This window comes from Ceratotherium simum, chromosome 34, assembly GCF_057802395.1.
Source record: "Ceratotherium simum simum isolate JZ-2026a chromosome 34, ASM5780239v1, whole genome shotgun sequence".
In the NCBI taxonomy this organism is placed as follows: Eukaryota; Metazoa; Chordata; class Mammalia; order Perissodactyla; family Rhinocerotidae; genus Ceratotherium; species Ceratotherium simum.
The window spans coordinates 9,765,022-9,827,552 of record NC_141933.1 but is presented as its reverse complement, the minus strand read 5'-3'; the positions used below and the strand labels follow the sequence as shown (position 1 = coordinate 9,827,552).

Genomic DNA, 62,531 nt, shown 5'->3' with positions numbered 1-62,531 from the left:
CACTTTGGTAATCATTTCACAATATATGTAAGTCTTTATGCTGTACACCATAAACCTATACAGTGCTGTATATCAATTGTATCTCAATAAAACTAGAAAATAATATATAGACCAAACATCAAAATAGCTAAATATATTAAGCACTTACTAACAGATATGAAGAGAGAAATAGGCAACAACACAATAACAGTAGGGGGCAGACATATGCAGAATATTCCATCTAACAGCTGCAGAATACCTATTCTTCCTAAGCGCATGTGGAAAAGTCTCCAGCATAGATCACATATTAGGTCACAAAAAAACTCTTAGAAAATTTAAGAAGATTGAAATCATATCAAGTATCTTTTCCAACCACAATGGTATGAAGGCAGAGATCAATAACAGAAGGAAACCATCCACATCACTTTAGCCTTAGCCTGCAGGGCCCTAGAATCCCAAGAACAGAGTTAGATCCACTGCGTTCCAGACTCTGTACAGACTTTCTACCATGCCCAATGCATCTGTTTGTACAAAGGATATTTATAATGTCTTAAAATTTCCAATCACAGCCTGTCTTACTTCATTTCAATTGGTGTCAAAGATCTACTGGTAACGGACTAGAGAAGAAGCTTTGTTATACTCAGTATCTATTTACTAACGGGGAGATTGTTTCTGAGAAGATCTATGGTTGATTATCTGTTGACTTTGTAAGGTTTTAACTGCAAAGCTTCACTTGGGAAAACATTCCCTAAATTTCAAAATGTGCCTTCATTTTCATACCTATTTTTACAGTAGCTTGTTGTTGTTCCTTATTCTAACCCATATCTGTTTCTCAGGTTTGGGAGGGCAGATGGTGTTTGCTCCAGTGTGCCATTGCCGACAGCTGTGCAGCCTTTGCTCCCACCTTCCTCATTTACTGCTCACTGCCCTGCTTGGCTGGCCTTTCTGTCACAACCATCATGTTAAATAGTACTTTGCTCAGTAAGTCAACACTTTTGATCTCGCACATTTGCCAAGCCTTGACTTTGATGTTGACATTCCACCATTGGATAAAGACAAATCCTGTTTGTGTTTTTTTTTTTCAGTTGTAGAATGGACACCACGCCAATTCCAAGCCAGAGGAATGACACTGACTGTGTCAGTATTGGGCAGATAATATTAGAAGGTCTAGATTTTGCCATTCAAGACTGGTGCACCCTCCAGCTGGTGGTTTCTGTGCCAGTATTTGTCATCTTTCTGTCTTCAAGGTATAAGCGCTCTTTTAGTCTTAGAGGATCCTGGAATGAAAGATGCATGGAATTAGGGCACACGATTTCTGTTTGGTCCTTGGTCAACAATTGAGCATGTGCTCTACTAATCTGTGTAAATCAACATTGCCAGGCAGACAACATTGCCAGATAACATCATGGACACTAAATTAAATTTGAATTTTGGATAAATGACACACATTTTTGTATCCTAATCTCCTAAATATCATATGGCACATAGCTACCCTGAAAATTATTAATGGTTTTGTGAAATTTCTATTTACCTGAGAGTTCTGTATTTTTTATGTGCTAACTGGATAAGATACAGAATGTCCCATTAAATTCAAATTTTGGATAAATAAATAATATTTTAGTATAAGTATGTCCCAAATATGGCATGGAACATAGTTATATTAAAGAGTTATTCACTGTTTATTTGAATACAGATTTAACTAGGCCCACTGTATTTTCAGTTGCAAAAATTTGCCCTTCCACTAAGTAAGGGGGGAGCCAATATGACTCCAAATCTGTGTTTCCAGGAGTGAAAGTGTACTGCATTAAAGTGTCATCCTAATATTTTCCTGCTTATGGTACAAGAGGAAGTAAAGTTACATTTTCTGGTATAATTGAATAGTGGTGAGTATTAGATGGGAGAGGAAAGGCATCTGCAGGGAAGGAAAACCTTCCTTCTACCCTCTTAGGTTCTGTGCATGGCCTAAGAATTAATCTGACATGAGACAAATCAACAGGAGAGACACATACAAATTTAATCATATAACATATTTCAATCCTGACACTATCTACCTAGAGTTAGCATCAGAGCCCACGGGTTAAGGGCTCAGGCCTACAAGACTGCTTCCCCCAATGTCAGATGCCAGTTGCAAGCCCAGGTTATCACCTGTGCCTCTAACAAACTGGCTATAGGTTGGAGGTTCCAATGACCCTCTCTTTGGCTTCTATTAATTTGCTAGAGTTGCTCAGGGAAATATTTACTTATATTTACCAGTTTATTAAAGGATATGATAAAGGATACAAATGAGCATCCAGGTGAAGAGATACATGGGGTGAGGTCTAGGAGGGTCTGAGCACAGGTGCTTCTGTCCCTGTGGAGTTGGAGTGTGTCACACTTGTGATGTGGATTTGGATTCCAACTGGAAGCTCTTTCAACTGAAACCTCTTGGGTTTTTATGGAAGTCTCATTACATGGGCAGGATGATTTAATCAGTCATTGGTAATTGATTCAACCTCCAGCCCCTCTCTCCTCCATGGAGGCCACGAGGGTGGGACTGAAAGTTTCAACCCTCCAATCACAGGGTTAGTTCTCCTAGCAACTAGCCCCCACCCTTAGGTGCAGTCCAAATGGAGCCTCATTAATATAATGAAAGATATCTTTGTCACTCTCATCACTTACGACATTCCAGGGGTTTTAGGAGTTCTGCGCTAGAAACAGAGATAAAGATCAAAAATATATTTCTTATTATAAATTACAATATCACAGGGAGGCAAAAAATAAGTACACTAGAGAAAATTGGAGCCTCTGTCACCTGCAGCTAGTTTTTTTGTTGGTGATAAAGATGTTCTCTAATGAGATGCTGGTGATGGTTAGACAATTCTATGGTAACTCAAAGCCACTGAATTGTCCACTTGAAATGAGTAAATTAGATGTTTTACAAAAAAGAAATAATAGGCCCCAAATCATTCCCATGAAAGCAAACGGCTTAATTACAGTTTCAGTCCCTGCAAGGAATGTGACCTCTAAACTGTCAATCTGAAACTTCCTGAATTGCACTAGTGAGGCAATCTACATGATAAAACCAGTGCCGGTTCCCTTTGCCCCGAAATAGATGTCCTGGCCCCAAAATGTTACAATACAAAGGGCATGATCCGCTCACTGTGAGACAAAAGCCAATCGTCAAGAGTCGAGAGGGTGGCAGAGAAAGGGCATTTTATTACATCTTGCTAGCAAGGGGGAAGATGGCTGACTAATGTTCAAAAGAATCATCTTATAGAACAAAGACTACAGGTCAGTTACATAGGGGGCTGTTCTCCAGGTGAGGGAGGCATCTAGTTCCAGGGTGGGGGCATCCATCTTATCTCTGAGTGCAGGGCAGGTATCTGTTCTTAGTTCCTGATAGTCTTTTGTTTTACTGGATATGCATCAGAGACTGGACCAATGTCCTATACCCTGATCTTTCAGTTGTCATTGATGATGGCTATCAGCATAGACTATCTGTCCAGGGGTTATCACATTCCTAAGGAACTCAAAAGAACAAAGTTATCAATTTATTGCAGCTGGGAGGGGCCATAAAATCCACAGAACATGTCAGTTCATCAGAAGTCATTCAAAGTTACAATATTGCTTCCTTTCTACAACGTGGCTTCCCTTATGTCAACCTTGTATTGAGCCAGTATCAAAAATACTCTTTCTCTTCTTTTGCTAATGACTTCCTAGCCTCATTCTCTTTCCTATCAAAATCTTCCATTTTGTACAACCCTGAGACTGCCCTTCTAGTTGCTAGAACTGATACTGTTCAATTCATGAATCATTTAATAAAGGCAATTTGATCTTCAAATTCACTCAGTTAAATTTTGTTTTTTAACAGATTTGGTGACTGTTACAGGAACAAAGTGAATCTCTGAGGCATTCCTGGACAACAAGAAACACAGGCATGGTGCCCCACGAACCCAATTTTGAGTTCAGTGTCTTTTTCACCATTTCCGAGGGCCATTGGTAAGCTCCTCCCAGTTTGAGCTCCTCCCTCTTTTTGCATTCAAGATCCTGATCTATGGCTTTCCTTTACATGGCAGGTCAGCTTGAGCTGGTGGATGACTCTACCTGGAGCCCAATTAAACTGGCAGAGGATTCTTTCCAGAGCCAATTTGATACTGGCTGAACATAAGGTTGACATAAGGGAAGCCATATTGTAGAAAAGAAACCATACTGTAACTTTGAATGACCTCTGATTAACTAACCCAGACATGAACTGTAGATTTTATGGCCCCTCCCAGATGCTATAAGTTGATAACTTTGTTCTTTTGAGTTCCTTAAGAATGTGATGACCCCCTAGGCAGAGAGCCTATTCTGATAGCCATCATCAATGACAACTGAAAGATCAGGGTGTAGGACGTTTGTCCAATCTCTGATGAATATCCAGTAAAACAAAAGATTATCAGCAACTAAGACCAGATGTCTGCTGCCACTTGGAGATTGGATGGATGTCCCCACCCAGAGACCAGATTCCTCTCCCACCCAGAGACCAGCCCACTATATAACTGGCCTGTACTCTTTGTTCTGTAAGATGGTTCTTCCAGACCTTAGTTGGCCATCATCCCCCCTGCTAGCAAGCTATAATAAAAAATCCTGTCTCTCTTACCACCTTGCCTCTTGACTATTGGCATGTCTTGGGGCAGGCAGACAACTCCTTTTAGGCAGTAACAAACAGCTAGCAGAAAGTTCTACCCAGTGCCAAACGCTTAGTCTTTCAAACCACAATTCCTTGGGTGGAAAATTCCAGCACTTAGCTCTTTCCCTCAATTCCATATTGGGAACTGCTGATGATTTAGTCTGCAATTCCCCATTTGTTTGGAATCAGCCCTCAGATTCCATGCTGGGAACTGTTGATGGTAGCTGCAGTTCTCCATTTGTTTGGAATCAGTCCATAGTCTACATTGTTTGGGGTTTGCTGGTTCAATCCTTTTTCCTAGCTCAAAGTTCCATGGGAATTGTTGGTGGTTACCTGCCACAGTTGGACTGGATCTGATGAAGAAAACACACTGGGTCTGGGGTCAAACTGGGTCTGATTTAAGCTGGACTGATTCCAGTGGGACGCCTCAGGTGAATATTAAATATGGGCTAATTGGTAATGGAAATCTCTAAAGAAAGAAAAGCCTCAAAACTGGTGTGCATGGGTCAAGCATTTAAATGCTCTTAAAGCACTTGCCACCTCCTAACCCTACAGCAAGTCCCTCTTAGGTGTTAGTCTTGTTCAGATAACCCAAAGGCCTTAGATAAAAGAAATGAGATCCTCAAGTTTCAAAGAATTGAGTGTACCACCTACTTGCACATTTTATATCTGAGAACTGTGGTCCCAGGAGTGGTAGATATCTGCAAAAAATGGCAAAATTTGACTAGAGACAACCTAGAATTACAATGGTCAGTATGGGGAATATTCCAATAGGATAAAATCAATGTAGAATCTTAGAAAAGCCTTCAAGATTCAGCATTGAAAAATTCACTGCAAAAGACTCATAAAAAATTAAAGAGTTAAGAGGTACCTAAAACAAAAGACTGTAAGACTGGTATAGCACTGACATAACACCTACTGCCTCATCTATCCTCCTCTACTTGAGTACTTGTTCTAGTAATCTCCTGTCTGAATTGTTTTTCCACCCTGAAAAGACAACATGACCGTAAACAAAAGCTAGCCAAGTTAATGGCCTTATAGACACCCTATAACTACCTTTGAAAAAGGACATATGGGGACTCCTACCAATGTTGATAGGACTCTGAGGGATTTCCTGGTAAACCACTATTTTATTCCCACAAACAACCAAGGGGAAACTAAAATTATAATTAATGAAGTTGTCTAATACTGCTAGTTATATTTACTGTTTATTCCAGCTGAAACCTGACAAGATATTTACAAGGATTTAATAACTATATGATCAGAAATTTAGCCAAATTGAAAACAGATATTTAGAGCTTGATAGGAATTTTTTTGCAGGCCTCCTACCCCACGGTAAAAAAATGATGTACGCAGAGGGAAAGAAACTTTTCCATGATAGGTGGATAGGTGAGCCAGTTCTTTTTGTCTAATCCCAAAACTTTCCCTGTTCATCCAAAATACTTGTAGATATTGGGATATTATAAACAGAGTTGTCCTGCAAATATCCTCCGAAAACTTCATCTTGAAGAACACTTGGATACCTTCTCTGTGCCTTTGTGATGTAGATTTTCTACCCCAAACTTCACTATGACCTAAGAGATATTCTTTAAAAAGCAATGTTTGTCATTAGAAGAAAAAAAAAAAAAAGAGAGAGAGAAAGTATTTGGAAATTTGGGTAATGAGAAATCTTACAAATCTTCTCCACAAAAATTAGTACCTAAGGTCTCTGTTTATGTCTCTCTATATATCTGTTGGTACATCCATACATGTATATATTGTAGATGTGTGATATTTTTCTACCTCCAGATGGCATTGCTAAAATTAACTTGTAAAAGAGCTCTATTTAATTGAGTTAAAGTCCAAGCACTTGTAAGGATTGGGTATTTTACGGTTCTCAGAAATATAATACAATCTAACCCAAATTCTTTTCAAGTTAAAGTGAGTTGGGAACATGATAGGTATAAAACTTAGCTTAAGTTTGGTGGTTTCATTAAGCATACATATCTCTAAAGTTACCAACATTGAATATAATGCAGATAAACAACTTTTATTCCACCTAGGATTACTAGTCAAATTTATGTTATCTCTGTTGCAAAATTTATCAGCAAAAAATAAGTTAAAATGATGGCTGATTTTGCCCAATGTTTCATGAAGTTTTTGTGCGTAGTCTAAATGTAATTGTTGGGAGTAAATAGTTTAGATACATGTAATTGGGATAAGAGTTTATAGATAAACTTTTTAGCAACAGTTATATTTTATGGCATGTGTACTTAAAAATAGCATCCAAAATTTTTTGGAAACTTGAAATTTTACAGTATTGCTAAGTTAAATTAAATGATGAAAAATTTATTAAATATCTAGATGATTTTAAAATAAAGTAATATAGTGAAACATTAATTACTGAACACATGTTTATCAACTTTTGGCTTCCTATTGCACAGAAAGTAAAGATAAACTTGGGTCTATTAGTAAACATGTTTTATGCCACACTAAGAATATTTCTATGAAAAAGCATATGTTTCTGAAAATTATAAAAAATATTTATAAATATGCCAATGCACACAATGATAATATAAAAGTTCATCATTGTTTATTGCTTTATTTTTTACTTAGAAATTAGGTTTCTAAAGATTAAAAATTATAATATGAAGATGAAATTTGTTAAGAGAAATGAGAGTAATTTTGTTTCAGAATGGGAAGGAGAAAAACTAAATGTATATAGAAAGAAAGAGAGAAAGGATTTTTAATTGCATGGTCAGGCTGATGAAAATTAAATTTTTATAAGGGTTTTAAAATTAACCTTTAATATCAATAGTGTACTTATGTAAAACCAGACCTTAATTTTCTTTTATCTGCTAAAGGACAAAATTTTCTTGGACTATTAGGTCTGCTCCTGAAAAGAGATTATGAAAGAAAAGCAAGGATTTAGTGTTTTATCAAAATAATTTTCTGTGCTTTTTCAGTCTTTGCTTACATATGAAAAACAGTCCTCTTAATGTTAAAAGACTAAGTTTTGCTAATAGGCAATTTAATATTGTTTCATATTGATTTGTGATCCTATTAAGTCAAGTGGCCAAACCTTTTGATGTCTTTGACAAACTTACCAAAATCAAATTCCAAAAATGAAGTCTTTTTGAGCTGGAAGAAACTGAGATTTTTCCAGAGAACACCTGGAACATTTCAAAAGATTTGTTAAACTAGGCTTATTTGATATGTTAAATTGCATAGGAAGCATTGTGAAATAAGAAGGAATACTATGCCTTGTTCATGTTGTATTTGCATAGGTATATAAGAGTTATAGAAATTGTGTGAAATTCCTGGAAATCTGATATATCTTGGTGTAATGTTATTACTTTTAATTCTAGCTATTACCTTGAATTTTGTATGACATCCTCTGGGACCTCAATTAAAAAGGGGAAACAAGTAGATGATCTTCTTATTGCTATTCTCTTACCTTCTGAAATTGCTGTCATCAAAATCGAGGCCCACACTAAAAGGACTGAATCTGAGTATCAGGAAAATGCCCTAACTGGCTTTCAGACCAAGGCAGCAGCAACAACATCTGTAAGAGAGTGGCACATGTGGATGAAGTCCATTCTCCTTCTGCAAAAGATGACCCCTCATTGCCAGTCTTTTGCCAACCTGATGTCCTTCTAATATGGCAAGAGTCTGCTTCTCAATCAGAGAAATTAAGATGGGCTTACAATGGCAGTAAATTAAACAAACAGTCAGGGATATGGGAAACACAAGATGGCCCTTTGATTCTTCCCAACTCCCTGGAAAACCCCAATTTTTGGCATTTACCTTCCTTCACCCACCATGCTGCATTTAAGAAAAATTTTTTTTCCCCCAGAGGCTTCAGACCTCCTCTCTCTGGACCCTTTGAATATCTGCATCTGGACTTCATTCAAGTACGACTTAGTATGGGTTACCAATATGTTCTTGTTATGAGATACATGTTTACTGGATGGGTTGAGGCCTTCCCATGCCACAAGGTGGATGTCCTAATAGTGGCAAAGAAACTGTTAGAAAGTATCGTTTCGACTTGGGGTATACCTTCGACAATCTCCAATGATTGAGGCACCCACTTCACTGGGAAAATCATACAAGCCCTAATGAAAACCTGGCAAACATTTGGGATTATCACTGCTCTTGTCACTGTCGATTACCAGGCAAGGTCAAGAGAACTAATGGCTTTAATGTTTTTCCAGATTTAAAGAAATCTTTTCTTAAGATATCAACAATTTGGTAAGGTATACCTTTGTGAACAATGATAATACATTTACCTTTTCTCTCTACCCAATCCCTCAGAATTCAGAAACAGTATTCTTATTTCACCTATATAAATAATCAGGCCAAGTGTTACTATAAAAAATTAGTTTTACTGTGATTATCTTCAGTAAAGGATAGAAGTAATTGTAGAGAGAAAAATCATGTTAGCACCTTTGTAGCTATTAGATTCTAGTCCTGCTATTTTTTTTTTTTTGAGGTTTTGTTACATACCTGTAGACTGGACTCCTCTGGACTATGGTACTGTCATTGTTCGTGCTGATTGTTCTCAGTACCCCCTTTGGAAAACATAAACTCACTCCACACTAGATAGTCACTGGCATCAACGTTTATTGATATAAAACCTTCCGCTGATCTCTTGTAGTCTCATGCTAGTATGACCAGCTACTGTAAGTTTCTAATGTGTTATGCTCAAGTCTATCATCAACAGGTTAAAGAAGCTTTCCCAGATCTCATTTTAAAGGATCCTGTTGTTCACAGTCTAGAGCCTGGTGACTGGGCATTCTGGAAGCATCATCAGAGGAAGACACCCCTTGAGCCCAATTGGAAGGGACTTTACCAAGTGTTCCTGACCAATGACACTGCTAAAAAACTAGAAGGCATTGTTTAGGATGACATCTGATTCTGTACAAATGCTGGAGACCTCCAAATCAAACTAACTAAGAAGAGAAGTAGCTAACATTGATGTAGACTTCTTCTACCCAAGACGCCAGAACAAAACTTCCTACTTCAGCTAAACATGAAACCGCTTTCTTCTTTTCTTCCTTTCCTTTACTCTGGTACTGATCTATAAAGATAATGCCCTCATCTCTACCTCCCAGGCCATTGCTAAGGGGGGGGGGTAACCTCTGGAATTTAGAACAATTTTTTATATCAGGCTAGGAGAAAATCTAACTGACCCCTGGTTTAAACACGTAAATGCAACAACCCTTGTGAATGAATCCATTAACAGTGCCACCTAAATGGAAGTAATTTGTGCCCCAACAGGTTTTATCTTTGTCTGTGGTAGGTATAACTTTCCTTGGACTTATGAATGCCTAGATGGTTGGCACACAGCTGGGCAATGCCTCTTAGCTTATCTAACTGTGCCCCTCACTGTTCTAGAAAGAATCTACCTGGAAGAATTTATTAATTCAAAATTAACTCCCTTTCAAAGATCCCTATTTCCTTGGTTAGGAGTGATACCAGCTCAACACAAAGTTAGTGTAAGGGAAGCCACGTTATAGAAGAAAGCCATGTTGGAACTATGAATAACCATGACTCACCAGCTCCTTTAATCTTCGCTTTAGTTTGCCTAGATAGGTAAGGGTCTGTCTCCACGGGATTTGCAGGCTCTGTAGATTTTATGACCCCTCTCAGCTGCGATAAGATGAGAACTTTGTTCTTTTGAGTTCTCTAGGAATGTGATGGCCTCTGGACAGAGATTCTATGCTGATATCCATGACAACTGAGAGATCTCATGTGGTATCTTCTAGTTTGCAACACAAGGGGCTTCAACACTTCCTATTCTTCTTCCATGTAACCCACTGGCCTATATAACTGCTTCAAGAATCTGTACTCCACTTAAGATTGTTCTTTTGGACATTAGTCAGCCATCTTCCCCCTTGCTAGCAAGCTGTAATAAATTCCTTTCTCTCCTACCTCCTTGCTTCTTGATGATTGACATACCTTGTGGCCGGCAGACGACATGAGGCTATGATCAGAAACCTCTCCTAAGCTCTTAAAAATGCTAGAGAATCCACTGTTAAAGCAATAGCTACTGAACAAAAGTTCTTAGACTCTGGTTGTTCTTGATAATAGGATAGCCCTTGATGTTCTTTCAGCTGAGCAAGGAGGTGTCTGTGCTGTGGCTGACACAATGTGCTATACCTAGATTAATACTACTGGAGAAGTTGAAACTCAGTTACATGAGATCATTGAGCAAGCCAATTGGCTTTAAAGGTTTATTCCTTCAATGAGGTCTTTTTTTGATGGGTTTAGGGACCATGGCTCTGAAGTGCACTCCAAATATGGTAATTATCTAGCTCATAATTATAATAATCTCCCTGGCATATTGTGTTCTCTCAAAAGGATTAATTGCATGTTTGCAGCTCCCACCCACCAAGCAAGTGATCTCCCTGAGACTGAAATGTCAGAAAAGGAAAAAAGAATGACCAACTTAAAGAATGAACTGGAAGGCATGACCTGTGAGTATCTCAGAGACTAAGCAAAAACATCATGACCAGCAAATATCACTCAGAAGAACAGAAAATGCCATAAGAACTATGGAGCAGTGGCTGAGAGTAGTGCTAATGCAGTAATTTTTTAACACATTTCTCAGGCTGAGAGTTTTAATCAAACGAAGGGAATTGTTAAAACAAGGAAATAAGCCCAAAGTGGACCCTATGACAGCAAACCAACATTTAATTACAGCTTCAGGCTTCCCAGGAATGTGGCCTTTAAACAGTCAATCCGAAATTTCCTGAGTTGCACAAGTAAATTATCTGCATGTTAAAACCCATGCCCATTCCTTTTCTCCTGGTAAAGATGTTCTGGTCCAAAAAACCCTATCTTTTCTTTAGCTAATTACTTCCTTACCCCACTCTCCTTCCTATAAAAATTTTCCATTTTGTGTAACTCCTCATAGTGCCCTTCTAGTAACCAGATTGGACGCTGCTTGATTCGTGAATTGCTTAAGAAAGCCAATTAACACCTCCAAATTGACTCAGTTGAATTTTGCTTTTTAACAGATGGTATGTGAATTATATATCCATAAAGCTATAAACAAAGAAATTTTTAATAGATGATTTAGTGCTAAAGAATAGTGCTATGACATTTTATCCCATATTTTCTCTTCAATTTTTCCCTAGCACATTGTGCATGTACCAGATAGCAATTTTACAAAATCAGAGTTTAATTAGTTATTTACTTCTCCCTTGCTCACTGGATTTTAAGAGCCATGAACACCTTGTCTGACACATTACTGTATTCCTAGAACTAACACAGAAAAGATCCTCACAAATATTCTCTGAATGAATCAATAAGCCAATACAAATAAACCTCTATATAAGCTTACCACTGGTTTACCCTTCTGCCCTCTATCACTGCCCACTCTGCCCCCATTCCAAGTAACTTACTTTCAGTGTGAATTTGTGGCATGATTTGAACTGAAGCAGAATGTCACTTACCAAAATGAAAGGTATGCACCACATTTTATTTGCTTTAATTTAACTCGGGGTTGTGTTCCTTAACTCTTTTAATCAAAATTCAGTACTAAATAAGCAAAATTCTTCCTCTTCTTTGCCAAGGAAAATCAAAAAGCATTTCACTTTTGAGCCTCACCAATTAGATTTTCTGGGAAGAACTGCATACAATGTAGCCAGTTTATTTTGGATTGTTTCCTAAGATTCTGTAGTTCACAGTCCAATATTGACTTTGAAGCACTGCTGAGGACAAGGACAACTTTTACAGAGTACAGCTTTAACAGATTTAATTGTCAAATCCTGGAAGTACCTCAGCAAAATATTTCTCTCTGTAGCTAATGAGAACAACTACCGACCTGACCCTAAAAACTTGGGAGAAACAGCTTCCATGGCCCTGCTTTGGAGGTGAGAAAGGGCCAGTTGAAGAGAAAGTGTGGTCATCACACATTTAGTGTGAAAGGAAATATTTTCTCCCCTTGAACTTTTCTAGATACAGTCTTTTTGCCTCATCTTGGGGATCACCTGCTCAGCCTCAATGGCCTTTCAATACCTCCTGGATCAAGTTGGAGGCCTGGGGAGATACCAGATCCTTCAGATGATTTTCCTTTTTATCTCCAACCTCATAATATACCCTCATCTGCTATTGGAGAACTTCACCGCAGCCATCCCTGGTCACCGCTGCTGGGTCCACAACCTCGACAATGACACTGTCTCTTCTATTGGCACTGGGAACCTCAGCCACAATGCTTTCCTGAGACTCTCCATCCCACTGGATTCAAACCTAAGGCCAGAGAAGTGTCGTCGCTTCCTCCACCCCCAGTGGCAACTCCTTAACCTGAATGAGACCTTCTCTAACCTGAGTGAGTCAGACACAGAGCCTTGTGTGAATGGCTGGGTGTATGACCAAAGTTCCTTCTCCTCCACCATCGTATCTGAGGTAAGAGGCCCCATTTACCTCTTGTGAGTATACGATGTAGGTGTTTAGAGGCAGAACAAATAATGAAGATCCTTCAAGACTTTAGTCACTACACAGATGTTCCTTCTTCATTTTTTCAGCAAATATTAATTGCTTCTCTATTAAATGCTTCACATTTAAATAAATAATAATACTAATGAATTCAAAAATAGACATGAGCCCTTCTAGCATAGTGCTTTGATTCTTGGAAAGACCAAAATTTAAGCAAATAATTTATGTAATGTGTTAAAAATGTTATGGTAATTAGTAATGATTACTGTTTGGTTGCAAATTATAATTTTTTGAGAGATTGATGAAAACCTCCATGCTCGGACGGTATGTACCCCACAGCAGTCATATAAGAAGGTCTGTGATGAAATTCAGTCATGAAGAAATTTTAAAACTCAAATAATTGCACTCTATGGCCAATGTTAAGAACCAGTTAGCATGGAGTAAAACAGAGCATTAATAAAACCTACAATTTTAGAAGAGACTTCCAGAAAAGTTATATTTAAGCTGAGATCTGAATGAGAAGATTAGCTAATGTAGAAAGGGAATCTGGAAAGGAAGATAGCGGTCCAATATACTAAAATTTGCAAGTAATGTTAAGGTGTTTCCAATGAGGGGTTATAAGCTGCTGCGGAGCTCTCCTTTGCAAGTTTCCTTCTCTTCTAGTGGGACCTGGTATGCGAATTTCAGTCACTGATCTCAGTGTCTAAATTCTTATTCATGGCTGGAATGCTGGTGGGAAGCATCATTTATGGCCATTTATCAGACAGGTGAGTGTCTCTGGATCACAGCTACTCTTTACACCTGGGTATTTTCATGAGTCATTCTTTCATTAGGAAATAAATACTGCAAATTACACTCTTCTAGAGCCGCCTTGATCTCCATTGTTCTAGAAATGCAAATGGAGAATTAATACTGTACTGAATGCTATTTTTCCAACGTTGAGCTTGGTGTACAGGACTCAGTAATGGTATTTCCATCTAATCTGGAAGCACATCAGGACAGGAAGCAGAGAGGAGGTGCTATAACATGTGGATTAGAAACACAAGAAAGTGATACCTATGGGAATGGAGAGGGAAATGTTTTATGGAGTGAGATTCAGACTGTTTGAAGACAAATATGGATAGCTGTTTTGTTGGTCTCAGCCAGGGGTGCCATATACACTCCTTCCTGGACCCTGTGAGCTGAATGGTTGTGGCTTCCCAGAGAATGGTCATCATGGCCTAGTTGCCCTAGTGTGATGGGTAGATTTTCCTATAAAACCTGTAGAGTATAGAGCAATGCATCATTGTTAGTGTGTTGAAAAGTTATGCCAGTAACCTTAATTTTTGGTTTTGCAAAAACATCTTTTTAAAGGTAAGTTTTTCAATCATGTAAAATAATTAAGTTTTTCATGTGAGAAGTTTGGGGTATTCTGTGCCTGACAGTACCACTTCTTAAATAGACGTTCTCTGAAATCATTGCCAGCACCCAACCATGTCTCGCCTGAAGAAGGTGGAGCACATGATGTGCCCCTTACCATTCACCAGCATAATATTAACTGTTGTCTCAGCTGAGAAATGTGAACACTAAATATATCACAGTAAATGTAACATATAAAAGAGTTCAGAGTCAGAGTGTTCATTTTCAACAGTCCAGTAACATGGCCTCCTGTGACAGTGTCGTAAGAAATTATAGCTATATCAATTTATGGATCACATTGTAGTAAATGTGAGGGATGGAAGAGGCCTAGTAGCAGATTACACTGGAGAACTAGCTGAAATTGAGGTAGCGAGATAAACCAAGGATTTTCAACTTCATCAGACAGCTAAGAGGAAAAATTAAAGCATTATGTGTAAAAGAGGGGTGTGAACAAATTAATACTTTTTAAGTAACACTCTCAACTGTTCATAATATCCCAATATTGCAAACGATCTAGAAGTCTATCAATAAGAGAATAAGAGGCAGGATATTCACACAATTAATTGATATACAATAAGGGGAATGAAAAAACTATTCTGTGTGGTAACATGAATAAATACCAAAACCATGTAGTTGAGCAGAACAAGCAAAATACAAATCATTACATACTAGACAATTACACTTAGGTAGAGTCAAAAACAGGCAAGCTATGCTATGTTGTTAGAAGTCAGAAAATTGGTTCTCTTTAGAATTTTATTGAGATTGCCTTGAATCTACAGAGCAGTTTGGGTTATATTGCCATTTTTAAAATACTGAATTTTGTGATGTATGAACATTATGGAGCTCTTTGTTAATTTAGATTTTTAAAAATTTCCTTTTTACATGTTTATAGTTTGTGGGAACAGTCATGCATTTTTTCCCATTAAATTTACTTCTATTTAACTTGGTTTTTGAGGCTGTTAAGGTTTTTTTTGTAACATTAATTTCTAACTATTCATTGCTCATATGTACAAATACAATTGATTTTTATATATTGATCTTACCGACTGCCATCCTGATAAATTTATTTATTACTTCTAGTATATTCATTGTGAGTTCTTTAAAGCTTTCTACTACATTATCTTTTCATCTGCCAGTAATGATAGTTTTACTTATTATTTTCCTATCTTTTGCCTTTTACTCTTTTTCTGTCAATAGCTAAAACATTCAGTATCATGCTTAATTAAAGTGGCGAGAGATGATAATCTTGCCTTGTTCTGACCTTAGGTAGAATGCACTGACCCTTTCACTCTTGGGTATAATATGAGCTATAGGCTTATGGTAGGTACCTGTAATGAGTTTTAAGAAGTTTTCTTCTATTTCTGGTTTTCTGAGTATTTTATTTGGAAAGATATTGACATACAATAAGTACTATTGGAGACATACTATAGACCATCTAAGACCTGAAGGATAAGCTTGGTTGAGACTCTTTGGGAAATTAAGACATTCAAAAGCTGTCATACATAAGGTGGAATTTAGAAATCCATACAAGAGGCCAGGCAATGCATGTGCTCAGAAAAGAAATGAGAACATCTAAAGCTTTTACTTCAGGTTGATACATACCCTAGCACAAGCCTAGCTAAGTCTTTAAGGAGTGTCCTAAAACAGATGCAATCTGCAAACATTGGGAGACCTCCAGACACTCAAGGAAATCTCTGTCAAAACTTAGCTGAACATGAGCTAATAGTTTTCCAAAATAGTTTGGAAAGGTCTCAAAATATAGACTACTTAACTCTTCAACAATTAAAAAAAGAATGAGAAATCACTGCAGAAGAGGGGAAATCTGATTTCCAGAGTTACCATATATAGTAGTCAAATGTCCAATTTTCAAAAAAATATCAAAAGGCAGGCAAATAAACAGGGAACATGACCCTTTAAAAGGGGGAAAAAACCTGACAGAACTGTTTGTGAGTAAGCCCAGAAGTCAGACATCCAGACAAAGACTTTAAAACAACTGTCCTAAATATCTTCAAAAAGCTGAAGTAAAGCATGGAAAATGAACTAAAATAACTCAGGAAAATATTTCATGAAGAAAATGAGAATATCCACAAAGTCATAGAAATTATAAAAATGGAACCAAATAGAATTTTTGGTGGTTAAAAATATTACTGAATTGAAGTTTGCTCTAGAGGGATTCAACAGCAGATTTGAGCAGGCAGAAAAAATAGTGAACATGAAGATAGGACAGTTGAAATAATTAAGTCTGTTGAACAGAAGGAAAAATGAAGGAGGAAAGTGAACATAGCCTAAGGGACTTAGGAAACACCAGCAAGCAACAAACATACTAATTATAGGAGTCTCAGAAAGAGAAGATAGAGAGAAAGGGGCAGAGAATTTATGTGAGAAATAAGAAAAATTCCCAAATTTGATGAAAGATAACAATGTACAAATCCAAAGCCTCAATGAAATCTAAGTAGGATTAACTCAAAGAGACTCACACTGGGACATATTATAATCAAAATGTCAAAAACAAAAGACAAAGAGAGAATCTTGAAAGCAGTAAGAGAGAAGCAACATGTCACAATCAAGGGATCTTCAATGAGGTCATTTGTTGATTTTTCATTAGGCACTTTGGAGGCCAGAAGGCAGTGGAATGATATATTTAAACTACTGAAAGTAAAAAACTGTCAAACAAGAGTTCTATATCTGGCAAAAGTATTTAAAAATGAGTTAAAAATGAAGACATTTACAGATAAACAAAAGCTGATAGAGTTCAATACCATTAGACCTATCCTACAAGAAATGGTAAAAGAGGTCCTTCGGTTTGAAATTAAAGAATGCTAGACAGTAAGAAATAGAGATGAAGAAGAAAGGTCTCTGATAAAGGTAAATACATAGGCAAATATAAAAACAAGTATTATTGTAATTTTGGTATATTAATTTACTTTTTATTTTCTAAAGGATTTAAAACACAAATGCATTAAAAATAATTTTAAATATATTTTTAAGTGTATAAAGATGTAATTTGTGATATCAATGTCATAAACAGGGGGACCATATAGTGGTATAGATGTAGAGACTCTCATACAGTTGAAGTTAAGTTGGTATCAATTCAAACTAGATTGCTATAACTTTAGGATGTTATATGGTAACCACAGAGAAAATACACAAAAAGAAATGATAAGGGAAACAAAACATGTCACTACAAAAAAATCAACTAAATAAAAATAGGTCAGTAATAGAGGTAATGAGAAACAAAAAAGCTTTCGGAGATATAGAAAACAAATAGAAAAATGGCAGAAGTAAGTCCTTCCTTATTAGTAATTACCTTAAATGTAAATGGATTACAATCTCCAGTCAAAAGGCAAAGACTGGCAGAATAGGTGAAAAAATAGGAGCCAACTATATGCTGTCTACAAGAGAGATTCATTTTGAACATAAAGACACAAGGAAATTGAAAATGAAAGGATAGGAAAAGATATTTCATGTAAATAGCCACCAAAAGAAAACTTTGTTGGCTAGATCTAATATTAGACAGAATAGACTTTAACTCAACAACTGTTATAACAGACAAAGAAGGAATTCATATATTGACTTTAACAAAGTCAATTCAACAAGAATACATAACAATGATAAACATAGATGTATGAAATAACAGAGCCCAAAACATACGAGGTAAACACTGACAGAGTTGAAGGGAGAAATGGAAAGTTCTGTAATAACAGTTAAAATAATTCAATAAACCATTTTCAATAATGCACAGAAGTATTAGATCAGAGATCATTGAGAAATAGAAGACTTTAAGACCAATACCCAGCTAGACCTAACACACACATATAGAACCCAACAGCAGAATATACTAAATCCTTATGTGCACATGGAATATTCTCTGGAATAAACCACATATAGGACACAAACAAGTCTCAAGTGAAATTAGACAGGCACAAAAAGACAAACATTGTATGATTCCATTTATATGATTCCACAAATTCATGGAGAAATAAAGTAGATTATTGATGACCAGAGGCTAGAGGGAAAGGAGAAGAGTTGTTGCCTTATTGAGCACAGAATTTCTGTTGAGGGTGATGGAAAAGTTTTGGCAGTAGATAGTAATGATGGTTGCACAACATTGTGAATGTAATTTATGTCCCTGGTTTGTATGCTTAAACACGATTAAAATGGAAATTTTTTTTAACATATATTTAACTATAATAAAAAAGAAACAAACATTAATGTAAAAAGGAAAACAAATATGAACATTAATAGACACTGTATGTTGCTCACAACACATAAAATAATAATTATCTGGTCTTTACAGGAAATATTTGCTGACTCCTTGTGTAATAGTACTCTGAGGCTCTGTGATGATTATTTTGAAGCATTGTTTCTCTCTGTTCTTCACCTGCTATAACTTCTATTACTCTATCTTCAAGTTCACATAGTCTCTCTCGTGTCCACATGGCTGTTAAGTCTATACAGTGAATTTTTATATCAGAAACTATACTTCTTGAGTTCAACAATTTCAATTATTTTGGTTTGTTTGTGTCAATTTCTCTGCTGAGAGTGCCTATTTCTCAGCTGTGAGTTTCATTCATTATTAAGTCATATTTTCTTACACCTTTGAGGATACTTATCACCTTAACATATTTCTTGGTTAATTCAAAATCTGTTGCATCTCCAGAAAAGAGTTCAATGACTTCCTTTCTCTTGAGACTGAGTTTCATTTTCTTGTGTCTTAATGTGTCAGGAAATTTTGAATTGTATCATTATTATTATAAATATTAAGTTGTAGAGATTTTGGATTCCATTATTATTCATCAGTAAAACTGATTCTTTCATTTTAGTGAGTAATTTTCACGTCTGGGGTTGAAATGCCAACTCTTTCCTGTGGAACTGGCCTCAGTTCGGATCTCTATCTTTAGCAGACCTACTTGGAGCTTATTCTGCATATATATGTTTCAGGGGTCAGTCAGGGATGTGTGGTAGAGATCCCCTCTGCCACTTTTCTTTGCTGGAACCCTCCACTCTTTTCAGTTTTCCCAGTCTCCCACGGTCTGTGAACTGGTTCTCCAGACCACAAGAGGGTAGCTTTTGCATATGCACCCCAATCACTGTACTTACTGTGTGGATTGCACCTTACTCCAGGTTATAGCTATGGAAATGGAATCTTCCTTACATTGCTTTCCATCTGCTCTCTTCTCAGGGAGCATACACTCCCCACCACAATCTACCTGCTTCTGTTCACTCTCCAATACTCCAACATTCTCTTTTGGTAGTTTCTTTGTGTATTGTGCACAGGCTTTATACTTCTTTTCTGATGGAGTGGAGGGCAGGCTGTAGAGTTAAAGTCCTTAATTCCTGGAACCTGAAATGCACCCATCAAAGGCTCATAAGGGAAGTATTATGATAGAATCTTTTAATCCTCATTATTAGTGCTTCATTGATAATTAACTAGTGGAGCAAAAGTGGTGGTAGGGCATCATTTAAGAGACTATCAAATAATTCTTAGGAAAAATGATGGGAATTTTAATTAGGAAGGTGTCCATAGAAATGGTAACAAGTAGCTGGATTGGGAAAGCTATCTGTAGAAATGTACAATAAGATTTCCTGATGGTTTCAAATTTTTAAGAAGGAGGGTATGATATGGCAAATGGAGGATGAAAGATGATATCTATATCTTCAGCCTGAGCAAATAGATGAATGCTGATACCATTAAATAAGATGAGAGAAGACAGGAAAAAGATCCCATATGGAGGATAAAGTCAAGACTTCTGTTTTGGACATAGTAAATTAGAAGTGCCTATTTGTCACTCAGAAGGAGATGCCAAGTTGGGGAAAACAGGACTAAGAATATTGGCCTGCTTGAAAACAACCCACCCCAAATATAACTGCTACCCAGGCTGATATTCAGCTAGTAAATACTCAAGCAACCATCCACCAATGAGCCATCCTTGAAAGGGGAAATATATAGCCCAGCAGGCATACTCTATGTGACCAGTTCATTGTCAAGGCCAAAGCCTATTATTAATGGTCAGTTCCCCTCATGTATTGGTTGTTAAACATTTGGAATATCCCTTCTGCCCACTAGAACATCCCTTTCAGCCAAAATTCAAAAATATGCAGTTTCATACTTATCCCTGGAGACCTCATTCCTTAAAAATGCTAAATACATAAGTGTTTAGATGTAAATAAAGCAAGTAAAAATGTCATGGTATGAATCTCTAAAACAAGCCAGACCACACTTTTGCTCCACTTCAGGGAAAGGAGCCACACTGGCACCCTTGTAGAAACAAGCTATAAAAACTCTTGGTAAGCATGACACAGAGTACAGACATGGGCTGTTACGCAAACAACTACCTTAATGATCACAGTCTTGTGCTGATTGAACACTAGTAAGCTTAGACAAACCTACTCCACATAATTTCCTAGAATCCCTTCCCTTTGCATATTCAATGGAATAGCCCAACTTCCTTTGTTCCTTGATTTACCAGTCATCGCACCTGCTTGGACAGTCTAGGCTTAATTACTAATAACATTCATTTTTGGTCTCAAACGTATCCTATTGAGGATAAAAATTTTATGGTCACTCTACTTATTAATGACTGAAAAGAAGAGAGGACTTCTACATCTCAGAATTTTGGGAAAGACGATCACTGCTAATGCATTCAAGACCTTTGATAATGATGAAAAATGTATTATGAACTCTGATATAGGACACCGACTTTGAGAACATACAAAATTTCATCAGATTCTTTTATGCCTAGGCTCTTTCAGGATCGTAGAAGCATTAAATAATTTGGGTAACGAAGAGGAAGTGATGAGCCACGCTCACTGTAACAGAGTATAAACTGTTTATTGGTGGCTCTTTGCATGATGTCAGGAACAAAAAGCCTTCCCTATTCCTACTGCATATTAAAAAGTGTCTCAAGATATCAGTTCTTCCCAATTTGATCTATAGATTCAATTCAATCAAAATCAAAATCTCAGCAAATTACTTTGTGGATATTGACAACTAATTCTAAAGTTAATAGGGAGAGGCAAAACACCCAGAACTGCCAAAGCACTGTTAAAGAGGAAGAACAAATTTGGAGGACTGACACTACCTGACTTCAAGACTTACTACAAAGCTACAGTAATTAAGACAGTGTGGTATTAATTAAAGAAAAGAATCATTAAATGGAACAGCATTGAGAGCCCAGTAATAGGCCCACATAAATATAGTCAACTGATCTTTGACAAAGGAAAATAGGCAATACGATGGAGGAAAGATAGTCTTTTCAACAAATGGTGCTGAAACAACTAGATGTACACGCACAAAAAAGTGAATTTAGATGGAGACTGTACACCTTTCACAGAAATTAATTCAAAATGGATCACAGACCTAAATGTAAAACACAACACTATAAAACTCCAGGATGATAACAGGAGAAAATCTACATAACCTTGGGTTTGGTGATGACTTCTTAGATACAAGACCAAAGGTATAATCCATGAAAGAAAAACTTATAAGCTGGGCTTAATTAAAATGTTCTGATCTACAAAAGACATTGTCAAGAGAATGAAGAGACAAACCACAGACTGGGAGAAAATATTTGCAGAAAACATATCTGATAAAGAATTTTTAGCTAAAAAATACAAAGAACTCTTAAAACTAATAATAAGAAAACAAAACAAAAAACCTGAATAAAAAGTAGACCAAAGACCTTAACAGACACCTCATCAGATAAGATATACAGATGGTAATTAAGCATATGAAAAGATGCTCCACATCATATGTCATCACAGAAATGCAAATTAAAACAACAATGAGATACCACTACTTACCACTACCTACATTAGAAAGCCCAAAATCCAAGACAATGACAACACCAAATGCTGGTAGGATGTGGAGCACAAGAATTCTCATTCATCGCTTGAAGGAATACAACATAATACAGCCTATTTGGAAGACAATTCTGGTGGTTTCTTACAAAACTAAACCTATTCATACCATATGATCCATCAAGTATGATCCTTGGTATTTACCCAAAGGAGTTTAAAAGTTATATCCACACAGGAGTGACGTCAGCATCATGGCGGAGTGAGCTTTCCCATGAATTCTTCCCCCACAAGATACAACAAAAGCAACAGCCACAGACCAACAACGGAATCCCAGACAGTGAAAACCTAGAGCGGAGGGATCCACACTGCCGCACATCTGAGAGCGGAACGTGCTGGGCCCCCGGAGGAAGTGGGGAGAGGTAAGGAGAACTCCGCTCCCTCCCCATCAGATCAGCGATCCCAGTCCGCGAGGCTCCCAGAGAGGGGGGAGGGGCGGCCATCGGCGGGAAAACTGTAGCTCTTCGGGCTCTCTCAGCCAGTGGGAAACTCCCGCACAGAGGACTCAGAGGAGCCACAGGGCTACCATCAACATCTGAGCACCCCAGAGAGCGGATAAAGAGGGGCAAATGAGAAGCCTCCCACATCAGGGACCCAGAGGGCAAAAGAGAGAGCTCCCCGCTCCCCGCAACCCGGAGTCTGCAGCTCGACCAGACCTAGCGATCCGAGGCAGACCTGAACAAACTGGACTGGACCCGTGGATCGCAGCGGGGAAAAAAACAAAAAAACAAAACTGCGGATCGCAGCAGAAAAACTGGGGCAGAGCGCGGGGGGCTTAGACTACACAGCCCTTTACCACCAGACAGTGGCGGCAGGTGGAAATTGCAACCAGAGACTTCCAGGATGAGGAAAAACAAAACCAACACAGGAACCACAATGCAAAAATATATGAAATCACCAGACCAGAAACAAAATGACAAGCACCCAGAAATCAACCCCGAAGACACAGAAATCCATAAACTAAATGACAGAGATTTCAAAATAGCTATCATAAAAACACTCAACGAAATACGAGACAACACAGACAAACAATTCAATGAGATTAGGAGTTTCTTCACAAAAGAGATTGAAATCATAAAGAAAAACCAATCAGTGCTGATGGAGATGAAGAACACAATGGAGGAGATAAAGGAGAATCTGGAATCTTTAAAGAACAGAGCTGACAATATGGAGGAAAGAATTAGTACTTTAGAGGATAGGAATACAGATATACTCCAGATGGAAGAAGAGAGAGAACTAAGACTAAAAAGAAATGAAGAAAGACTCCGAGAAATATCTGACTCTATTAGAAAATGTAACATAAGAATTATAGGTATTCCTGAGGGAGAGGAGAGGGAAAGAGGAACAGAGAGCCTATTCAAGGAAATAATAGCTGAAAATTTCCCAAATCTGGGAAAGGAGCAGGAAATACCAGTAAGCGAAGCCAACAGGACACCTATATATATTAACAGACAAAGGCCTTCACCACGACACCTAGTGGTAAGGCTAGCCAGGGTCAACGACAAAGAAACAATATTAAGGGCAGCTAGCCAAAAACAAAAATAACATTACAAAGGAACTCCCATCAGGCTCTCAGCAGATTTCTCAACAGAAACTTTTCAGGCTAGAAGAGACTGGAATGATATATTCAAAATACTGAAAGACAAAAACTTTCAGCCAAGAATACTCTATCCAGCAAAAATATCCTTCAAATATGATGGAGAAATAGTAACTCTCCCAGATAAACAAAAGCTAAGGGAGTTCATGGCCACGAGACCCCCACTACAAGAAATACTCAAGAAGGCCCTCAGGCCTGAAAAAAGAAGAGAAAGGGAACACAAAGCTTGGAGGAAGGAGAAAAGTAGGTAGACAAAATCAGAGAAATAGTAGATCTTTACCGGAATAGGTTAGCAACCACTTAAATACTAAACTCAAAGATCAAAGGAAGAAATTCACCAAAAATAAATTTAACCTCATCACTGTAAACACACAGCCACAACACAAGATAGAATAAGGTATAACAAGAGCAACTTAGAAGGGGAAGAGGAAAGTGACTGAATTGACTTAGTATAAGGGAATAGGAGGCCATCAGATAATGGACTATCTCATACACAAGATTTTTTGCCCAAACCTCAAGGTAACCACTAAACAAATAATCAAAGCAAAACCACATATGATAAACAAAGAGAAAACTAGAAGAATCATAAGACAGAACAACCAAACTGAATTGGCAGTCCAAAACAAATGGGACAAGAAACAAAGGAAATGCAAAAGAACCAGAAAATAAGTGACAAAACAGCAACATTAAGCCCTCATATTTCAATAATTACCCTAAATGTAAATGGATTGAACTCTCCAATCAAAAGATACACAGTGGCAGGATGGATTAAAAAGCAACACCCAACAATATGCTGCCTTAGGAAACACATCTTAGCACTAAAGACAAGCACAGGCTCAGAGTGAAAGGATGGAAGACAACACTCCAAGCTAATGGCAAACAAAAGAAAGCAGGTGTTGCCATACTCATATCAGACAAAGTAGACTTCAAGATAAAACAGGTTAAGAAAGACAAAGAAGGGAAATATATAATGATAAAAGGGACACTCCATCAAGAAGACATATCACTTATAAATATATATGCACCCAACATAGGAGCACCAATGTACCTAAAGCAACTGTTAACAAACCTAAAAGGAGAAATCAACAACAACACAATAATAGTAGGGGATCTTAACACCCCACTTACAGCAATGGATAGATCATCCAGACAAAAAGTTAATAAAGAAATATTAGACTTCAATGAAAAACTGGACAAGATGGACCTAGTAGACATATACAGAGCACTCCACCCAAAAACAGCTGACTACACATTCTTCTCAAGCGCGCATGGAACATTCTCTAGGATAGACCATATGTTGGGAAACAAAGCAAGCCTCAATAAATTTAAGCAGATTGAAATCATAACAAGCATCTTTTCAGACCATAAGGCTATGAAACTGGAAATGAACCAGGAAAAAAAAAACTGGGAAAGTGACAAAAATGTGGAGATTAAACAACATGCTACTGAACAACCAATGGATCATTGATGAAATTAAAGGAGAAATCAAAAACTATCTGGAAACAAACGAAAATGATAACATGCCATATCAAACCATATGGGATGCAGCAAAAGCGGTCCTGAGAGGGAAACTCATAGCGATACAAGCCCACCTTAACAAACAAGAAAAAGCCCTAATAGGCAACCTTAAATTACACCTAACAGAACTAGAAAAAGAAGAACAAACAAAGCCCAAAGCCAGCAGAAGGAGAGAAATAATAAAAATCAGAGCAGAAATAAATGATATTGAGACCAAAAACAGTAGAAAGGATTAATGAAACAAAGAGTTGGTTCTTCGAGAAGATAAACAAAATAGACAAACCCTTAGCCAGGCTTACTAAGAAAAAAAGAGAAAAGGCTCAAGTAAATAAAATTAGAAATGAAAGAGGAGAAATTACAACAGATACCATGGAAATACAGAGGATTATAAGAGAATACTATGAGAAATTATATGCCAACAAATTGGACAATCTAGAAGAAATGGATAAATTCTTAGACTTATACAACCTCCCAAAATTGAACCAAGAAGAAATGGAGAATCTGAATAGACCAATAACAAGTAAAGAGATTGAAATATTAATCAAAAACCTCCCAAAAAATAAAAGTCCAGGACCAGATGGCTTCTCCAGTGAATTTTACCAAACATTCAAAGAAGATTTAATACCCATCCTCCTCAAACTATTCCAAAAAATAGAGGAAGATGGAACACTTCCTGAATCATTCTATGAGGCCAACATCACCCTGATACCAAAACCAGACAAAGACAATACAAAGAAAGAAAATTACAGGCCAATATCGCTGATGAACATTGATGCAAAAATCCTCAACAAAATATTGGCAAACCGAATACAACAATATATTAAAAGATCATACACCATGATCAAGTGGGATTTATACCAGAGACGAGGGATGGTTCAACATCCGCAAATCAATCAACGTGATACATCACATCAACAAAACAAAGAATAAACTACATGATCGTCTCAATAGACGCAGAGAAGGCATTTGACAAGATACAACATCCATTTATGATAAAAACTCTCAATAAAATGGGAATAGAAGGAAAGTACCTCAACATAATAAAGGCCATATATGACAAACCCACAGCTAACATCATACTCAATGGGGAAAGACTGAAAGCCATTCCTCTGAGAACAGGAACGAGGCAGGGCTGCCCACTCTCACCACTCCTGTTCAACCTAGTACTGGAGGTTCTGGCCAGAGCAATTAGGCAAGAAAAAGGAATAAAAGGAATCCAAATAGGTAAAGAAGAAGTGAAACTCTCACTATTTGCAGATGACATGATTGTATATATAGAAAACCCTAAAGAATCTGTTGGAAAAGTGTTAGAAACAATCAACAACTACAGCAAAGTTGCAGGGTACAAAATCAATCTACAAAAATCAGTTGCATTTCTATATGCTAATAATGAACTAACAGAAAGAGAGCTCAAAAAGATAATACCATTTACAATTGCATCAAAAAGAATAAAATACCTAGGAATAAATCTTACCAAGGAGGTGAAGGACCTATACAATGAGAACTACAAGACATTATTGAGGGAAATCCACGATGACATAAAGAAATGGAAAGATATCCCATGCACGTGGATTGGAAGAATAAACATAGTTAAAATGTCTATATTACCTAAAGCAATCTACAGATTCAATGCAATCCCAATCAGAATCCCAATGACATTCTTCACAGAAATAGAAAAAAGAATACTAAAATTTATATGGGGCAACAAAAGACCCCGAATAGCTAAAGAAATCCTAAAGAAAAGAACAAAGCAGGAGGCATCACAATTCCTGACTTCAAAACATACTACAAAGCAATAGTAATCAAAACAGCATGGTACTGGTACAAAAACAGACACACAGATCAATGGAACAGAATTGAAAGCCCAGAAATAAAACCACACATATACGGACAGCTAATTTTCGACAAAGGTGCTAAGAACATGCAATGGAGAAAGGAAAGTCTCTTCAATAAATGGTGTTGGGAAAACTGGACAGCCACATGCAAAAGAATGAAAGTGGACCATGTGCTATCGCCATTCACAAAAATTAACTCAAAATGGATCAAAGACCTGAAGGTGAGACCTGAAACTATAAAACTCATAGAAGAAAATATAGGCAACACACTATTTGACATTGGTTTTAAAGGAATCTTTTCGGATGACATGCCTACCCAGACTAGGGAAACTAAAGAAAAAATAAACAAGTGGGACTTTATCAGATTAAAGAGCTTTTATAAGACAAATGAAACCAGAATCAAGATGAACAAACAACCAACCAGCTGGGAGAGAATATTTGCAAAACATACATCTGACAAGGGGTTGATCTCCATAATACATAAAGAACTCACACAATTGAACAACAAAAAAACAAACAATCCGATCAAAAAATGGGCAGAGGAAATGAACAGACACTTCTCCAAGGAAGATATACAGATGGCCAATAGGCACATGAAAAGATGCTCAACATCACTAATCATCAGGGAAATGCAAATCAAAACAACACTAAGATACCACCTCACGCCCGTTAGAATGGCTATAATCACCAAGACAAAAAACAACAAATGTTGGAGAGGATGTGGAGAAACAGGAACCCTCATACACAGCTGGTGGGAATGCAAATTGGTGCAGCCTCTATGGAAAACGGTATGGAGATTCCTCAAAGAATTAAAAATAGAGATGCCCTATGATCCAGCCATCCCACTACTGGGAATCTATCCAACTCACCTGAAATCAACAATCCAAAGAGGTTTATGCACCCCTATGTTCATTGCAGCATTATTCACCATAGCCAAAAAGTGGAAGCAACCTAAGTGTCCCTCGACTGATGATTGGATTAAGAAAATGTGGTATATATATACAATGGAATACTACTCAGCCATAAAAAAAGACAAAATCGTCCCATTTGCAACAACATGGATGGGCCTGGAGCATATTATGTTAAGTGAAATAAGCCAGAAAGAGAAAGACAAACACTGTATGATCTCACTCATATGTGGAATATAAACCAACACATGGACAGAGAAAACTGGACTGTGGTTACCCGGGCAGTGGGGGTGGGGAGTGGGCACAAGGGGTGAAGGGAGTCATATATGGGGTGATGGACAAACAAAAATGTACAACCCAAAATTTCACAATGTTAGAAACCAGTAAAACATCAATAAAAAAAAAAGTTATATCCACACAAAAATATGCAGTGGATATTTATAGAAGCTTTATTTATAATTGACAAAACTTGGAAGCAACCAAGATGTCCTTCAGTAGGTGAATGGATAAATGAACTGTGGTACATCAGACAATGGAATATTACTCAGTGCTAAAAAGAAATGAGCCATCAAGCCATGAGAAGACATGGAGGAAATTTAAATGCATGTTACTAAGTGAAAGAAACCAATCAGAAAAGGCCACATACTATCTGATTCCGACTATATGACATTCTGGAAAAGGCAAAACTTAACGAGACAGTAAAAAGATCAGTGGATGCCAGGGGTGCTGGTGGAGGGTAGGAAGAATAAATAGGCAAGCATGGAGGATTTTTATGGCAGGGAAAATACTTTGTATTATACTATAACGGTGGATACATGTCATTATACATTTGTTCAAACCATAGAATGTACCACACCAAGACTAAACTCTCACGTAAACTATGAACTTTGGATTATTATGATGTATTAGCGTAGGTTCATCAGTTTTAATAAATGGACCACTCTGGTGGCGGATGTGATAATGGGGGAGGCTACACATGGGGGAGAAGGAGGTGCATGGGAATCTTTGTATCTTCTGCTCAATTTTTCTGTGAACCTAAAACTGCTCTTAAAAATAATGTCTATTTTTAAAAAGGACTCTGAAAGCTATCCTAAAATGCAAATATATATTTTACTTTTTTAACCTTTTGTTATTTTCTGACCAAAAAAATGTGCCATGTAAAAATTAGACTATAGATAAAAATTAAAAACACATTTTAAAGTTGTCCTTAATTCACATTCTCTAAGACAAGTGACCTAGACCCATCAAAAAAGGAATGTAGTTTCTTATGGCTGAGTAGTATTCCATTGTGTATATATACCACATCTTCTTTATCCATTCGTCCCTTGATGGGCATTTAGGTTGTTTCCAAGTCTTGGCTATTGTGAATAATGCTGCAATGAACACAGGGGTGCATGTACCTTTACAAATTGGTGCTTGCCATTTGTGACAACATGGATGGACATTGAGGGTATAATGCAAAGTGAAATAAGTCAGAGGGAGAAGGTCAAATACCATATGATTTCCTTCATTAAGTAGTAGATAACAAGAACAATAAACAAACACATAGGGACAGAGATTGGATTGGTGGTTACCAGAGGGGAAGGGGGGAGGGAGGAGGGTGAAAGGGATAATTCGGTACATGTGTGTGGTGATGGGTTGTAATTAGTATTTTGGTGGTGAACATGATGTAATCTACGCAGAAATAGAAGTACAATGATGTACACCTGAAATTTTTACAATGTTATAAACCAATGTTACTGCAATAAACAAAAAATTTAAAAAAAAAAAGGAATGTCGTGCAAAAAATAAGTGATCATTCTAGATTTTAAAAGACTAATAAAACATAAGAACAAAATGCAATGTATAAATGCCAACTACGTCATGGATGGGATAAAGAAAAATAACAGCTAGAAAGAGATTTTGAGGACCTTTGTGACAATTTAAATATGGTCTAATAGCTAATATGGTGGAATTATTGTTAGTGTTCTTAGGTGTGATAATGGAATTGTAATAGTATCAGAAACTGTCCCTATTCGTTTTTTTAAAAAATTTTTGGTTTATTGCAGTAACACTGGTTTATAACATTGTATAAATTTCAGGTGTACATCATTATACTTTTATTTCTGCATAGATTACATCATGTTCACCACCCAAATACTAATTACAACCCATCACCACACACATGTGCCAAATTATCCCTTTCGCCCTCCTCCCTCCCCCCTTCCCCTCTGGTAACCACCAATCCAATCTCTGTCTCTATGTGTTTGTTTATTGTTGTTATTATCTACTACTTAATGAAGGAAATCATATGGTATTTGACCTTCTCCCTCTGACTTATTTCGCTTTGCATTATACCCTCAATGTCCATCCATGTTGTCACAAATGGCTGAATTTCATCGTTTCTTATGGCTGAGTAGTATTCCATTGTGTATATATACCACATCTTCTTTATCCATTCCTCCCTTGATGGGCACTTAGGTTGCTTCCAAGTCTTGGCTATTGTGAATAAAGCTGCAATGAACACAGGGGTACATGTAATTTCTTAATGCCTGCATGCTAAAAACTTTAGGCGTGATGTGTCATATGATTTGTAACTGCCTTTCAAATGATTCAACAAAAAAGTGTGTATGTGTGTGTGTTTTTGTGTGTTCATATACATGCAAGGAAATAAAACCAATGTAACAAAATGATATTTCGTGGTGAATCTGGTTGAGGTTTATATCAGGATTCACTATAGTATTCATTTACTATCTGTCATATTTGAAAATTTTCCAAAAAAAAGAGTGGTTGGGATAAATCCATCCAAGTGGGAGCCAACATTAACATCATTTTGTTATAGTTACGTACATCAAAAATACACATTTTAAGTCAAATTGGGATATGTGTGATATGTGTATGTGTAATTGTATAACCTCATTTGACATATTTATTTATAGATATATATCACATTTTCTTTTCAAATAAAATATTTTTCCAAATAAATTTGGTTATGTATACAAAAAGAAATACACACAAAGCTTCTCTATTGATCTTCATTAAACATCATTATAATCACACATTACTGTATTAGTCAAGGTAACTGGTTGCAGTAAAAAATCCGGAATCATAAGTGGCTACCTGAATAAAAGAATGATTCTTATTGATGTCATAATTTTGTGTGGGTCAAGTAGCCATCCAGGCCCCTATCTTCTAGGCAATGACCAAGGAAACAATTCCTTCCATCATGTGACTTTTTCATCAATGAGTTCTTTGTTTCAAGCCATGTTGTCAGACGGAACGGGTAGAATGAAAATTGATCTTACATGGACAGGCCTGGAATTGGTCTACGTCACTTCTATCCACAGTCCATGGTCAACACAAAGGTGCATGGACCCTACTTAATTATAAGACTGGCAAGTATAGTGTTCATCTATGTCTAGAAAAAAAGAGAAGCAATGGTGAGCATCTAGCCAGATCGTGCAATAATTAATAACGAAACAATAGCCTTATATTTTGCACAACACAGATTTCCCTTTTTTTGGATGTCAAGAACAGATGGTTGAATTATCATACTCATTACCTGAGACAGTGTCCTCATTAATTTGGCCTTGAATTCACCTCATATACTTATGTATATATCTGTTTCATTTTTTCTCCATGCTCCACTCCCATTTCTCTCCTCCAATATAAGGATAATTATAATGTGTTAACTATACTATTTTAAACTTATATATGTTTTCACAAATGTGACATTTTTTCATTTACATATTATGTAAATGTGTTATTTTCTCATTAATTTTTGTATGTACAATCAGCACTATGTTTTTGAGACACATACACGTTCCTATGTGTAGTTCTACCTTATTTTCTTAATAGATTCATAGTGCTTCATAGTGTGGTTCCATCACAATGTTCTTAATCCCTCTTTCAGGAAATGATAAACAGATTGCCTCCAAAGACCTGACACCACAGATGTCACTACACTTAACAAATTTATTTGTGACCATTTCCTTTGAGTACATTATATATCTTTGTATATAGTTGCTTTTTGTTTTGACCGACCAGGCTTTCCAATAATCACCACTACATCATTTCCTTAATCATAGCACTTCTTTGTATAGATTCTATACCATTCTGAAATGAAACACAAATAAAGAAAGTATGTATTGTATAATAACTCAGAATATAAAAGATTTAACAGTTGTATTATAATATAAGTATGGTGTGAGAGAAGCAATGATTACAGAGCAGTTGCCCAATCTCAATTTTTGTCCATTTGTTAATACTGGTCATATAGAATCAGCACAGGTGCTTTAGTCCAAGTTGTTTACAGAAAGACCCCTTTTCCAGGAACCTGTGTAACATAGAGTTCTCTTTCTCTTTTATTTTTTTAACTTTATCATTCTCTGTTTCTTCATTCTCCATCATACCTAATTCTTTCCTCTGAGAACTTTCTGTAAGTTCCCCTGTCTAGATTGTGGTTTTCTTCTATCCTGCTTTAGAGGAACCATGTTGTCCAATATCAGCAAACCAGTGCTCTGCAGAGAGGAGATCTTATGCACCCCTTCATTACCCTTGGCATATTTTTTCACAGATGTTGCTTTCACCTTGTATTTTTTTGCTGTTAGAATGTTCCATATTCCTTTTTCCAAGTTAATAGAGACATAATTAACATTTAACATTGTATAAGTTTAAAGTGTACAATATGATGATTTATACAGATGTATATTGTGAAATGATTACCACTATAGGGTTAGTTAACACCTCCATCACCTCAGACAATTACCATTTTTTGTGTGTGGTGAGAACATTTAAGATCTACTTCCTTCATGACTTTCAAGAATATACAACAGCATTGTTAACTACAGTCTCCATGTTGTACATTAGATCCCTAGAAATTATTCATCCTATAACTGAAAGTTTGAACCCTTTGACCCACATCTCTTCATTTCCCCACATCATCCAGCCCTGGCAACCACCATTCTACTCTCTGTGTCTGTGAGTTCAACTTTTTTTTTTTCCTGGTAACCAGGGAATAACCTATAGTGATTACACAAACAAACACGATAAAGAAGTTAAAGCATATTGATACCAAAACATCAAAACACAAAAAACATAACACAAGAAGAAGCAAGGAAGAACAGGTCTACAAAAGAATCAGAAAACAATTAACAAAATGGCAAGAGTAAGTCTTTACCTATCAATTATTTAAATGTAAATTGATTCAGTTCTCTAATCAAAAGACATAGAATGGTTGAAATGATTTTAAAAAATCCAACGATAAAATAAGATGAACAATCCAATGATATGCTGCCTACAAAAGACTCACCTTTGCCTTAAAGACACAGTTGACTGGGATGAAGGTGTGGAAAAAGATATTTCAAGCAAATGGTAACCAAAAAAAAGGAAAAAAAAAAAAAACAGGATTAGATATACTTACATCAGACAAAATAGACTTTAAACTAAAAATGGTAAAAAGAGACAAAGTCATTATACTATGACAGAGGGGTTAATAAATCAGGAAGACACAATTGTAAATATTTATGCACCCAACATCTTAGCACCTAAATATATAAAGCATAAACTAACAGAGCTAAAAGGAGAAACAAACATCAATATGTTAATAGTTGGGGAATTTAATACCCCACTCTCAACAGTGGATAGATCACCCAGAAAAACAATCAGTAAGAAAACAGTATTTGAACAACACTGCAGGACAAATGGACCTAAGAGACATACAGAGAACATTCTATCCAACAGCAGAAAACACATTCTTCTCAAGTACATATGGAACATTTTCTACGGTAGAACACATATTAGGCCACAAAACAAGTCTTAGCAAAATTCAAGAAGATTGAAAGTATACCAAGTATGTTCTCTGACCACAGTGGTATGAAAGTAGAAATCAATATCAGGAGAAAAACTGAAAAACTCACAAAATACATGGAAATTAAACAACACTCTCTAGAACAACAAATGGATCAAACAAAAAATTAAGGGGGGATTAAAAAGTATCTTGAGAAAATGAGAATGGGAACACAACATACAAAAATTTATAGGATGCAACAAAAGCATTTCTAAGAAAGAAGTTCATCGTAGTAAATGCCTACATTAAAAAACAAGAAAGATCTCAAATAAAAAACCTAAGTCAATGCCTCAAGGAACTAGAAAAAGAAAAACAAATTAAGCCCAAACTTAGCAGAGGGAAGGAAATAATAAATGAAATAGAGAAAAGGAAAACAATAAAAAAATTAACAAAACTAAGCCTTAGTTCTTTGAAAAGATAAAATTGACAAACCTTTAGCTAGAATAACCAAGGAAAAAAAGAGAGGACCCCAAATCAACAAAATTATAAGTGAAAGAGGAAACATTTCAGCTGATACCATAGAAATACAAGAGGCCACTATAAACAACTGTACGCTAACAACCTGGACAACCAAGAAGAAATGGAAAAATTTCTAGAAACAAACAACCTACCCAGACTGAATCAGGAAGAAATAGAAAATCTGAAGAGACTAATTACCAGTGAGGAGATTGAATCAATAATCAATAATTTGTGAACAAAGAAAAGCCCAGAACCAGATGGCTTCTCTGCTGAATTTTACCAAACATTTAGAGAATAATTAACACTAATCCTACTCAAACGCCTCCAAAAAATCAAAGAAGAGAGACCATTTCTAAAGTCATTTTGTGAGTCCAGCATTACCCTGATACCAAAACCACCGTTACACTTATATCATTGTACTAAAGGAAAAGAAAACTAGAGGAGTGATGTCAGCATCATGGCAGAGTGAGTTGTTCCCTTTACTCCCCTCTACATTGCAAGCAGTAGGACATCCATGGACCAACAAAGGACTCCCTGCACAGCACATCAGCATGTCTGAGAGATCCATGCATCTGATACCTGAAGGTGGGTGGATTGGACCTCCGGGAGGCAGTGGAACTAGGGGAGCAGCCCCCTGCCCCTCCAGTGGTGGGGGTGATCCAAAACGCAGATACCCCCAGCAGTGGTGGTGGTCCCTGATCTGAGGTTTCAAAAAAGGCAGTGGCACCAGAGACCAAAGGCTGCAGAAGCAGCAAAACCCCTCGTGGTTTACCCTTTTTTCTCTCTCAGTGGTGGCAGAGGGCACTCATGATCTGAAGATTCAGGAAACACAGTGGTGCTTATGGTGCAGCTCCCTCCTTCTCCCCCAGTGGTGGCAATCCAAAATGTGAATATCTCCAGCAGAGGCAGTGGTGCCCTGGCCTGAGGTTTCAAAAAGCTCACCAGCGCTGGAAGCAGAGTCTGCAGGAGCAACAGCAGTGCTCATGGCTGAGCACCTCCCACTCCCCCAGTTGGCAGGTAGCACTTGTGACCAGAGGCTTCACAAACCACAATAGAGCCTTTGACCCAGCCCCCAGTGGCAACACCCCTGACACCCAGCCTTATGAGCAGCAGGTGATGTATACAAGACCCATGGCCCCTGGCAGTGGCAACAACACCCATGACCCAGACCCCAACAGTGGTGCTGCCTGCAGCCCCAGATAACCAAGGAGCAGCAGCACAGGTGGTACATGGGGCAGCAGCACCCCAGCCTGTGGAAAATCCACAGAGATCCAGTAGTGGAACAGGAGACCCAGGTGACCCCAGAAACAGAAAAGGTGCTCGCAGCATGGTGATCCAGGAGAAGACGCCAGAGACTGAAGCAACATTGTAAGCAGCAAGGCACCAGCATCTTTAGAGGCACAAGCAGCACAAGGAGGGCACTGACACTTGTGAAGACCTTCCCTAAATTTCAAAATGTGGCTTCTTTTTCACACTTATTTTTACAACAGGTTATTATCGTTCCCTAATCTAACCCGTATCTGTTTCTCAGGTTTGGGAGGAGGTTAATGCTCAGATGGTGTTTGCTCCAGTTTGCCATTGTTGGCACCTGTGCAGCCTTTGCTCCCACCTTCCTCGTTTACTGCTCACTACGCTTCTTCGCTGGCCTTTCTGTCATGACCATCTTGTCAAACAGCACTATGCTCAGTAAGTCAACATTTTTGATCTTGCACATTTCCAAGCTTTGACTTTGATGTTGACATTCCATGTTTGTTTAAAGGCAAAATTCTGTTTGTGTTTTCTTTCAGTTGCAGAATGGACACCACGCCAATTCCAAGCCATGGGAATGACACTGGTAAACTGTGCAAATAGTATCGGACAGATGATATCAGGAGGTGTGGCTTTTGCTATTCGAGACTGGCGCACCCTCCAGCTGGTGTTTTCTGCACCGGTATTTGCCATCTTTCTGTCTTCAAGGTATAAGCTCTCTATTAATCTTAGAGGGTCCGGAATGAAAGATTCATGGAATCAGGACACACGAATTCTGTTTGGTCCTTCATCAACACTTGAGCATGTGTTCTACTAAACTGTGCGATTCCAGAAGCTGAACAGACAGCATTGCCAGATAACAACATGGACACTAAATTATTTTGAATTTCAGATAAACAACAAGTATTTTTGTATAATAATATCCCAAAGGTTAAATTTCACATAGTTACACTGAAAATTATTCATTACTTTTGTGAAATTTCTATTTACCTAAGAGTTCTGTAATTTTATGTGCTAAGTAGATAAAATACAGAATGTCCCATTAAATTCAAATTTTGGATAAATAACCAACAATATTTTAGTACAAGCATGCCCCATATATTGCACGGAACATAATAATACTAAAGTGTTATTCACTGTTTATTTGAATAAAAATTTAACTAGGCACAATCTACTTTTAGTTGCTAACATTGACATTTCCCCTGAATAAGAGAGAAGCCAATATGACTCCAAGTTTGTGTTCCCAGTAGTGAAAGTGTAGTGCATTAAGCTGTCATTCTCGTATTTTCTTCGTTATGGTACAAGAGAAAGTAAATTTATATTTTCTGGTATAACCAAACAGTGGTGGGCATTATATTGTAGGGAAAAGACATCAGCAGGGAAGGAAAAACTTCCTTCTACACTTGTAGGTTCTGTGAATGGCCTAAGAATTAAACTGACATAAGAAGATTAACAGGAGAAAGGCATACAAATTTACTTAATATTTATATGTACATATGAGTCTCCAGAAGGAAAATTAAGACCCAAAGAAATCATTAGGCCCAATAGCTTATTTACATTTTTACACACACAAAAAAAACCTCTGAACTGTAGAGATGTGATAAGACAAAGTGGCTTGGACCAGGGACAGGAATTTGTGGGAATATGACTAGGGAATATACGAGGAAACTAAGGGAAAACAGGAGTTATTTTAGTAAGTTTGTTCGTATAAGTCCTTTTCAGTGTCAACTCCAAGTCTTTGGTGATAAGAATGTTCTTCTCTTCTTGGCACAGGAAGGGCATCTTTTCATGGGAAGTTGTATGACCTACTTTAGGGCAGAAAGGAGAGGACAGAGAGCTCTTTCTGCATCTGCTGTTTCTCAAGCACCTTCAGCTTAAATAATCAATATGTCAGAGCAACAGATTTTGGGTGGCGTACTATGAACCACTTTCCATCTCTGGGCAAAGTTTGTATGAAAAATGGACAAATGAGAGTTAACTGCACCCCTGTTCTGTTCTTTGATCAGATGGCTGATGGAGTCAGCTCGGTGGCTGATTATCACCAACAAACCTGAAGAGGGCTTAAAAGAACTCAGAAAAGCTGCACACAGAAATGGAAAGAAGAATGCTGGAGACACCCTAACCCTGGAGGTGAGCAGGATGGGAGCTGGACATGGGATGTAGGGAAGACATGACCTGACATCTATATTAGTCAGCATCCATAAGAGGAATGCAAGGTAATGTGTCAGGAGTGGTTATGGGTCTTCTGACCTCACTGTCGTGGTTCTCAATGTGTGTCAACATCATTTGGGTTAACGTTAGAAAAGGGTATACTGTGGCTGAAAGTATTGGACACAAATTTTACTCAATGGAGGCCAAAAGGACTGAGTATTAACAATTATAAAAATTGTAGACTTACAAAGGAAAAAAGAGAGAATCTTCAAATAAATAAAATTAGAAAAGAAAAATGAGAAATTGCAACACATACCACAGAAATACAAAGGATTATAAGAGAAACTATGAAAACCTATATGCCACCAAATTGGATAATTTAGAAGAAATGGATAAATTCTTAGAATTATACAATCTTCCAAAACTGAATCAAGATGAATAGAGAATCTGAATAGACTGATCACTAGTAAGGAGATCAAAATATTAATCAAAAACTTCCCAGAAAACAAAAGTCCAGGACCAGGTGGCTCCTCTGGTAAATTATACCAATTTCTCAAAGAAGATTTAATATCTATCTCTCTCACTCTTCGAAAAAATCAAAGAGGAGTAGATGCTTCCTAACTCAGTCTATGAGGCCTACATTATCCTGATACCAAAACCAGATAACAACAACAGAAAAAAAGAAAATTACAGGCAAATGTCACTGATGAACATCGATGCAAAAATCGTCCACAAAATATTAGCAAATCAAATACAACAATACATTAAAAGGATCATGCACCATGATCAAGTTGGATTTATTCCAGGGATGCAAAGATGCTTCAACATCCAAAAATCAATCAATGTGATACACCACATTAACAAAATGAAGAATAAAAATCACATGGTCATCTCATTAGATTCCAAGAAAGCATTCCACAAACATCAACAAGCATTTATTTATGATAAAAACTCTAAATAAGATGGGTATAAATGGAAAGTATATTAACAGATGACATTTTTTATATTACATAAAACTCTAAAGAATCCAACAAAAAACTATTAGAAATGATAAAATAACATAGTAAAGTTGCAGAGTACAAAATCAACATACAAAAATTAGTTGCATTTCTATACACTAACAATGAAGTAGCAGAAAGAGAAATCAAGAATACAATTTCACTTACAATCACAACAAAAAGAATAAAATACCTAGGAATAAATTTAACCAAGGACGTGAAAGAGTTATACCCTGGAACCTATAACACATTGCTGAAAGAATTAGAAGAAGACACGAAGAAATGGAAAGATGTTCCATGCTCATAGATTCAAAGAATTAACATACTTAAAATATCCATTCTTCCTAAAGATTCAATGCAATGCCTGTCAAAGTCCCAACAACATCTTTCATGGAAATAGAACAGAGAATCCTAAAATTTACTTGAAACAACAAAAGACTCCAAATAGCCAAAGCAATCTTGAGAAAAAAGAACAAAGCTGGAGTTATCAAACTCCCTGATTTCAAAATATACTACAAAGCTATAGTAATCAAAACAACATGGTACTGGCAGAAAAACACACACAGACCGATGGAACAGAATCAAGAGCCCAAAAATAAGCCCACACATCTATGGACAGCTAATTTTTGACAAAGAAGCCAAGAACATACAATGGAGAAAGGAAAGTCTCCTCAATAAATGGTGTTTGCAAAACTAGACAGCCACATGAAAAAGAATGAAAGTAGACCATTATCTTACACCATACACAAAAATTAACTCAAAATGGATTAAAAACTTGAATATAAGACCCAAAACCTTAAAACACCTAAAAGAAAACATAGGCAGTACACTCTTTGACATTGGTCTTAGCAATATCTTTTTGAATATCATGTCTCCTCAGGCAAGGGAAACAAAAGAAAAAAATAAAGAAATGGGACTTAACATCAAACTAAAAATCTTCTTCACAGGAAAGGAAACCATTATCAAAATGAAAAGACGATCTAACACTTGGGAGAAGATATTTGCAAATCATATCTGATAAGGAGTTAAAATAAAAAATATATAAAAAACTCACACAACTCAACAACAAGAAAACAACCCAATTTAAAAAGGAACAGAGGATATAAACAGATGGTTTTCCAAATAAGATATGCAGATGGTCATGAGGCACATGAAAAGATGTTCAATATTACTAATTATTAGGGAGATGCAAATTAAAACTACAATGAGATATTACTTCACACCTGTCAGAGTGGCTATTATTAAAAAGATGATGATGTAATCCATGCAGAAATAGAAGTATAATGATGTACACCTGAAATTTATACAATGTTATAAACCAATGTTACTACAATAAACAAAAGTCAAAAAAAAAGATGAGAAATAACAAGTGTTGCAGAGGATGTGGGGAAAAAGGGACTCTCATACACTGCTGGTGGGAATGTAAACTTGTACAGCCACTATGGAAAACAGTATGGAGATTTCTCAAAAAATTAAGAACTACCATGTGAACCAGTTGTTCCACTTCTGGGTTTTTATTGAAAGAACATGAAAACACTAATCTGAAAATATATATGAACCACTATGTTTACTGCATCAAAATTCACAATAGCCAAGACTTGGAGGCAACTTAAGTGCTGATGGAGGGATGAGAGGATAAAGATGTGCTATATATACACACATACACAATGGAATACTATGAAGCGATAAAAAAGGATGAAATCTTGTGTACATATACCACATCTTCTTTATCCATTCGTCCCTTGATGGGCACTTAGGTTGCTTCCAAGTCTTGGCTATTGTGAATAACGCTGCAATGAACACAGGGGTGCATGTATCTTTACACATTGGTGTTTTCAAGTTCTTTGGATAAATACCCAGCAACGGAATAGCTGGATCATAAGGTAGTTCTATCCTTGATTTTTTGAGGAGTCTCCATACTGTTTTCCATAGTGTCTGCACCAGTTTGCACTCCCACCAGCAGTGTGTGAGAGTTCCCTTGTCTCCACATCCTCTCCAACACACGTTGTTTCCTGTCTTGTTAATTATAGCCATTCTGACGGGCGTGAGGTGATATCTCATTGTAGTTTTGATTTGCATTGGAATACTACTCAGCCATAAGAAACGATGAAATCCAGCCATTTGTGGCAACATGGATGGACATCGAGAGTATTATGCAAAGTGAAATAAGTCAGAGGGAGAAGGTCAAATATCGTATGATTTCCTTCATTATGTAGTATATAATAACAACAACAAACAAACACATAGAGACAGAGATTGGATTGGTGGTTACCAGAGGGGAAGGGGGGAGGGAGGAGGGCGAAGGGGATAGTTCGGCACATGTGTGTGGTGATGGGTTGTAATTAGTATTTGGGTGGTGCACATGATGTAATCTATGCAGAAATAGAAGTATAGTGATGTACACCTGAAATTTGTACCATGTGATAAACCAATGTTACTGAAATAAACAAAAAATTAAAATAAATAAATAAATAAAACAACAAAAAAAATAAAACAAATTTAAAAAAAGAAAAAGAAAAAAAAAAGATGAAATCTTGCCATTTGCAACAACATGGATGAAACTTGAGGGCATTATGTTAAAAGAACTAAGTCATGAAAAAAGCCAAATACCATATGATTTCAGTCATATGTGGAAGATAAAAAAACAAGACCCACAAACAAACACGTAGACATAGAGAATAGTTTGGCGGTTATTAGCAGGGTAGGTGGGCAAGGGGAAGGCAAAAGGAGTAAAAGGGCATATAGGTATGGTGATGGATGGCAATTAGACTTTGGGTAGTGAACACTATGTGGTCTACACAGAAGTCAAAATATAATGATGTACACCTGAAATTTATATAATGTTATAAACTGTTACCTCAAAAATTAATTAAATAAATATCATTTTAAAAAAGATTGTATATTTGTCTCACCTACCTGTGTAAGGGAAAGTAATAAAAAGTAATCCATTCCCTTCCAATTAATGTTCTGATGACCATTTTTCAGAGCCATAAGGTCAGTAGAATGATTAGTGACCATGCAGAATAAAGCATAAGGAGGTTCTGCTATTTGTTCATTCACCCACACACCTTCGAGTTACATTTAATGAGTGCCGACCTGTGGCAGGTTTTGTTCTATCCCTGGAAACATGGCAGTGACCACAACAGTCCAAACCCATGTTGTGTGGAGTTTACATTCTCCTTATTACAAGTTCCAAGAGCATGACTGAGTGGAAATGCCCCAGAGAAGTCTTTCTCCTTCTTATTTTCCATCCCAGATATCGAAGGCAAATATTGCTGTGCATCATTAGTTAAATCATTCTTCATGTCATGCACATATAAAAAGTACTTACTGAAAAATTATATTGTGCCATGCGTGGTGCTAGATCATGAATAACAGAATACGTTACAGTCCCAGCATTCAAACAGCTCTCACATTCATATGAGAGATAAATTCATATATATTTTTAAATCCAAATGTTTAAAATGATAAGAGAATGTAAAGAATGCTAATGAATATAAGGAAAAAAAAACTCTGCTATCCTTTTATTGATAAAGGAGAAGATTAGAAGTTAGCCATTCTAAAAGGAGAAATAAAACATTTCTGGAACCATGTCCAATGGCACATCTGCTAGAAGTCGTTATAGTCCCAGAAAAAAGCAGAAGTCCTTTGAAGATTTCAAATAATGCTCCTGAGAATTCAGATCCCACTGAAGATGGCAGAAAGAAATCAAAATTCCCCCAGACATGAAGCGATTATACAGACAATGGCACTGAGGGTTCTTGATATGATGGGGAAGACATTGGATTATGTTTAAAAAAAAAATAAAAAAGGATGGGAGTGGATCTTGAAATTTAGGTGGATACGTATTTCTATACTCACAGTATATATAGAAATATGTACTCACAGTATATATTTCTATACTGTGTCAATATATGCCTAAATTATATAAAATTATTTGGACCAACTAATTTCTCAGGAATTATCTTTGATTCCAAGCACATACCTGGTATTTTGCCTACCAGATTGGCCCAATCCATGAAGAAAAGCTTGAATACTTACAGGGGCCAGGCAGATACAAAAATAAGTGATACTATCCGAAGTCAAGGAAAAAAAAACAACGCATAATCAAGGTGAGTGGCATCTGATAATCACCTCAGTGCCAGGGGGAAGAAAGAGCATGGCACATGAGCAGCAGTTAAAATGTGGTTTAAGCAAGAGATTCTATCCATGAATGGGTAGCTAATATACCTTCATTTTATTTATTTTTTTTATTTTGTAAAGATAATTCAGAAAATTGTGGTCTTAGTCCTGTTTAAACATCATTCTGATGGATGACCAAACACACCTGCTCCAGACAGGTCTTCTAATTTAAACTCGCTCCACTTTATGTCAGTTTCAATCTGTTGATTGCTCCAGATCTCCGGGAAGGGTGGCCTTTTATTTCTCTGAATTCCCTTCATTGTAGAATTTTCTCTAACGAGCTTCATGCTATTGTTTCATTTGTAGAGATGGGAAGAGAATAGAGCTAATGTTATTTGTGTAATTAATAAATCAATAAGTGCCTGAGCTGTGCTAGACATAATTCCATATGCAGTTTGTAACTTCATGTATACCTTGGAAATCCTTGTGAGAGTGGCATTATTTGTTTTTCTCGTACTTCTTCTTCTCCTGATCCTAATTCTTATACATTTTCTTCTTTTGTTTTTGAGGCATAATTGACATATAACATTATATGAGTTTCAAGTGTACAGTATAATGATTCGATATTTGTCAGTATTGTAAAATGATGACCACAAGAATTCTAGTTAACATCCATCACCATGCACAGTTACAAAATTTATTTTTCTTGTGATGAGAACTTTTGAGATCTACTCTCTCAGCAACTTTCAAATATACAGTGCAGTATTATTAACTATAGTCACCATGTTGCACACTACATCCCTATGTCTTATATATTTTATAACTGGAAATGTGTACCTTTTGACTCCTTTCACCCATTTTTCCCACCCCCCATCCCTCTCCTCTGGCAACCACTAATCTGTTCTTGGTATCTATGAGCTTGGTGGTGTTTTGTTTTGTTTCGTTAGATTCCACAAATAAGTGAGATCATATGGTATTTGTCTTTCTCTGTCTGACTTTTTTCACTTAGTATCATGTCCTCAAGGTCCATCCATGTTATCTCAAGTGGCAAGATTTCTTTGTTTTTATCACTAAATAATATTCCATTGTATATGTATACCACATTTTCTTTATCCATTCATCCATAGATGGACAATTAGGTTGTTTCTATATCTTGGCTATTGTAAATAATAATGCAATGAACATGGGGGTGCATATATCTTTTGAAGTTAGGGTTTTAATTTTACTCAGATAAATACCCAGAAATGGAATTACTGGATCATATGATAGTTCTATTTTTAATTTTTTGAGGAACCTCCATACTGTTTTCCATAATTTACATTCCCACCAACAGAGCACAAAGGTTTCTTTTTCTCCACATACTCACCAACACTTGTTATTTCTTATGTTTTTGAGGATAGCCATTCTAACAGGTGTGAGGTGATATCATATGGTAGTTTTGATTTGCTTCTTCTTGATGATTAGTGATGTTGAGAACCTTTTTGTGCACCTGTTGGCCTTCTGTATGTCTTCTTTGGAAAAATGTCTGTTTATATCTTCTGCTCATTTTAATTATATTGTTTGTTTATGCTATTGAGTTGTATGAGTTCTGTATATATTTTTCATATTAACCCCTTATCAGACATTTGATTTTAAAATATCTTCTCCTTTTGGTAGGTTGCCACATCTTCTTATTCTTATTCATCTTTTTTTTTTTTTCTCTTTTTGGTGAGGAAGATTAACCCTGAGCTAACATCTGTTGCCAATCTGCCTCTTTTTGCTGAGGAAGAGTAGCCCTGGGCTAACATGCATGCCCATTTTCCTCTACTTTATATGTGGGATGCCAGCCACAGCATGGTTTGATAAGCAGTGCATAGGTCTGCACCAGGGATTGAACCTGTGAACCCCAGGCCACTGAAGTGGAGCACAAGAACTTAACCACTATACCACCGGGCCAGCCCCCTTATTCATCTTTTTAATGAGAAGGAAATTGAGGCTTAGAGATGTCCTGTTACCTTCCTCAAGGTACATACCCAGCATGTGGCAGAGCCATCCTATAATGCCAGCTTATAAATTCTAGGTATAAATCATACTACATCAAGATCTCCCCTGATAAAATCCTCAGATTTAATTCTAGGCATCTCATTCATGGAGGCACAGCATATGCCAAGATATCCCTGAAGGAAGCTGACCCAAGAACCAGAATAAAAGCTCTCAGAAAGTTATTCTCCTTCCTGAAAAAAACTGTTTTTCTGCTAAGAGCAGCCAGCTGAGAACCAAGCTCAGGTGCTGGACTTTTCATGCCCTTCTGGCATAAATGAAGCTTTGGACAATAGTTCAAGCAACTCTTCATTTAGTCCCCTTCCTGATCTAAATCTTTAACCTACCCACCCGTTTTGATACCCTGCAGCAAAACTGAGTCTCACGTTAAAATGTCTTTGTCACTGTAAAATTGCCCTCAGGCCCCTTTAACTCCCTAATTCACCTTTCATACTCTTTTACACCTGTCATTGCATCTTCCATGGCTATATTTTCTAGTGGGCAAAAAGGAAAGTCATTTATCTTGTCCTCTGTTGGGCTTCACAACATCTACCATTTTGTGACAACTGAACAGTTTGCTGTTGTTGTTGTTCTTGAAGGTTTTAAGATCTTCAGATCCACCAGGCAGGAGGAGCTGGAGACAGCACAGAACAAACCTTCTGTGTGTGACTTGCTCCACACACCCAACCTGCATAAAAGGATCTGTGTACTATCCTTTATGAGGTAGACTTCACAAAGTGCATGAGAAACATGTAAATAATGGAGACATGATTCTATTTCTTATTCCAAAGACTATAGCATGCTATCGGGACAGATTTGAAATAAAACATGAGGAAGCCTGAAAGGTAATTACTATGTTTGGAGGTAGTGAAAGGTTATGAAAAGACTAATTGTACCATGAGGAGTTTTTCTTTTTTAATTGAGGTCATATTGGCTTATAAAATTGTGTAAATTTCAGGTGTACGTTATTAGATTTCAGTTTCTGTATAGAATGCATCATGTATACCACCAATAGTCTAGTTTTTATCCGTCACCATACATACGAGCCATTACTCCTTTCACGCTCCCCCCACCCCATGCCCTCAGGTAACCACTAATCTGTTCTCCTTATCCATGTGTTTGTTTATCTTCCACATATTAGTGAAATCATACAGTGTATGTCTTTCTCTTTCTGACTTATAACACCCAGAAGGTCCATCCATGTTATCACAAATGCCACAATTCTGTCTTTTTTATGGCTGATTAGTATTCCATTATGTATGTATACCACATCTTCTGTATCCATTCATCCATTGATGTGCACTTCGGGTGCTTCAACATCTTGGCTATTGTGAGTAATGCTGCAGTGAACATCGGAATGCATAAATCTCCTTGAACTGTTGATTTCATGTTCTTTGGATAAACACCCAGTAGTGAGATAGCTGGAGCATATGGTATTTCTGCTTTAATTTTTTGAGGAATCTCCATTCTGTTTTCTGTAGTGGCTACACCAGTTTGCATTCCCATCAGCAGTATATCAGGGTTCCCTTTTCTCCACAACCTCTCCAACACTTGCCATTTCATGTCTTGTTAATTATAACCATTGTGACAGATGTGAGGTGATATCTCCTTGTAGTTTTGATTTGCATTTCCCTAATGATTAGTGATGTTGAACATCTTTTCATGTGCCTCATGGCCATCTGTATATCTTATTTGGAAAAATGTCTATTATATCCTCTGTCCATTTGTTGATCAGGTTGTTCATTTTTTGGTTGTTGAGATGTATGAGTTCTATATATTTTGGAAATTGACTCCTTGTTGTATATATGATATGCAAATATTTTCTCCCAGCTGGCAGGTTGCCTTTTTGTTTTTTTGATGGTTTCCTTCACCATGCATAAGCTTTTTAATCTGATGTACTCTGATTTGTTTTTATTTTTTCTTTTCTTCTCCCTGCCTGAGTAGACATGATATTCCAAAAGATACTGCTAAAACTGATGTCAAAGAGTATACTGCCTATGTTTTCTTCAAGGAGTTTTATGGTTTCAGGTCTTCCATTCAAGTTTTTAATCCATTTTGAGTTAATTTTTGTGTATGGTGTAAGATAATGGTCTACTTTCATTCATTTTTCACGTGGCTGTCGAATTTTACAAACACCATTTATTGAGACTTTCCTTTCTCCACTGTATGTTCTTGGTTCCTTTTCCAAAGATTAGCTGTCCGTAGATATGTGGGTTTATTTCTGGGCTCTCAATTCTGTTCCATTGATCTTTGTGTGTGTGTGTTTCTGCCAGTACATGCTGTATTGATTCTATAGCTTTGCAATATATTTTGAATTCAGGGAATGAGAAACCTCCAACTTTGATCTTTTTTCTCAGGATTTCTTTGGCCATTAGGGATCTTTTGTTGTTCCATGTAAATTTAAAGATTCTTTTGTTTTATTTGCGTGAAGAATGACATTGGAATTCTGACTGGGATTGCAATGAATCTGTACATTGCTTTATGTAACATGGATATTTTAACTATGTATATTCTTCCACTCCGTGAGCATGGAATACTTTCTTTTCTTTATCTCTCCTTCAATTTCATTCAATAACATCTTATAGCTTTCTTTGTACAGGTCTTTCACCTCCTTGATTAAATTTATTGCTAGGTATTTTACTCTTATTTTTGCAATTCTACATGGAATTGTATTCTTGATTTCTCTGTCTGCAAGTTTGTTATTAGTGTATAGACGCAACTGATCTTTGTATGTTGATTTTGTATCCTGCAAATTTACTGCATTTGCTGATTATTTCCAACAGTTTTTTGGTGGAGTCTTTAGGGTTTTCTATATATAGAAATATGTCATTGGCAAATAGTGACAATTTTACTTCTTCCTTTCCAGTTTGGATCCCCTTGATATCTTTTTCTTGCCTAATTGCTATGGCTAAAACTTTCAGTACTGTGTTAAGTAAGTGTGGCAAGAGTCGGCCTCCTTGTCTTTTTCCTGTTCTCAGCAGAATAGCTTTCAGTTTTTCACTGTTGAGTATGATGTTGGCTGTGGGTTTGTCATATATGGCCTTTATTATGTTGAGGTCCTTTCCTTCCATAACCATTTTGCAGAGAATTTTTAACATAAATGGATGTTGAATTTTGTCAAATGGTTTCTCTATATGTATTGGGATGATCATGTGACTTTTATTCTTTGTTTTGCAAATGTGGTCTATTACATTGATTCATTTGCAGATGTTGAACATCCCTGAATCATTGGAAAAAATCCCATTTGATAGTTGTGTATGATCTTTTTAATGCATTGTTGCATTCAATTTGCAATATTTTTTGAGGACTTTTGCATCTATGTTCATCAGTGATATTGGGCTGCAATTTTCCTTTTATGTGTTGTCCTTGTCTGGTTTTGGTATCAGACTAATGTTGGCCTCATAAAATGAATTAGGAAGTTTCTCATCCTTTTCAATTTTTTGGAAGAATTTGAGGATAGGTATTAAAACTTCTTTGACTGGTAGAATTCACCAGAGAAGTCATCTAGTCCTGGACTATCGATTTTGGAGAGGTTTTTGGTTACTGTTTCAATCTCTTTACTTATGATTGTCTATTCAGATTCTCTATTTATTCTTGATTCAGTTTTGGGAGGTATATGATTCTATGAATTTATCTATTTCTTCTAGGTTATCCAATTTGTTAGTGTACAGCTTTTCATAGTGTTGTCTGTAATCCTTTGTATTTCTGTGGTGTCTGTTGTAATTTCTCCTCTTTCACTTCTAATTTTATTCATTTGTATCATCTCTCTTTTTTTTCTTAGTGTCTGGCTAATGGTTTATCAATTTTATTTGTCTTCTCAAAGAACTAGATCTTAGTTGCATTGATCCTGTCTATTTTTTTAGTCTTTATTTCATTTATTACTGTTCTTATTTTTATTATTTTCTTCCTTCTACTGACTTTGGTCTTTGTTCTTCTTTCTAGTTCTTTTAGGTATAGTGTAAGACTGTTTATTTGAGATTTTTTGTGTTTCTTGAGATAGGCCTATATTGCTATCAATTTCCCTCTTAGTACCACTTTTGCTGCATCCCTTAAGTTTGGTAAGTTGTGTTTTCATTTTCATTTGTCTCTAGGTATGTTTTGATTTACCCTTTGATTTCTTCATTGCATCCAGTAGTATGTTGTTTGGTTTCCACATATTTGTGAATTTTTCAGCTTTTTCCTTGTAGTTGATTGTAGTTTCATACCATTGTGGTTGGAAAAAATTCTTGATATGATTTCAATCTTCTTAAATTTATTGAGGCTCGCCTTGTTTTCCAATATGTTGGAAATATGTATCCTTGAGAATGTTCCATGTGCACTGGAGATGAATGTGTATTCTGCTGTTTGGGGATGGAATATTCTATAAATATCTATTAAGTCCATCTATTCTAGTGTTTCACTTAAGGCCACTGTTTTCTTGTTGACTATCTGTCTGGATGATCTATCCATTCTCATAAGTGGGTTGTTAAGTTCCCCTCCTATTATTCTGTTACTGTTGGTCTCTCCCGTTAGGTCTGTTAATAGTTGCTTTATATATTATGGTGCTCCTGTGAAAGGTGCATATATATTAATAAGTGTTATGTCTTCTTGATGGAATGTCCCTTTTATCATTCCATAATCTCCATCTTTGTCTCTTCTTATCTTTTTGTCTTGAAGTCTCTTTTGTCTAGTATAAGAACATATACACCTGCTTTCTTTTGGTTGCCATTTTCTTGCAGTATCATCCTCCATTCCTTCACTCTGAGCCTGTTTGTCTTTAGAGCGGAGATGATTATCCTGAAGGTAGTGTATTTTTGGGTCTTCTTTTTTAATCCATCCAACTGCTGTTCGTCTTTTGGTTGGTGATATCAATCCATTTGCATTTAGAGTGATTATTAACATATGAAGGCTTAATACTGCCATTTTATATATTTTTTTCTGGTTGTTCTATAATTCCATTGTTTCTTCTTCCTTGTACTTGTGTCTGCCATTTCAGTTCAGTGGTTTTCTGTGATGTTTTTCTCAGTTTTCTCTTTATTTATGATTTGTGGCTCTGCTCTGATTTTTTGTTTTGTGGTTACCATGAAGTTTGTGTAAGAGATCTCATAGATGAGATAGTCTTTTTTCCGATAACCTCTTATCTCCATTATCCTATGCAAGTTCCATCCTTTTCCTCTTCCCCTTATATGTTTTTGTTGCTACATGTGTTTTGAGTTTGTAACCAAATAGTAGTTAAAGTTATTTTTGATACTTCCTTTCCCTTTAGTCTTTATGTTATAATTAAATGTTTACTAACCTATTCTGATATACAGCTGCAATTTTCTGATTCTGTCTCTCTATTTATCTCCTTGCTCAAGGCTTTGTAAATCTTTGCATTTTTGTTTCAGGTAGGAACGCTCCTATCATCATTTCTTGTAAGGCACGTCTAGTGGCAATAAACTCCCTCAGCTTTTGTTTATCTGGGAAAGCTTTAATTTCTCTGTCATATCTTTAGGATAATTTCACTGGATAGAGTATTCTTGGCTGATGGTTTCTGTCATTCAGATTTTGAATTCCACTCTCTTCTAGGCTTTAGGGTTTCTGCTGAGAAGTCTGCAGAAAGCCTGATAGGGGTTCCTTTGTAGGTTATTGTCTTCTCTCTTGCTGTCCTTAATATTTATTCTTTGTAATTGACTTTTGACAGTTTTAATATTATATGCCTTGGAGAAAGTCTTTTTGCATTGAGGCAATTAGAAATTCTATTGGCTTTATGTATTTGCATGTCCAGTTCCTTCCCCAGGTTTGGGAGGTTCTCAGCTATTATATTTTTGAATAAGCTCTCTGCTCATTTCTCCTATTCTAATTCTAGGATAGCTATAATCCTTATGTGACTTTTCCTAATTGAGTCGGATATCTGTTGAAGAATTTCTTCATTTGTTTAAGATCTTATTTTTCTCTCTTCCTCCATGTGAATCATTTCTATGTTTCTATCTTTGACCTCACTAATTCTCTCCTCCATATAGTCTGCTCTATGTTTAATGCTTACTACATAATTTTTAATGTCATTAATTGTGTTCATCTTCCCTGGCTATGTTTTCTAGTGGACAAAAAGGGAAGTCATCTATCTTGTTCTCTGTTGGGGGTTCACAATACCTATCATTTTGTAACAACTGAACAGTTTGCTATTATTGCTGTTGAAGGTTTTGACGTACACCATGCAGGAGGAGCTGGAGACAGCACAGAACAAACGTTCTCTGGTCGACTTGTTCCGCACACCCATTCTGCGCAAAATGATCTTTTTACTGTCCTTCATGAGGTAAGCTTCACACAGTGCATGAGGAACGTTAAAACATTAAAATAGTAGAAAATAGTAGAAACGGGATTCTATTTGTTATTTCAGGGGATACCACATACTTGGGGATAGATTTGAGATAAAACATGAGAAAGCCACAAAGATAATTGCTATGTTTACAGGTAGTGAAAGGGTTATGAAAAGATTGACAGAACTAACTGTACAATGAGGAGTTTTGTTATCACATCTTTCTGCTAGGCTCATCACTGGAGATGAGGCTGAGAGAAATCATGGTACAGACTTCTGCTTTAAGTTTCTTCACTTGTTTGTTTTCATTTTAATTAAGGTAAAACTACAAACACTAAAGTGCTCAAATATATGCAGCTCAATGAATATTTCCATATGTAAATATATAACCATCACCCAGATCAGGATCTAGAAAAAACTCTAAAACCCTACAAAACCACCTCATATATCCTCCATAAAAACACTCTCCACCTCCCAAAAAAACTTAGCTACAACTGTAACATCCAATATCATACTGTAAATTTGTGATGATTTCTAAATAATTAACATGCAATGAAATTGGATTTAAAAAGTACCCAAGATTTGTTTTAATCAGGTGTGGTAAGACACACAGACTCAGAAATGATTGTCATGAAGGAATTTTATACTCATAGATCCCTAGATAGACGAGGCACAAAACACTAGACAGGGGAGACACCAGTGTCAGTCAGAATGCAGAAAGGAAAAGAAAAGAAAAGAAAGAGCATGGCCCAGAGCCTTTATTGTGGTTTTAGTGAGAAGGAATGAGAGAGGAGGATATTTATTCTGAGTAAGCATAGGTTTGAATAGTTTGAATAATTTTAGTTGACTCTGGGCTATAGTGGTGGTCTGTAGTTGTCCAATACCTGGCTCTGGGTTGATTTAGGGGAAGGGGAATATTGGCTTAGTGTGTGAGTTTTATAAAAGAGATGGTTGAGGGTGTGTGCTCTGGATTGTGGGTTTGTATATGAAAGGTGCCCTCACAGGGGAGTCATTTGCTATCTTTAGAATTAGCTGCCCCTGAGAAAGACAGACTCTCCAGGATCAAGGCCCTAAATGCCAGAGCATCAAAAATATAGAAAATAAGAAAATATAATCAACATAGAAATATTCTACAAATCAGACCATGCCTTCCTACTTGACACTAAGCCCTGGTTTCCTGGCTCAATATTGTCATTTGAAAGACAGAGAATCTAAACCTTATGACATCTATGTTTCCTCTTCCTTTCACCACAGGTTTGCAACCTTCATTCCCTTATTTGGCCTTAGTCTCCACCCCCAGCACTTGGGGAAAAATATTTTCCTGTTCCAGGTTCTTTTTGGTGTAGTCAAAATTCCAAGCAATTATGTTGCACTTTTGGTACTGAATCACCTTGGCCGTCGAGTCAGCCAGATGCTTTTCCTGTTCCTGCTGGGAATCTCCATCCTGGCCATCATATTTGTGCCCCAAGGTGAGAAAAGTGCACAGAGTGGGAAATGGCTTCTGAGCATTCCTCAGGGATTGTACTGATCACACTACATGAAGCCAGAAGGAAAGGGGGTATTGCATTCTAGGATTCCCTGAAACCAATATGGGAGGTTAGTACAGCTTCTGCCATGAAGTTGCTGGGAAAAGAACCAAAGGTGAGTAAAGGTCAGCTCAGGTATATGGTTGTCTTTATCACATTCGAGAAGTATCTGGAAACCGATGTCATCAATTACTGGCGGCTTCTCTAGGAAAGCAATTGCTCACTTACCTTTGGCCAATCACACTTTACATAGCAAGCATGGAGGGTCTAGATGCTGTCATTGTATCTCATGTGAGGACACAATATGTCACTTCCTCTGTCTGGGCTCTTGCTTATTCCCACAGTTTCAGTGACAATTTATTCTTTGATCTCTATGTATACACTCATGTGTTTCATATCAGGTCTCTACAACAGCAACTCTGGTTTAGGGACATCATGTTGACCTCAAGAAGACAACAATTCCTTGTCTTCAAGCAGAGAAGTGACAGCAGACACACAGCACTAAGCAGTTAAGAGCCTCTCTCAGAATCTATTTTACTATATTGAATGATCATATGTAGTATATCGCGGAACCCAGGTAGTCACCATGCTTCACCTAACTCCCAGCGTAGATATACGTTTTACAAGATCCTAGGTTGGCGGGCTCCACTCCTCATATTGAATGTAGGCAAAGATGTAAGTTTGGTGCCTTACAACAGAGCCCACTCCAATGCTGTCACACTCTTGTTGAAATTTTTTGGGGGGAGTGAGAGCAAGGCAGGGATAGAAAACTAACTCTCTGACACTTCCCTTAAGTGGTTTCCAAAGTCAGGCTTTTTTGCTAATAGAAAAAATGCTTGAATATGGAAACCTTATTGTAGATAAAGCTGCTCTGCAGCTGATCCATTAACATAGACTTCTGTTCTTCTATTACTCTCTTCTGTATTGTTAGCCTCATGTCTATGTTGTGCATGCTCTTATATTTTAAACTCTCAAAGAGATGGATAAGTCTTACACCCCTCGGTAATTGCTCACATGACTGTCCTACATTCTACGTGAAGGGCAAAGGAGACACAGAACAGAATTAATGCAAGAGAGCACCTGCTAGACTCACCTTCTCCTCTCCGTTTCTGGAAAATCTCAGATATGCAAGGAGAGTTGATGAAATAACTCAATCCTTTTATTTAGTGTAAGTCACAATATGTAGATAGACACATTTCTCAGCTGATTAAACACTGCACATTGTCTGCCTCTGTGCAGTTTCTCTACAATATATTTAATACTTGCAAACACCTCCAGTAGGGTCTTTTTCATTTGAAATTTGAGGAATGTTGATTTCTGAAGCTCTAACTTTCTGAGTCTCACTGGTCTTCCCTTCTCCAGAAATGCAGGCCCTGCGTCTGGTTTTGGCAACTTTGGGAACAGGATTTTCTTCTGCCACTCTCACCAGTTCTGTTACCCATGGAAGTGAACTATTCCCCACTGTAATCAGGTACAAAGCTCATGGATGCTCTTTCAGAATCAAAACAGGCCTTTCCCAGATAACTTACACTTATTGGAGAAAGCAAACTAAGATGGATTAGTTATCAAAGGTAATGAGTTATAATAGTAATAATAACAACAAAAATTATAGCCAAATTCTAGATGACTTTTTGCCAGGCCTGTGTTAAATCCTTTAGTGTTTCTTCTCCTGTAATCTTCTGAACCACATGAAGTGTAAATGCTCTGGAAAACAGTATTTTTTCAATGATCAAATTGTGTCTTAAGACACATGTGCAATTGAAAAAAAGATTGCTAGCAAATAAGAGAGAAAATGTCCAAAATAAGAGTATGTCATCAATCTCCACGTCTAAACACACTGATGTGCTGTCTGCCATAACCAAAGCAAAATAATAGATCACAAATTATATGTCTGGATTTTCATTAGATTTCTTAATTATTGTTTGCACCCCAAGAGCAGTAGCTTTAGGGATCGCTGGAACTGCTGCTAATGTAGGGGCAGCCCTGGCTCCCCTCTTGATGATCTTAACGGTGTATTCCCCACACCTGCCGTGGATCATGTATGGGGTCTTCCCCATCGTCGCTGGATTTGTTGTCCAACTCCTTCCTGAAACCAGGAATCAGCCTCTGCCTGACTCCATCCAGGATGTGGAAAATAAGTGAGTAAACCCCTGGCTGTCTCTTAGGGTTCCTGTGCACTATAGGTCTGTGATGAGGAGGGCGACACACCATTCAGGGTCATTTTCCCCAGGGGAAGGTCTAGATCCAGACTATTTCCATGTGGTCAGTGCCTTCGGTTTGGCTACAGCCTCATCTTGCCCCCACGGTGACCTCAGACTCCCCCAGGGCTCCCTAGACCACACAGATCCTCTCTGCCTCGCCTGCACCAGTAGGTTTAGTGGTAAAGAGGCCAAAATTAGGCACCCTAGTGTGACATACACAGCCTTGAAGGTATTTCACAATCATGCACTGATCCAAACACCAGATTCTCATCCTCCTGTCCCTGGAAGTCCTCAGTCAAGGGAGTGCAGGTAAGCTCTCTGACTACTGGTTCCCATAGACCGGTATAACCTGATTCTGATTCTCCAGAGAAACAGAACCAATAGGATGTGTATATATACAGTGACATTTATTTTGAGGAACTGGCTCACAAGATTGTAGGGCTGGCAAGTCTGAAATCTGCAAGCAGGCAGCAGTCTGGAGACCCAGGGAAGAGCTGAAGGAAGAGAAGAATTCTCCAGTCTGAAGGCAATCTGCAGGCAGAATTTCTTGTTCCTCTGGTGGACCTATCTTCTTCCCCTAAGGCCTTCAATTGATTGGACAAGGCCCTCCACATTGTGGAGGGTAATGTGCTTCACTCACAGTTTACTTATTTAAATACCAATAACATTTAAAAGATGCTTTCACAGAATCATCTAGACTGATATTTGACCAAACATCTGGGCACTCTGGCCTAACCAAGATTAACCACCACAAGGCCTGAGGACTGCCCTGGTCACTGAAGAATCTGAGGGTGATCAGGGTGAGGACAGGAGCCCCTCCCACAGATGACAACATTTCTCAGGGGAAGGCGTCCTGTTGTGCTGCCTGTGAGATTCAGACCATCTGGTTTTCACTGGGAAGGAAAATGTTGAGAAAAGAGATTTTAAAGTGATGAAGAATGGGAAAAGATTCTCAAACTTTTCTGTACTTCCTTTGCCTTTTCCAAAACCCCTCTTTCCAAAGCCATGGTGTACAAGGGTGAGAGTAGAAACTGTCAAAGATGCTCTCCCAAATCTCGCCCTGGGAGCTGGGTCTTTTTCTTCACAAGATTTACTCACATCTTTGGAGCAGGGTTAATGGTTTATAGTAAAGCTGTTTGGTGAAGGATAGGATTGCTCTAAAGAATGCAGGATATATATGCTTGTTCCATGTCTTTTCATTTTCTGTGTTTATATGTTTGTTGGTACATTGTATTTTTACCAGGAGAAAAGGCTCAAGAAAAGCAAAGCGGGAAGATACGTCCACGAAAGTTACACAGTTTTAAGGAATTCCAGGAAATAACAGCTGATTGAAGAGTAAAATAAAGGGGGGCAAATGAGATAATTCCTCATAAGGGAAAATATGTAACATAAATAAATAAAAATATATAATGGAAAAATTGATATTTTCTAATTGCAGTATTAAATTACCAAATATGAAATACCTATAATTAATCATAATAAGATATGTGAAGAAAACCATTGTATTTTTTTTTTGCTGAGGAAGATTAGCCATGATCTAACGTCTGTTGCCAATCTTCCTGTTTTAGATGTGAGTCACTGCCACGGCATGGCTGATGAGTGGTGTAAGTCCACACCTAGGATCCGAACCCATGAACCCGGGCCACTGAAGTGGAGCATGCTGAACTTAAACACTAGGCCATGGGGACAGCCCCGTAAACCATAATATTTTAAAAGAACTTAGAACAGTTGTACAATTGTAGATAACTAACATGTTTCTGGCTAGGAAGGTTGATTAGTACTAATAGTAACAATTCTTCCCCAATTAATTGGTATAATCATTGACATAATTATAATGTACACCTGAAATTTGTACAATGTTATAAACCAATGTTACTGCAAAAAACAAAAAATTAAAAAATAAATAAATAAATGGAATAAAAAAACTACATACTGTCAGAAGAATCTGGAAAATAGTTACAAATTTATCTAGAAATTAACAATAAACAAGACAACTCAAAAAAAGAGGCTCATGGAGTGGCAGGAGGCTGGCTAGTGTATGGAACAGCATATACTGGACTTGATTATTGCTGCAATAGTCAAAACAGTAATAGCAGATGCATTTAGGTATCGAAGGAAGTCCAGAAACAGGCCACAGTAAAAGTAACACAACATATAATTTGGGCACCCTAAATCACAGGGCAAAATAAAGAATTATGCAACAAATAGATAAAAACCACTTAAAAATTAATGATTAATCATGTGACTTCATGCACTAAATAAAAAAATATTCTACTTTAATAAAAAGTTAAATGGAATAAAAAACTATAACTTTCATTAGAAAACTTGGCTACAATATCTTGGCTTAAGAAAGTTTTGAATAGTAAAGCAAACACCAGAAATTTAAAGACAAGTAGATTTGAATAGTACTCATTTAAAGCCTCTTTTGGGCAAAATCCTAACAGCTTACCAGAGAAAACTAGAAAAATATTCACCAAAATGATAAAAACATTTGACTTTTAGTGGTGGACTTTTAAGTGATTGTTACTTTCTTCTTTGTAAGTTTCTGTATTCAAAGTTTAAACACAGTAAGTAAAATTTCAAAATATTATAAGATGTCAAAAATGAAAGAGCAAATGACAAAATAAACAGTTTTCAAAATGTACTTTTAATATGTATAATTCTCATAATATCTACCCAAAAAGATAATGAATGATTCAATAGAAAATGGATAAAAAGCAGAACATATCACATTCAAGAGAAAAACTCCACATGGACAATAAGTTTATGAAAAACTGTACAAACCCACTGGAAATTAAAGACATAGAAACTCAAATGAAAGATCAGCTTAAACTGTGCTCTTTGTCAAGGTTGGTGAGAGTGCAGTTAAATAGAAACTCGTCAATTGATGGTAGAATTATAAAATAATTCAAGCTAGAGAGCTGCTAAAAACACAGTTTGGCTTCATTATCAAGAGCTTTGAAATAAGCTTCCCTGAATTCAGCAGCCATTTATTAAGCATGTAGTAACTGTGAAGCAGTGTGGCAACCACTCTACACAGGAAGATGAAAGGAAAAAATAGGCATAACACAGATGGGACAGGTATGTATCTTAGTACACAAGTCTCACATTTTTATTTTCTACAGGTCAACCTAATTTTAATTTAAGTTCTCATTTCCTCCAGGTTGGCAGTAAATCACAAATCAATTAGTTTCAGAGATTATTTCCACTATCCTTCCCTACAAGAACTACCTAAGATCCCATGGGCATATGCAATGCCATCTTTGGGATGAGAACTAGAGAGAGCAGCCACTGGTTATCAGTTATCTGTTCAAAGAGATTACCAGGTTAATACTGGCCATGTGCACACTTGGTTGCTACAACTTCCCATTCACCACATGAGGCACTGGAATCTGGGGCTTTCAGTCTGACTTTTCAGCTCCCTATACAGCCACTCATTGTGGGTCTTCTTCTCTGGGACACTACCATGGGTCAGGACTGGGTCCCTCTCCCCCATAACCTGCAGACCCTCCCCTGATTTCACCCCTTCCCAAACACTCAGCTTCCTTCCTCTTCTCTCATTACCTCTTCCAGAGACCCTCTAGTTATCCTATGAACTTTACATTTTGAAAACAATCAATTGTACAGGCTTCTTCTGCTATTCACCTCCAAAATGCCTTCTGAGAGACAAATAAGCACAAAAATGACAAACTAAAGAATGTGGGAAAGACACAGGGAAATTCCAGAGGAATCATCCATAATGATTATCATTGGCTTGTCCAGCCACGTTCTTCCTCCTAATGAAATGTTTGAGATTGAAGGGGAGGAAGACTATCCTCTACCCACTCTGGGTCCTTTCTGGCTGGGCTACAAATTAAATTGACATGAGCCCGAATAGCAGGAGAAAATCAAACAAAGCTTTATAACTTGTACACATGGGAGAGACCCACTGGGTAACTGAGTATCACAACAAGGTGGCAGAGGTTCTCACCTTAAATACTACCTTCAGCTAAAGGCAAAGGAGGATGTTGGGGGTAGGGGGGAGTCAGCTATGGGAGATTACCAGAAAGCACAGTAAACAATAGCATGCAGATTTAAGTCCTGGCCTTAGGCATTGATGAGAGTTTCTAGAGAAACAGTCATCCCCTCTTCTTCCTGGTACAGAAAGGGAGATACATTTACAAATGGAGATTTCCCTTATAAATGTAAATGTCTCTTACAAAGTGTAACTTCTGCTTTTCAGAGCTTCTTTCTCTTCTGCACTTTCTTAAAAGTAACCCACCCAAAATAATCTTCATGCCAAAGAGACACATTTTGGGGTGGCCAATTCTAATCTCCCACAAGATCCTATCATGACAAGGACCAGATAGAACCCATTGTTGTTTACCTTGAAGGATGGTGGCCAGTCCATAGATTCTGATGTGTCTGGGGGAGAGTGTCCCACAGTTCTTCACGGGCATTTGATGTTGTAAACCAGCAGCTGTGCTCCATGAGATGGTCAGTGGTGCAGGGATTGAAAAAGAGTGATGTAGGGAGTGACATCAGGGAAGATGGCAGAATAGAAATCACCAGGAAACCATGTTTTCATGTGGACAACAAAAGTACTGGCAGAAACTATCTGGTTAACTATTCTAAAAGTATGAAGTCTACTCAAAGCTTGCAGCTTCCAGGTGAAGGCTTGGCTGATAAACTGTGATTAATTTCAGCCAACTTCAACCATTACCACAGTACTGGCTACCATCCACACGTGCTCCTCCTTGTGGCAGGTAGCTGTATTCATATATCTGGAGCAGGTTGCAGGAGCCGGGGTGGGAAAAAAGGACCTTGTCCTTCAAACATGAACGATCTGTATTCTGTTTGCTCCTTCGGATCACAGAGGTGGCTACATAAAGGATGATCACCATTTTTGCAAACTTCATAGACTGAAACAACTTACAATAGATTTAAAGAGAAAAAACTTGTTATTTTTTCTTCTTTTTCCATTTTTCCCCTTTTGGAAGCTATACATTCAAGGAGTATGACAATTCAAAGCAACCTCATATGCAGGGAAATTTAGAAGTAACCACTCAAGCACAGGTCAAGAGTCACGCTCAGAAACGAACTGAGAAGACCGTAGGATTTTATCTTAGCCTGACCCCTGGCACAGAGACACCCTGTAACAAGTTTTTTTAAAAAATAGCAAATCATGGGGGAACCAGAAAATCTGACTTTAAGAGTTACCACATTAAGATCCAAATGTCAAGATTTAAACAAAAAATAATGAGACACAAAGAAACAGAAAAGTATAACCCATTCAAAGGACCAATATAAATCAGCAAAACATCAGCCCTGAGGAAGCCCAGAAGATGAACTTACTAGATAAAAGCTTTAAAACAGCTGAATTAAATATAACTCAAAGGACCAAATGAAGACATGAAAAAAGACAGGAAAATGATGTATGAACAAAATGAAAATGTCAATGAAATCTTGACAATATAAGAAGGAACTAAAAAGAAATTATTATTTCCCTCGAATATCTTCCAGTGGGACGAGATGTGGCAGTGGAAGACACTAACAATGATGATCATGACCTTGTGTAGGCTTAGGCTAATGTGTGTGTTTGTGTCATAGTTTTTAACAAAAATTTTAAAAAGTAGAAAATCGTAAAAAAATTTAAAAATAGGAAAAATCTTATAGAATAAGTTTACAAACAAAAACTATTTTTTATAGCTGTACAATGTGTTTCTCTTTTAAGCTAAGGGTTATTACAAAAAAGTCAAAAAGTTAAAAAATTTTGAAGTTTATAAAGTAAAAAAGTAAGCTAAGATTAATTTATTATAGAAGAAATGAAAATATTTTATTTATAAATTTAGTGTAGCCTAAGTGTACAGTGCTTATAAAGTCTACAGTAGTGTACAGTAACATCCTAGGCCTTCACATTCACTCACCAGTCACTCATTGACTCACCTAGAGCAACTTTCAGTCCTGCAAGCTCCATTCATGGTGTACATGATTTGCATCCTATATAGGTGTACCATATTGTTATCTTTTATGCTGTATTTTTACTGTACCTTTCTACATTTAGATATGTTTAGATACACACAAATACTTACCATTGTGTTACAGTTGCCTATAATATTCAGTACAGTAACATGCTCTACAGGTTTGTAGCCTAAAAGCAATAGGCTATACCATATAGTCTAGGTGTGTAGCAGTCTGTACTATCTCGGGTTGTGTAAGCACACTCTACGATGTTCACACAATGATGAAATCGCCTAATGAAACATTTCTCAGAAAGTGTCCCCATCCTTAAGCAACACACGACTGTAAAATCTACAGAAGTCTGAGGCAGAGATTACTAGTGGAAAAACACAATAGACCATCTAAAGCCCCAAGAGAAAGCTGTGGTGAGACTCTTTGCAAAATAAAGAACTTTAAAAGCAGCTGTGTATGTAGGGGAATTGATAAGGCTGCAGGAAGACCCATGCAAAACGCATTCTCAGAAAAGATCTGAAGACCTCAAGCTTCACCTTGAGCTGATTACAAGGCCTAAAATGCACTCTGCTAATTAGTGAATGCCATCCCCAGCAGAAAACCAATCTGCAAGGATTAGCAGAGGGGGATGTTTCTTCAAATGCCCAATTTTCGACAAAACATCACAAATCATACAAAGAACGGAAAAACGTAGTGCAATCAAAGGAAGACAATGGCAGCAGAAGCCATTCCTATCTAAACATAGACCTCAGACATACCAGACTTTAAAACAACTGTCTTAAATATGTTGAAACAGCTAAAGGAAAACATGGACAAAGAAATAAAAGACATCCTGAAAACTATATATGATCAATCTGAGAGTATAACAATAGATAGAAATTATAAAAAGGATCCAAACTGCAATTCTGAAGCTGAAAAATACAATAACTGAATTGGAAAATATAAGGATCTCATGTAACTCAATAGCAAAAAAAAACCAAATAACCCAATTTTAAAATGGGCAGAGGACCTGAATAGATATTTTTCAAAAAAAGACATGCGAATGGTGCATAGGTATATACAAAGGTGCTTAACATCACTAATCATCGGGGAAATGGAAATCGAAACCACAATGAGATATCACCTCACACCTGTTAGAAAGGCTATTATCAAAATGACAAGAGATAACAAGTGTTGGTGGAGATGTGGAGTTATTTATTGCTGCAAAACAAATCACTCCAAAACTTAGCAGCTTAAAATAACATATTTGTTATCTCACACAGTTCCTGAGGGTCTAGAATCCTAAAGCAACTTAGCTAGATACTTCTGGCTCAAACTATTGTATGATGTTACACTCAAGCTGTTATCAGAGGTTGGACTTATCTAAAGATTTGACTGGTGCTGGGTGATCTACTTCCAAGATGGCTCATGCTCAACCTGCTGTTGAAAGAAGATCTCAGTTCCTTGTCACAGGAGCCTCTTCTCAGGGAATGTCCTCATGACATGGCAACTTGCTTGCCCAGGAGCAAATAACCCAAGAGACAGAGCAGCCAAGATGGCAGCCACAGTGCCTTTTCATGACTTAATGTCCAAAACCACACATTATCA

General features: G+C 37.1%; 1 protein-coding gene across 2 annotated transcripts; it reads left to right on the top strand.

Moving 5' to 3' along the window:
• The first annotated feature begins 12,580 nt into the window (after positions 1-12,580).
• On the top strand, positions 12,581-56,338 carry LOC101405967 (organic anion transporter 7-like). 2 transcript variants are annotated; one of them, XM_087423226.1, is made up of 10 exons: positions 12,581-13,021; positions 13,715-13,818; positions 35,982-36,136; positions 36,238-36,406; positions 37,705-37,828; positions 45,596-45,711; positions 52,520-52,734; positions 54,154-54,262; positions 54,726-54,929; positions 56,236-56,338. In XM_087423226.1, the coding sequence occupies exons 1-10, from the start codon at positions 12,620-12,622 to the stop codon at positions 56,294-56,296; spliced, it is 1,659 nt and encodes a 552-aa protein (XP_087279352.1). In that variant the 5' UTR covers positions 12,581-12,619; the 3' UTR covers positions 56,297-56,338. The 2 variants fall into 2 exon arrangements, with proteins under 2 accessions (XP_087279352.1, XP_004437567.2); XM_004437510.3 differs by lacking the exon at positions 45,596-45,711 and adding an exon at positions 51,147-51,262 and having other exon boundaries at positions 12,620-13,021.
• Positions 56,339-62,531: the final 6,193 nt, after the last annotated feature.

Coding starts and splice junctions, on each gene's coding strand:
- LOC101405967 (XM_087423226.1), top strand. CDS start 12,620: ATGGCCTTTCAATACCTCCTGGATCAAGTTGGAGGCCTGGGGAGATAC. Junction 13,819..35,981: donor TATGGCCATTTATCAGACAG/GTGAGTGTCTCT, acceptor TCTGTTTCTCAG/GTTTGGGAGGAGGTTAATGC. Junction 37,829..45,595: donor GAGACACCCTAACCCTGGAG/GTGAGCAGGATG, acceptor GAAGGTTTTAAG/ATCTTCAGATCCACCAGGCA.